Consider the following 56,345-nt stretch of genomic DNA (forward strand, 5'->3'; position numbering starts at 1 on the left):
CCCTCCCCCTCCTCCCCTCCCCTCCTCCCCCCCTCTCCCTCCCCTCCCCCCCCCAAATGCCGGTCTGTCTCTCTCCTCCTCCTCCCCCCCCCCAAATGCCGGGTCTGTCTCTCCTCCTCCCCCCCCCCCCCCAAATGCCGGGTCTGTCTCTCCTCCCCCCCCCCCCCCCCCAAAATGCCGGTCTGTCTCTCTCCTCCTCCCCTCCCCCCCCCCCCCCCCCAAACGCCGGGCTGTCTCTCTCCTCCTCCTCCCCCCCCCCCCCCCCCAAAATGCCGGTCTGTCTCTCTCCTCCTCCTCCTCCCCCCCCCCCCAAACGCCGGGCTGTCTCTCTCCTCCTCCTCCCCCCCCCCAAACGACGGGTCTCACCACTTCCGCAGCTGGTGAAACTGACGCGTATCGCGTCAGTCAGCTGCTGGCTCCTCCGGGAACGGAGAATAGCCGCCTAAAAGAAGGCCCCGACGCCGGAGTCATCTACACCGATTTTTCTCGCCGGAAATCAGCGTTACGACGGTCTGCAGAGAATTTCGCCCCTGATCTGTCGTTGATGAAGCACTGCCTTGGCCCTGTTAAATCCTGCATGCCATTTTGCCAGTTCAGCTCCAATGTCCTGGTAAATTCCAACCTTGTTGTTCTCCTATTTACAATTCCGTTTCTTCCTGGCCCACTACAGAATCTTTTCCTTTTCCACAAACTTGTGGAGTCTTGCAATCACCCCCCGCGGTGGCTCCCCAGCTCTTGCCGTCTGTCTCAGAGACCAGTGTGCTCTAACCACCTCCGGGGCCTTGTCCAGCACCCCCTCCGCCACCAGCCCTGCCAGTATCCTTGAGACGTACCGCGTGGCACTCGTGCCTTTTACACCTTCAGGCAGATCGACGATGTGCAGGTTCTGCCTTCTGGACCTGTTCACTTGCTCTTCCACCTTTGCTCTTAATGTCTTGTATAGGTCTCCCAGGAGCCCCTCCTCTGTCTCCAAAGCCACCACTCGATCGCTGTGGTCCAACATCACACTCCGGGAGTCGATCAGTTCAATCTGATAAGTGATGGGCAATTTAGACTGGTCAATGAGCCTTAAGTTTGAAATCCAGCTTGTTCACTAAGTATGACCCCATGAATAAGATTAAATACATTTTTTTTTAAAAATAATTTTTATTCAAAATTTTCATAAAATATCAACAACAAAAAGTACTTTTTTTTTAACAAAGAACAGAAAAAAGAAAAAGCACTACCCCCCCACCCCCCCCCCCCCCCCCCCGCGCATACACAAAGGAAGAGGTAGATTAACACCCGCCATTCGCACAAAACACGCGCCCGCCCCTTCGACAAATCCCCCCCCCCCCGTGTATACGTAGAGAAATAAATAAATCAACGCCCGCCATTAGCATAGAGCAACTATGCCCGTCCCTCCGGTTCAAAAAACGTCCCCCCCCCCCCCCCCCCTCCCCCGGGCTGCTGCTGCTGCTGGCCTTTTTCTACCGTTCTGCCAGGAAATCCAGAAATGGCCGCCACCTCCTGAAAAACCCCTGCACTGATCCCCTTAGGGCAAATTTCACCTTCTCTAGTTTAATAAACCCTGCCATATCGTTGACCCAGGCCTCCAAGCTTGGGGGTCTCGCATCCTTCCACTGAAGAAGAATCCTCCGCCGGGCTACTAGGGACGCAAAGGCCAGAACACCGGCATCTTTCGCCTCCTGCACTCCCGGCTCCACTGCAACCCCAAAAATTGCGAGCCCCCAGCCTGGCTCAACCCTGGATCCTACCACCCTCGACACCGTCCTCGCTACGCCCTTCCAAAATTCCCCCAGCGCTGGGCATGCCCAGAACATATGGGCATGATTTGCTGGGCTCCCTGAACACCTGATACACCCGTCCTCACTCCCGAAGAACCGACTCATCCTCATCCCCATCATGTGAGCCCTCTGCAGCACATTAAACTGTATGAGGCTAAGCCTCGCACAAGAAGAGGAGGAGTTCACCATCCCCAGGGCGTCCACCCACGTCCCCTCCTCTATCTCCTCACACAGCTCCTCCTCCCATTTACCCTTCAGCTCCTCGGCCGAGGCCTCATCCATCTCCTGCATCACCTAGTACGCTGCCGAGATCCTCCCCTCACCAACCCACACTCCCGAGAGCACCCTGTCCTGGATCCCACGCGGCGGCAGCAGAGGAAACTCCGCCACCTGCCGCCTGACAAACGCCCTTACCTGCATGTACCTGAAGGCGCTCCCCAGGGGGAGCCCAAAATTCCCCTCCAGCGCACCCAGGCTCGCAAACTTCCCGTCTACAAACAGGTCCCTCAACCTCCTGATACCTGCCCTGTGCCAACTCAGGAACCCGCCATCAATTCTCCCTGGGACAAACCGGTGGTTGCCCCGTATCGGGGTCCCCATCGAGGCCCCCACCTCCCCGCTATGCCGGCTCCATTGGCCCCAAATTTTGAGGGTAGCCACCACCACCGGGCTCGTGGTATACCTCATTGGAGAGAGCAGCGGCGGCGCCGTCACCAGCGCCTCCAGGCTCGTGTCCACGCAGAACTCCATCTCCATCCTCTTCCATGCTGCCCCCTCCTCCTCCATCACCCATTTATGCACCATCGCTGCATTGGCAGCCCAGTAGTACCCACAGAGGTTGGGCAGCGCCAGCCCCCCCCCTGTCCCTGCCCCGCTCCAAGAACACCCTTCTCACCCTCGGGGTCCTGTGCGCCCACACAAACCCCGTAATGCTCCTGTTAACCCGCCTGAAAAAGGCCTTCGGGATAAGGATGGGGAGGCACTGGAACAGGAACAGAAACCTCGGGAGCACCGTCATTTTGACTGACTGTACCCTACCCGCCAGAGACAGCGGCAACATGTCCCACCTCTTAAACTCTTCCTCCATTTGCTCCACCAACCACGTGAGATTAAGCTTATGCAAGGCCCCCCAACTCCTGGCCACCTGAACCCCCAAGTACCTGAAGCTCCTCTCCGCCCTTTTCAATGGAAGCCTGCCAATTCCCCCCTCCTGATCCCCTGGGTGTACCACAAACAGCTCGCTCTTCCCCAAGTTGAGCTTGTATCCTGAGAAATCCCCAAATTCCCGGAGAATCCCCATCACCTCCGGCATTCCCCCCACCGGGTCCGCCACATACAACAATAAGTCATCCGCATAGAGCGACACTCGGTGCTCCTCCCCACCCCGGACCAGCCCCCACCAACTCCCCGACTCCCTCAGCGCCATAGCCATGGGTTCAATTGCCAGCGCAAAGAGCAGAGGGGACAAGGGACACCCCTGCCTCATCCCTCAGAATAGCCGAAAAAACTCTGACCTCTTCCTATTCATGGCCACGCTCGCCATCAGGGCCTCATACAACAGCCTCACCCAACTAACAAACCCCTCCCCAAACCCGAACCTTTCCAACACCTCTCACAAGTATCCCCACTCGACCCTATCAAAGGCCTTCTCCGCGTCCAGCGCCACCACAATCTCCACCTCCCCTTCTACTGCCGGCATCAATATAACGTTCAAGAGCCTCCTTATGTTGGTGTTCAGCTACCTCCCCTTCACAAACCCCGTTTGATCTTCATGGATAACCTGCGGTACACAGTCTTCTATCCTCACGGCCAAGATCTTTGCAACAGCTTGGCGTCCACATTCAAAAGTGAGATTGGCCTGTATGACCCACACTGCAGGGGATCCTTGTCCCGCTTAAGAATCAGGGAGATCAGCGCCCGAGACATCGTCGGGGGCAAAGCCCCTCCTTCCCTTGCCTCGTTAAAAGTCCTAACCAACAGGGGACCCAACAGGTCTGCATACTTCTTGTAAAATTCAGCCGGGAACCCATCCGGACCTGGCGCCTTCCCCGACTGCATGCTGCCTATCCCTTTGACCAGCTCCTCCAGCTCAACCGGTGCCCCCAGTCCCTCCACCTGTCCCTTCTCCACCCTCGGGAATCTCAGCCAGTCCAAAAAGCGCCCCATCCCCCCCTCCTCCGCCGGGGGTTCGGACCGATACAGTTTCTCATAAAAGTCCCTGAAGGCCCCATTAATGTCTACCCCCCTTCGCACATTTCCTCCCCGATCCTTAACTCCACCAATCTCCCAAGCTGCATCCCACTTACGGAGCTGGTGTGCCAGCATCCTGCTCGCCTTCTCCCCATATTCATACACCGCTCCCTGTGCCTTCCTCCACTGAGCTTCCGCCTTTCTGGTGGTCAACAAGTCGAACTCAGCCTGGAGGCTGCGCCGCTCCCTCAGCAATCCCTCCTCCGGGGCCTCCCCGTATACTCCTGTCCACCCTCACCATCTCCCCTACCAATCTCTCCCTCTCTCTCTGCTCCCTTCTCTCCCTGTGGGCTCGAATGGAGATCATGTCCCCCCTAACCACCGCCTTCAGCGCCTCCCAGAACGTCCCCCCTCGGACCTCCCCATTGTCATTGGCCTCCAGGTACCTCTTAATGCATCCTCGAACCCGTCCCCCCACCTCCTCATCCGCCAGCAGCCCCACCTCCAAGCGCCAAAGAGGACGCTGGTCTCTCTCCTCCCCCAGCTCGAGGTCCACCCAGTGCGGGGCATGGTCGGAAATGGCTATCGCCGAATACTCAGCATCCTCCACCCTCGTAATCAGCGCCCTACTCGTAACAAAGAAGTCGATCCGGGAATAGGCCTAATGCACATGGGAGAAGTATGAAAGTTCCCTGGCCCTCGGCCTCACAAACCTCCATGGATCCACCCTTCCCATCTGGTCCATAAACCCCCTCAACACCTTAGCCGCCGCGGGCCTCCTGCCCATCCTGGATCTGGATCGATCCAGTGCCGGATCCAGCACCGTGTTGAAATCCTCCCCCCCCCCCCCACCCCCCACCTCCAAATCTGGAATCCGGCCCAACATGCGCCGCATGAAACCAGCATCATCCCAATTCGGGGCGTATACATTAACCAGTACCACCCGCTCCCCTTGCAGCCTGCCACTCACCATCACATACCTCCCGCCACTGTCTGCCACCACATTCGATGCCTCAAACGACACCCTCTTCCCCACCAGGATCGCCACCCCCTGATTTTTTGCATCCAGCCCCGAATGAAACACCTGGCCTACCCATCCCTTCCTCAATCTAACCTGATCCGCCACCTTCAGGTGCGTCTCCTGAAGCATGGCCACATCCGCCTTCAACCCCTTCAGGTGCGCAAACACTCGGGCCCGTTTGACCGGCCCATTCAGTCCCCTCACATTCCAGGTGATCAGCCGGCTGCCCCCCTCCCCTGTCGGCTAGCCATCACCCTTCCGCAATCCGCCACGTGCCCGCGCCCCCCGCTCAGCTCGTTCCCCACAGCGACAGAGCCCCATCCCAACCCCCTCTACATGCTCCAGCTCTGCCTTGGCCATTCCAGAAGCAACCGGTACCCCCCCTCTTCCCCCCCCACCCAAACCCACCCACCCACCCCCCCCTCCCCCCAAGCTAGGGTCCCCCTAGCTGCGTAACCCCTTCCATTGTACTTCCATAAGTCAGCCGACTCCTGCTGACCCCGGCTGCTCCCGCCACCCCAATGACCCCCCCCCCCCCCAGTGCAACACAACCACCTCCCCAGTGCCGGCCCCGCCCACCGCTCCTCTAGCGCGGGAGAAAAGCCCGCGCTTCCATCCCAAGCCCCGCCCCCCGACCCAAAACACGGGAAAAGACGGCCACATGACCCAACAGGACCGCGAACCCCACCCAACCCCTCAACCAGTGAACAAAATTTAGACCCCAAACATGACAAAACACCCAAATAAACAGATAACAGTCCCAAACAAGCAGGGGAAAAAAAGCAGAACAGCAAAAACAGATCATCCAATAGAACCGATAAAGCGAAAGGATACCCAGGGGGGCAAAGCCTCTGGGCTGTATACAGCATTCCCCAGCCCTCAGTCCTCAGTTCAAGTCCAGCTTCTCTGCCTGAACAAAAATCCAGGCTTCCTCCGTGGAGTCAAAATATAGCTGGCGATCTTTATACGTGACCCACAGGCGTGCCGGCTGTAACAAGCCAAACTTGACCCCGTTCTTGTGGAGCACTGCCTTCGCCCGGTTAAAGCCAGCCCTTCTCTTCGCCACCTCCGCACTCCAGTCCTGGTATATCCTAACCTCCGCATTCTCCCACTTGCTACTCCTCTCCTTCTTCGCCCAATGCAGCACACACTCGCGGTCGACAAAGCGGTGAAAACGGACCAGCACCGCCCGAGGCGGCTCGTTTGGCCTGGGTTTCCTCAGCAGCACCCGATGGGCACCCTCCAGTTCCAAAGGCCCCTGGAACGACCTCGCACCCATTAGCGTGTTCAGCATCATAGCCACATAGGCCCCTAAATCCGAACCTTCCAGACCCTCTGGAAGGCCCAGGATCCGCAGGTTCTTCCGATGGGCCCGGTTCTCCATCTCCTCCATCCTCGCTGACCTCTTCTTATGGAGCGCCTCGTGCGACTCCACCTTCACTGTCAGGCCCAGGAGTTCGTCATCGCCCTCCGAGGCCTTTTGCCGAAGCTCTCGGATCTCCGCACCCTGAGCCGTCTGGGTCGCCATAAGCTTGTCCAGGGAGGCCTTAAACGGCTCCAGAATCTCTGCCTTCAGCTCCTTAAAGGAGCGCTGAAGCAGCTCCTGCTGCTCTTGCGCCCACTGCTGCCACGCTACTGCTGCTTCCCCGCCCGCCGCCATCTTGCTTCTTCTGCCTCGCACCTTTCTCTGCTCCAAAGCCGATTTTTTGACCGCTCCGCCCCTAGTCCAGGCCATCCACCGGCAGAGAATCGTAGAGAGAATGTTCCCACACGGGGAAAAGTCCAGCCAGCGCCGCTACGGGCCCTTAAAAGAGCCCAAAAGACCAAAAATAGCGGGAGCTACCGAATGTGCGGCTTAGCTCCGCATCACCGCAACCGGAAGTCCCGATTAAATACATTTACTACACGGCAAATATTTCATATCGAGTTGCAGAAAATGCGTAATCATATATATATTAACAGATCTACCATTAAACTCAAATGGCGAATGCAAAAGATGTATTTACACTTTGGACGCAAAGGGAGCACACGGCTCTGTCAGCCAATGCTGTGAGCAATCAGTACGTACCTTGCCTTCACTTGTCCTTACTTTACATGCATTTCACTCCAGTTGTGCCGGTAGGAAAGCAACACGGATAGAAATCAGCAGAATGTGACAACCCTGCATCAAGACAACGGTCAATAAAATGTCTGATGGGCTGCACTCAGAACCCAGATGAGCCGCTTGTGGCCCTGGGCCAGAAATGCCCATCAGTGGTATAAACACAAGGAGGTTATAGTGAACTTTATAAATCACTGGTTTATCCTCAACTGGAGTGGTGTATACAATTCTGGGCACGGAACTTTAGGAAGGATGTGAAGGCTATAGAGGGGGTGCAGAAACGAAATACGAGAATGGTTCCAAGGATGAGGAATTTCAGTTGTGTGGATAAATTGGCGAAGCTGGGGCTGTTGTCCTTGGAGAAGAGACGGTTAAAAGGAAATTTTAACAGAGGTGGTGAAAATCCTGAGGGATCGTAATAAATTAGAAAACACAAATCTGTTCCCATTGGTGGAAAAAATCAGAAGCTGTAGATTTTAGATGGTTGGCAAAAGAAAAACAATGTTTTTTTTAAAGAGTACCCAATTCAATCCCGGCCCTGGGTAACTGTCCATGTAGAGTGTGCATATTCTCCCCGTGTTTGTGTCTCACCCCCACAACCCAAAGATATATAAATAGATGGATTGGCCATGCTAAATTGCCCCTTCATTGGAAAAGAAGAATTGGGTATTCTAAATTTATTTTTAAAAAGTCAATAACCTTCCTTCCAACATAAGGTCAGATGTGGAGATGTTTTGAGATGATTGCACAATGTTCAGTACGATTTGCTACTCCTCAGACACTGAAGCAGTCCATGTGCAAATGCAGCAAGACCTGGACAATATCCAGGCTTGGGCTGACAAGTGACAAGTAACATTCGTGCCACACTAGTGCCAGGCAATGACCAGCTCCAATAAGAGAGAATCAAAGCACCGCCCCACGACATTCAATGGCATTACCATCGCTGAGTCCCCAACTATCAACATCCTGGGGATTACCATTGACCACAAACTGAACTGGACTAGCCTTATAAATACTGTGGCTATCAGAGCGGGTCAGGGGCTAGGAATCCTGCAGCGGGTAACTCACCTCTTGATTTCCCTAAGCCTGTCCATCATCTACTCAGCACAAGTCAGGAGTGTGATGAAATACTCCCCACTTGCCATGCTGGCATTATTTTGCGCGCAATCGGGTCAGGGTTGCCGAGCGTGGGTGTTGGGGGACCCGGGACCCTCCCATAGTGCCTTCGGGCTGTGGGGGGAGGGGTGTTGGGGATTGTTTTGGGAGCCTCGGAGACCGGGACACTATTTAGAAATGGCGTCCTGATCTCTCGCTACAATGGCAAGTTCTGGCAAGCAGAGATCCCCACTGTACAAAACGGGGCTATGTGCGGCCTCGGACACTCGTTGCCCATTCGGGGCTCTTTTCTACAGGAATCGCGTTGAATAGCCATGTATTTCTCGGCAATGCAAACCTGGGAAACACACGGCTAAACTCTCTCGGTAAGGGACTGTGTTCCCTTTTGGGAGAATCGCGCCAACGGAGTATTATATTTGTGTACGAAAATTTCACCAATACCTCTATGGTCATCCTTTCCCAATGCTGATGGACCACAGGCCTTTTGCAACTATTTTTGGCCACACAAATATATCTATTCGTTGGCTGCATGTAGACTCCAGCGATGGCCGTTAATACTATCTGCACATTCCTACGAGATCAAACATCGTGAATCCGAAAATCATGCCAATGCGGATAAATTTGTGGCAGCACGGTAGCATTGTGGATAGCACAATTGCTTCACAGCTCCAGGGTCCCAGGTTCGATTCCCGGCTTGGGTCACTGTCTGTGCGGAGTCTGCACATTCTCCCCGTGTGTGCGTGGGTTTCCTCCGGGTGCTCCAGTTTCCTCCCACAGTCCAAAGATGTGCGGGTTAGGTGGATTGGCCATGATAAATTGCCCATAGTGGCCAAAATTACCCTTAGTGTTGGGTGGGGTTCCTGGGTTATGGGATAGGGTGGAGGTGTGGACCTTGGGTAGGGTGGTCTTTCCAAGAGCCGGTGCAGACTCGATGGGCCGAATGGCCTCCTTCTGCACTGCATTTATGATCTATGATGATCTATGATCTATGAAATTATCATGCTTACCTTTACCAGCTGGTCAAATACCACCTAATCATAATAATATTTTTTACTGTTCACAGATTTAGAATGTTCCAGGTTTGCAGCTCAATTCCAAAGACATTCCAGAAATTATCCTGTGATGGGGAAGTTGCAAGAAATGGTATTAAAGGGAAGGATATCAGGGAAATATGAGTTAAAACGATGGGCCGAATGGCCTCCTTCTGCACTGTAAATTCTATGACTATGACATTTCCAGGAGACTCAAATAACAGCACAGGAAGGATGCCTGTTGTGGAGTTGAGAGTTATTATTCCACCAAATTTATGACAAAATGTTTTGGAGCAGTTAGATGAAGGAATTAGCACTAAGCTACTTTTGGTGGCCAGGAATTTATGCCCAAATAGAAGAAAAAGCAGAATGTGCCAGTCACGTGTGCGGGTAAGGATCACACCGCCATTGTTCACATTGCATCCATGGGAGCGGCATTAAATGTCGTGGCAACGTCTGCATGTTGACTTTGCTGGTCCAGTTGGGGCACATGTACATAGTCATTGTTGACACACACTCAAAGTGGCCTGAGGTGGTCTTAGTGAAGTCAACCACTGCACAACAAACCATTGAGAAACTCGACAAGATCTTTGCGAGATTTGAAAAACCAGAGCAAATCATGAGCAACAATGGCCCACAGCTTACAGCCCAAGAGTTCGAAGACTGCTTAAAAATGTATGGAGTTCAACATATTAAGTCAGCACCTTACCATCCATCCACGAATGGTTTAGCTATAAGGTTTGCCCAGTCCTTGAAGCAGGCACTGAAAGCTTCTGAGGACCAAGGTTCACTTCATTGCCATGGGAACCGGTTTTTAGTAACATATCGACATACGACACATGCAACCACACAAAGTTCACCAGCTTTGCTATTAATGAAAAGGAAGATGAGGACTGCCTCTGATTTACTCTTGCTGGAGTAGACATGTGACATAATAAAGCAAAACTATGAGTCACAAATCTTGAGAGGAGAAATTAACTCAAGGAAGCGTTTGTTTCAACAAGGAACATGTACAGGGTTATTGCAGACGCACACTGCATTGGCTCAGGGTGGTCCAATATCCTACACGGTCCAAACAACAGATGGAGGCACCATGGGGATAATTATTGTCAACATACCTTTGAGTGCCAGTACCAGAACTGCCTCAAGAGGTAACGATCTCAGCTCCAACTGATTGTGTGACTTCTAGTCCATCTATAGGAGCAGAGATTGCATCAGAAGTGCCTGCTATTACTAGTCTTCCCTTGGGATAAGAGACTGTAATGCCTTCCAGCGGAGAGACATACACTGGAGAACCTGAAAACACATCTCAGGTCGAAAATAACAGTCCCAGACGTGCACAGACAACCAGCAAGAAATATACACTCACTTGATTATCTATCTTAGTTATTAAAATATTTTATTAAGGCATGTACAAATTTGAACAATTTTCAAGAGGAAAAACAACAAAGTAAATAACACCCACCCAACCAACAACCACACCCAGCCAACATGGCTAACAAACACATTGCCCCAGTCCTATTTTCCTACTAACTATTTTCCACCTCAACCAACCCCCCATGCCTCCCTCTTTCCTTTTACCCCCACATTCCTCCCTGCCCACCCCCCCCCCCCCCCCCCCCCCCCCCCCACCCCACCCACACCCCACCCCCTCTGTGCTGACAGCTTAATTTTCCCCAAAGAAGTCGATAAACGGCTGTCACCTCCGGGCAAACCCTAGCATTGATCCTCTCGGGGCGAACTTGATCTTCTCAAGCCTGAGAAACCCGGCCATGTCACTAACACATACCCCGATTTTGGGGGTTCCGAGTCCCTCAAAGCCAATAAGATCTGTCCCCGGGCTACCAGGGAGGCAAAGGCCAAAACATCAGCCTCTCTCGCCCCCTGGACTCCCGGGTCTTCCCACACACCAAGGATCGCCACCTCTGGACTCGGAGCCACCCATACCTTCAGTACCTTTGTCATGACATCGGCAAATCCCTGCCAAAATCCCCTAGGCCTCGGACATGCCCAAAACATATGGATGTGATTCGTGGGCCCACCCGCACACCGCCCACACCTATCCTCCACTGCTTCAAAGAACCTGCTCATCCAGGCCACAGTCATGAGCATCCTGTGGACCACCTTGAATTGTGCGACGAGGGAGGGTTGACTCTATTCAGGGCATCCTCCCACAACCAAGGTAGCATAGTGGATAACACGGTTGCTTCATAGCTCCAGGATCCCAGGTTCAATTCCCGGCTTGGGTCACTGCCTGTGTGACATCTGCACGTTTCCCCAGTGTGTGCGTGGGTTTCCTTCGGGTGTTCCAGTTTCCTCCCACAGTCCAAAGATGTGCAGGTTAGGTGGATTGGCCATTCTAAATTGCAATTAGTGTCCAAAAAGGTTAAGTGGGGTTACTAGGTTACGGGGATAAAGGATGGATAAAGGTGGAGACGTGGGGCTTAAGTAGGGTGCTCTTTCCAAGGGCTGGTGCACTCCATGGACTGAATGGCCTCCTTCTGCACTGTAAATTCTATGAAATCTATGAAACCCCGTTCTAATTCCCTGCCCAGTTCTTCCTCCCACTTGCGCTTCACCTCCCCTATCGGGGCTCCCTCCCATTCCATCAGCTCCTTATAAATCTCCAATACCTTCCCCCCTCCCACTCCCGTTTTCGACACTATCTTGTCCTGTATCCCCTGAGGTGACAGGTGCGGAAAGGTCGAAACCTGCCTCCGCACAAAGTCCCTCGCCTGCAAGTAGCGGAACCCATTCCCGCTTGTTAATCAAAATCGCCACCATCCAAGGGGGGGGGGGATTGCCCCCCTACCAGGCTGATCACCTGGAATGTTAGAGGGTTAAACGGGCCAGTGAAGAGGGCGCGTGCGTTTGCGCATCTGCAGGTTCTGAAGGCAGACATAGTCTTGTTGCAGGAGACGCACGTGAAAGTGGCAGACCAGGTTAGGTTAAGGAAGGGCTGGGTCAGTCAGGTCTTTCATTCGGGGCTTGTTTCTAAGACAAGGGGGGTTGCGAACCTGATTAATAAAAGGGTAAAATTTGAGGCGGAGGGCACAGTTGTGGATGGGAGTGGCAGGTTCGTTATGGTGAAGGGTAAGCTCGAAGGGGTGAGAGAAGTCCTGGTCAGTGTGTGTGCCCCTAATTGGGACGATGTGGATTTTATTAGAAAGATCCCCGACTTGGACTCGTGGAAGTTGATCATGGGCGGGGACTTTAATACAGTCCTGGACCCGAGCCTGGACCGGTCATGCTCAAGAACGGGCAGGTTGTCAGCAATGGCAAAGGAACTGAGAGGATTCATGGAGCAAATGGGGGGAGAAGATCTGTGGAGATTTAGCCGGCTGATGGCGAGGGAGTTCCCGTATTACTCCCACGTCCATGAGGTGTATTCCCGAACTGACTACTTTATTTGGAGTAGGGACCTGCTGGCCGGACTGGTGGGAGCAGAATATTCAGCAATTGCCATATCGGACCATGCTCCGCACTGGGTAGACCTGCAGTTTTGTAAGGACAGCTTTCAGCGCCCACCATGGAGGCTGGAAGTTGGACTACTCACGGACGAGGTGGTGTGTGAGAGGCTGAGGAAATGCATGCAGAATTACCTGCAGGTGAACGATACTGGAGAAGTCTCGGCAGCGGTGCTTTGGGAGGCATTGAAGGCAGTGGTGAGAGGGGAGCTGATTTCAATCCGGGTATACAGGGACAGGACAGATAGGGCAGAGACCAACCGACTGATTAAGGAAATTCTACGGACGGAATCCCCGAGGCCAGAGTTACTCAGGAAACGACAGAGGCTGCAGGCTGAATTTGGGGTGCTGACTACAGGCAAGGCTGTAGAGCAGCTTAGAAAGGTAAAAGGCGCGATTTACGAGCATGGGGAGAAGGCCAGTAGAATGCTTGCGCAGCAACTGAGGAAGAGGGAAGCAGCTAGGGAAATAGGGAGGGTAGTGGGTGGGGAGGGTAATCTAGTGGGCGATCCAGCAGGGCTGAACAAGGTCTTTCGGGACTTTTATAGGAAGCTGTACACTTTGGAACCACCCAGGGGACTGGGGGGGGGATGAGGCAATTCCTGGATGGACTGACCTTCCCAAGAGTAGGGAGGGGGTTGGTGAACGGACTGGGGCCCTGGTCAGGATCGAAGAGATATTGGGGGGCCTGAAGGTCATGCAGTTGGGTAAAGCCACGGGGCTGGACGGGTATCCAGTGGAGTTTTACAAAAGATTTGCCGGGATACTGGGGCCGGTGCTGGTCAGGGTCTTTAACGAGGCATGAGACAGAGGGAGTTTACCCCCGACGATATCGCAGGCCACCATCTCGCTCATTCTGAAACGGGATAAGGACCGGAGGCCTGTGGGTCATACAGGTCGATCTCCTTGATCAATGTAGATGCCAAGTTACTGGCCAAGATTTTGGCAACCAGAATTGAGGACTGTGTACCGGATGTAATTGTGGAGGACCAAACCGGGTTTGTAAAGGGGAGGCAGCTGGTGGCCAACATAAGAAGGCTGCTCAACGTGATTATGATGCCCCCGGAGAGTAGGGAGGTAGAGATAGTGGTAGTCATGGATGCTGAAAAGACTTTTGACCGGGTCGAGTGGGATTATCTGTGGGAGGTACTAGGACGGTTCGAGTTCAGGGCTGGGTTCATCGACTGGGTTAGGCTATTGTATCAGGCCCTGGAGGCGAGTGTAAGGACGAACAGGACAACATCGGACCACATTAGACTGCACCGTGGGACAAGACAGGGCTGCCCTCTCTCCCCACTGCTGTTTGCGCTGGCCATAGAGCCGCTGGCAATTGCACTGAGAGCTTCTCAAGGCTGGAAAGGGCTGGTCCTGGGGGGGAGTGGAACATAGAGTCTCGTTATATGCGGATGATCTGCTGTTATATGTATCGTACCCAATGGTGGGGATGGAAGGTATTATGGCAACCCTGAGGGAATTTGGCCGGTTCTCCGGATGCAAACTGTACATGGCTAAGAGCGAGTTGTTTGTAATTCAGGCGAGGGGGCAGGAGAATAGGTTGAAGGGGTTGCTGTTCAGGCTAGTGGGGGAGAGTTTTCGATATTTGTGAATTCACGGGACTGGGGCAGGTTGCATAAGCTCAACCTGTCCCGACTGGTGGAACGAATGAGGGAGGAGGTCCAGAGGTGGGATGCGCTCCCGCTGTCATTGGCGGGGAGGGTGCATACTGTTAAGATGACGATTCTCCCGCGGTTCTTGTTTGTTTTTCAGTGTCTCCCCATCTTTATCCCGTGGTCCTTCTTTAAGAGGCTGAATAAAATTATTCTGGGATTTGTATGAGCATGGAGGTCCCCGCGGGTGAAGAGGGTGATGCTTGAAAGGAGCAGAGGAGAAGGGGGGCCTGGCGTTGCTGAACTTCAACAACTATTACTGGGCGGCCAACAAAGCGATGATAAGGAAATGGTTGGTGGGTGCGGGGTCGGTTTGGGAGCGGATGGAGGCTGCTTCGTGCAGGGGCACTAGCTTAACAGCCCAGGTCACGCCGCCTCTGCCGCTTCCGCCGGCACGGTACTCCACCAGCCCGATAGTGGTGGCGGCTCTTTAGATCTGGGGTCAGTGGAGGAGGCATGTAGGGGAGATAAGAACATCGGTGTGGATCCCAATCTGCGGCAACCACCGATTTGCCTCGGGGAACATGGACGGAGGGTATCGACTGTGGAGGAGGGTGGGGATTGTGAGGGTGGGGGATCTGTTCCTGGAATGGAGCTTTCCGAGCATGAGGACGCTGAAGGAGAAGTTTGGGCTGGCGAGGGGGAACGAATTTAGATACTTGCAGGTGCGGGATTTTGTACGCAGACTGGGGCCGTCCTTCCCACGTCTCCCACCAAAGGGGAGGCAGGACAAGGTAGTTTCTAGGGGAGAGGTGGAAGAGGGTAGAGTTTCAGACATCTACAAGGAACTAATGGGAGCTGAGGATACGCAGACCGAGGACCTGAAGCTTAAGTGGGAGGAGGAGCTCGGTGGGGGAGCTGGAGGACGGTATTTGGGCAGAAGCCCTGAACAGAGTAAACACGACCGCAACATGCGCCAGGCTCAGCCTGATCCAGTTTAAGGTCGTGCACTGGACCCACATGACGATGGCCCAGATGAGCAGATTCTTTGGGCTGGAGGGCAAGTGTGCTAGATGCGCCGGAGGGCCGGCTACCATGTACACATGTTCTAGTCGTGCCCTAAACTCAGGGGGTATTGGCAGGGATTTGCAGATGTCATGTCTGGGTATTGAAAACTGGGGTGGTAATGAGCCCTGAAGTGGCAACCTTTGGAGTTTCGGAGGACTCGGGAGTCCAGGAAAGAGAGAGAGACCGACGTTCTGGCCTTTGCTTCCCTGGTAGCCCGGCGACAAATACTGTTAGCATGTAGGGACTCAAAGCCCCCGAGGGTTGAGGTATGGATATCGGACATGGCGAGCTTTCTTGGCCTAGAGAAAGTCAAGTTCGCCTTGAGAGGTTCACTACTAGGGTTCGCCCGAAGGTGGCAGCCATTTATTGACTTCTTCACAGAGGAGTAAGCGTCAGCAAGGGGGAGGGGGGCAAGGGTAGAGTAGAGTAGAGTAGGGGGATATTGAGGCAGGTCCGTGCGTGAGCAGAGCTGTGGTTTGCATTATGTTTAATTTGTAATTTGTGTCTTGACTTCTTTTTTTTTGTACTGTATAATGTCACTTTTTCTATATGCCTAAAATACCTCAATAAAATTGTTTGTTAAAAAAATCGCCACCATCCTTGTTTTGGAATGTAGCCCCGAATGGAATGCCGACCCTACCCACCCCTTCGTCAGCCTATTCTGATGTCCCACCCTCAGGTGAGTCTCCTGTATTATTGCCACGTCCACCTTCAAGCTTTTCAAACATGCGAACACACAGGCCCTGTAGACGTGCCCATTCAATTCCCTCATGTTCCATGTGACTAGCCTAGTCCCACCCGCCCCCTCCCACTGACTGATTCCCCACTGATTCAGACAAACCACAAAAATACAAAGCAGGAACACTTCCTCCAGAGTTCAATGTCCTCCTTCTCCTGCCAGTCCTTTGTCTCTAACAAATTCCATCGCCTCCTCTGCGGCCCAAAATAGAGTTCCCGGCCTTCATATGTTACCCACAAGTGAGCTGGGTTTAGCATGCCGAACTTCACCCCCTTCTTAAAGAGGGACATCTTCACCTTGTTGAAGTTCACTCTCCTTTTGACCAGCTCTGCACCCAGGTCCTGATAAACGCACAGCTCATTACCTTCCTAGGTGCAGCGCCTCGTCTGCCTGGCCCACCTCAAAATCTGCTCCTTATCCATGAACCAGTGCAGGTGCACCACCATTGCCCTTGGCGGCTCGTTTCCTTGCGGCTTGCTCATCAACGCCCTGTGCGCCAGGTCCACCTCCAGGGGCTGAGCAAGCGCCCCTTCAACCAGCTGCTTCTCGAACATCCGCGCCATATATGCGACCGCTCCCTCACTGCCCTCCAGCTGGCCCACGTTCGTCGCATTCTGCTTGCGCAATTTATTCTCCAAATCCTCTTCAGCCTCCTTTGTTGATCTCTTATTAACAGCATCTCTGCTACCATCGAGGTAAGCTGCTCCTTGTGCTCCCCCACCGCCTCCTCCAGCTTATGGACCGCCTAGCCCTGGGCCTCTAACCTCATCTCCATGCGGTCAATCCCTGCCTTTATCAGGTCCACTACCCTGGCCAGGTCCTCCAAGTGGAGGAAGCCCACTTAGCTGATCCGTCGACCACTGGGCGGGCAAGATCGGACCCTGACACTCCATCATCTTCCCCTGTGTCACAGGCACCACACCAGCTTTCGACAATTGTTCCCTACTTTTTCGACCACTTCTGGTCCACGAATCCATATATTGGTGGGACACTCTCTCCTTTCACCCCTCCTGCACCTTTCACAATCTTTCAACCCCGCCATTAGCTGGGGAAACGCCCAAAACGTCCATCACGAGTGGGAGCCAACAGATTTGTGACCACTCACAATGGCCAACACCGGAAATCGCCTGAGGCTTCTATGATACTGTGTTATTACGCCGTGACAATATGGTCCTTGCACCTGTATATATATGTTAATGACTTTGTTAAAATATTAGTTATTAATTGTGTTGGACCTGAGTAAAAGGGGAGGGATGTTATTGGGTTATTGCAATGTCTCTTTAAGAACGGAGTCACAAGGCAGCACGTTGGCACAGTGGGTTAGCACTGCAGTCTCACGGTGCCGAGGTCCCAGGTTCGATCCCGGTTCTGGGTCACTGTCCATGTGGAGTTTGCACATTCTCCCTGTGTTTGTGTGTGTTTCACCTCCACAACCCAAAGATGTGCAGGCTAGGTGGATTGGCCACGCTAAATTGCCCCTTAATTGGAAAAAATGAATTGGGTACTGTAAAGGAAAAAAAAAAGAACTGAGTCACGTGACATGCATGATATCATCAGCGACTTTGCGAGCTTTTGAGGAGCCTAGTATCAAACCGTGTACAGTGAAGACCAACTCAATAAACCTTGTTCGCAGTTTTATTTGCAGTTGGCAATCCAATATTTTTTAACATTCCCATATTATGCTAAGACGTGTCTTTTTACCGGAACATCTATAAATACAGACCATAGAAACCCTACCAAGAAGGAGGCCATTTGGACCATCGAATCTACACCGACTCTCCAAAGGAGCACCCTACCTAGGCCCACTCCCCTACCCTAGCCCCTTAACCCCATGCATTGATCATGGTCAATCCACCTAACCTGCATATTTTTGGACACAAAGGGGCAATTTAGCATTGGTCAATCCACCTAAGCAGCACATCATTGATCTGTGGGAGGAAACCAGAGCATACCCATGCAGACATTGGGAGAACTTGCACGGTTACCCAAGGCCTGAATCAAACCCTGGTCCCTGGTGCTGTGAGGCAACTGCATCAATTACCTTATGCCAGGCATTATTTTTAGTTGTAACTTTTAATTTTTTGAATGTTATTAGTCACGTGAGTCTTCTAGACACCAGGCAAGCAAGGAAATCTCCTCCGACATCCTGTTTATAATTAGGTTAGGCTATACAAGCCAAAGTCAAATTAACCCATCTACTTCAGAGCATCCTCACCTCACCCCATTTTTCTCATTGTATCATTCTTTGATAAACTCATTACATTCTCACCTGTCCGGCCTGCAACAGTTAATTCCTTTGGGGAGGCGGGATCAGGGTATTGAACTTTTTTTTTTAAATGTTTTTTATTGAGTTTTCATATTTTATATCCAACAAATTACAAATTATTAGGAAAAAAATGCAAAAATTAACATGTATATTTACAGGTAAGCATCTTCATAATAACAACTGTGGCCGCCCCCTTTAACCGGCATACATATTTTACATTCCCCAATATGGCCGAGGCACATGTTTATAAGCATTTATTTACAATTTGGTTTTGGGCCTTAGCTTGCCATCAAACCCCCATAACGAACCCGTAGCCCTCCCCCCCCCCCCCCCCCCCCCCGGCTACCTTCCCCGGTTCCCGTCCATTTTCCCCTGATTCTTGGCCACCCAACTATTCTTCCTCTTGTTCGTTGGCCACAAACAGGTCCCGGAACAATTGCATGAATGGCTCCCACGTTCTGTGGAAGCCGTCATCTGACCCTCAGATGGCGAATTTGATTTTCACCATTTGGAGAGATTCCAAGAGGTCGGACAGCTGCTGACCGCCAGCCAAACAGGATTCTACAGCGGGCGATCCGGGAGGCAAAGCCAAGGGCGTCCGCCCTCCTCCCCAGGAATAGAAGGGTATTGAACTTGATGATCAACCATGATCATAATGAATGGTGGAACAGGCTGGAAGGGTCGGATGGCCTCCTCTTGCTTCTATATTCGATGTATTTTAAAAAAAATTTCGAGTACCCAATTCTTTTTTTCCAATTAAGGGCCAATTTAGCATAGCCAATTCACCTACACTGCACATCTTTGTGTTGTGGGGGTGAGATCCACGCAGCCATGGGGATAATGTGCAAACTCACATGGACAGTGACCCAGACCGGGATCAAACCCAGGTCCTCGGCAATATGAGGCAGCAGTGCTAACCACTGCACCACCGTGCCACCCATGTATTTTGTATGTATATTTCTATGTAATTGAATCATAGAATTTACAGTGCCAGAAAGAGGTCATTCTGCCCATCGAGTCTGCAAAGGCCCTTGGAATGCACAATCTACTTAAGTCCATGCCCCCACCCTAACTCCGTAACCCAGCCTAACCTTTCGGACACTAAGGGGCAATTTAGCATGGTCAATCCACCTAATCTGCATATCTTTGTCCTGTGGGAGGAAATCGGAGCACCCGGAGGAAACCCACGCAGACACAGGGAGAACGTGCAGACTCCACACAGTCACCCGAGGCGGAATTGAACCCGGATTCCTAGAGCTGTGAAGCAGCAGTTCTAACCAGTATGCACCGACCCATCCCTAAGCTTGATAAGCCTGAAGAACTAATTTGAATAGCTAGTTTGGCATATGGTGGAGAATAAAGCTTGTATTTCTACGTGACAGTGAACCTGGTGAACTGTCCTCTTCATCTTTCTCAGTCCATGATCAACCTTTGACATGGTCCTCCCCAGCATCTTCCTCTCACACAGCTTTGCCACCTTCTTGGTGGAACAGCGCTCATCTGCTCCCATTGGTATCTATCCAGTCATAGCCAGAGAATCTCTTGCAATGGTTTTTCATCCTGCTTCCACACTATTATCTCTGGAGTCCAAGGGTCTATACTTGACTCACCCCATCCTAGTTTTCATTGACATGCTGCCCCTCAGTGACAACAACCACAATGTCAGATTGAACATTTCTCACTGGAGAATGATCAAGAATGGGAATCTTGCCTGATTTTGCCTTCCTTATTGAAAATCAAGGGCTCTGCTTCCAGCTGAGATCAACTAACTTGGCACAACCAAGGAAACTTCCCTTTCCTATGTGGCTCGGGACAACATCATGACTCACATTTATTCACCAAGCCATCAGGAACACTGTAAAATAATCTCATCAAACCACGCCCACATGTTCTGGTCTTGCCCCAGACTTGTGGAGTACTGGACAGCCTTCTTCGAGGCTATGTCCAAAGTGGTGGGGGTGAGGGTGGAGCCATGCCCGATAGTGGCGGTCTTCGGGGTTTCGGATCAGCCAGATCTATTCCTGGGGAGGAGAGCGGACGCCCTTGCCTTTGCCTCCCTGATCGCCCGCCGTAGAATCCTGTTTGGCTGGCGGTCAGCAGCACTACCCAAAGCTGCAGACTGGCTGTCCGACTTCTCGGAATCTCTCCAAATGGAGAAAATCAAATTCGCCATCCGAGGGTCAGACGACGGCTTCCACAGAACGTGGGAGCCATTCATGCAACTGTTCCGGGACCTGATTGTGGCCAACGAACAAGAGGAAGAATAGCCGGGTGGCCAAGAATAAGGGTAAAATGGACGGGAATCGGGGGAAGGTAGCCGGGGCATGGAGGGGTGAGATGGACGGCTAAACCTGAGGAGGGAGGGGTGAACCATGGGGCGGGGAAGGGGGAAGACAGCTAAACCTGGGGAGAGGGAGGCGAACCGTGGAGGGGGGGGGGGGGGGGGGCGGGAGAGGAGGGCCGGCGGGGTGCAGGGAAGCGGGAGCCGGAGGGAGGACACGGGATGCCAAAACGTGCATGACATCTCCAGGAGCGGGGAACGAGGAAACTGGAGATGGAGGACGGGAGGAGCGGCAGAAGCGGGGGCGAGCGTGGGACGGCAGCGAGACCCGTCCCCCCCCCCCACCCCGTCCCCCGTCCCTGCCCCCCCCGCAGGCAGTCGCCTACTTATGTGGTGTGGGTAATTTTGCCAGATGTACAGAGCTGCTGCTGTCGAGCTGGTGCACAATAACCCACCAGTTATTCCATTTCATATGTTATTGTATTTTCTTTTATGTTGGGGTTTGCCCTTCTCCTCTAAATGTGTATATATATATATATATATATATGTGTTTCTTATTCTGTGTACATAACGGTAATTATACCTTGCTCAAAAAGATCCAATAAAAACATTTATTAAAAAAAAATAATAATCTCATCACTCACTGTGTGTTAAGAAGGAAATGCCAGCTCACGACGCTGAGGTCCCAGGTTCAATCCCGGCCCCGGGTGACTCTCCGTGTGGAGTTTGCTCATTGCCCCCTATGTCTGCGTGGGTCTCACCCCCACAACCCAAAGATGTGCAGGGTAGGTGGTGGTGTGCGTTTTCTCTACTACTAGGTCTTTTCTGTGGCTCTGTTCCAATTAGGTCAAATCAGTGAATTTGCCTTCTTTCTATATTGTCTTTGTCCAAATGCTTAGAGTCGCCAGGTTTAGAATGATACCATCACAAGTTTCGACCGGCTATCGATCAAAGAGCCAAACACCAGTTAGTTAGTTCAAGGTCAAGGGTACTTTATTTACATACAATCCGTCATGCAACGTAAACACTACTAGTCAACTACACCTTCTACTAAGACAACCGGTACTTAACTTCGGGCACCCGGTTTAGGTCAGGAAACGGTGGCCGCTGTTCAATTCTGGATCTCTTGGGTTCGAAGTGGTAACTGCTGCTCAGCTGGGCTCATCCATCTGGTAGTGGGCGTTGAACTCGAACTTGCTTCTGGTGTTGCTGCAGTTGGCAATGGCCGTGACCGGGGTACCAAGGCCAAAAGAGAGCGAGCGTATGGCGAACTCTTCCTTTATACTCGGGGGGGGGGGGGTTTCGCGCTCTTTTGGGCAGTCCTTCGATTTGGACCTTACTAATTGGGTGATCCCTGATCACTCTGTTTGATTCCTTAGCCAATAAGTAGGCGGGGATCTGGATGGCTGGGCGTGTCCCAAGCGGTTATTGACCTCGTTGTTTGCATTTCCCTTGGACAGGGAGTGGCACCGAAATGTCTGGGACTGTCCCGGTTGCTGGAGTACCAGTCCTTTGTTTTGGGGGAGATGGGCCATCACCTGCTAATCGGCCTGATTAACATGCTAATGGGACGGAGTTTCGATGCCGTCTGGACTTTGCTGACAAATATGCATTTCAGGCTCTGAGCCTGCCTGAGTCTTGGCTTATCCATTTTACCCATCAGTCTTTGCGAGTTGCTCTGTACCTAGTTGGAAGTGGCCATCCCAGATGGCTGCAGTGGATTGGCCAGGCTAAATTACTCCTATCTGGAAAAAAAAAGAATTGGGTACTTTATATTAAAAAATAAATAAATAAAGGAGGAAATGCCAGTATGAATGGCAAATTATGCTTTTAAGGGTACCACCCATTCAAGTACTTTTTCACACTTCTTAAATAGAGATAATTGATTATTGACCCTGACCTAAAAATATGAATTAAAACAATTAGACAATCGATAGTAGTTTTCACGAGTCCGCTATTTCCTCGCCTCTGAAAGCACTGTAATTCTAACTAGAACTGGGTTTTTATTACTGCAAAGTGAGCACCTAATAGGATGATACAATGCACTTCAACAAAATAAACACAGGGAATGGAGGATTTATGTGATGGAGAGGGATTATTATCATCCCGAACCAGGCCCCAACAGTGGCTAGGACACTGAACAGAAACCCCAATATTTTATTTTCATGTTGTAAAACTGTGAGGAAAGGATACCTCACTCCAGGAGTGATTACACGTAAAATAGGGATATGGTATATTAAACAAATTTTATTACTAATTCAGTACTAAATAATCTTTAACATCACACAAGAAAATAGCTTACAATGCTAACCAATTGTGACACAATAACCCTTAACTGCTATCTTTATTCCCAAACAACAAACCCATCTCAGCACTCAATCCACTTTCAAATGCAGTTCGCACTCAGGAATACCTGCTGTCTGGATACTTTACTTTGAGAAAGAGAGATCGTTTGAGTCTGCTTTAAAGGAAGAGATCTGACCCTGTCAGAACAATGCAGCTGAAGTTTTCAGAAACTTCCTTCATAGTTTGACTTCCATCTCCAGAACGAAAACTAACCTGCTTCTCTGCAAAATGTCTGGTATGCTAGCTCTTCCCATTAACAACATAATCTTACCAAGCAAAACCACAATGGGCAGGATCCTCCATCCCCCCGCACTTGTGTTCTGGTGTGGCGCCCCCCTCCCCCCCCCCCCCCCCCCCCCCCCCGGCAGCGAGTTTATATGACCCAGCAGCCGGCCAATGGGGCTTCCTATTGTGGGCATCCCCATGCTGTCGGGAAATCAGTAGGCTTAAGTGCACTTCCGGTGAAACGGAGGATCCCACCGATGGAGAATCCAGCCCAATGTATCTCATTAATTCCACAGAGAACCCCCTGATTCGAAACTCCATCAGCCCAAGCTTTTATGATGCCTCAATTGCACCTCTGGCTCCAAAAACCTTTCAAACTAGGATTCTTTAAAAACACCACTGCAGCTGTCATACACACACTAACCCAGGCTTTTAACCCCTTACTGCACCAAATACCTATAATGCAATATATCTGAAACGCCCTACAATTACAGAAAACAACATCTGCATCACTTATTACATAAAGTGGACATCCTGCTAACTACGGACGATGATGTACACACAGTAAACTGTTTCTATATAGGACTGTTTATTGTCCATTATCCAGGAATCAGAGTGAAAGAATGTTAAGGTTCAGTGGCAAGGTAATGTTTTCCCATGTGCTAAGGGTTTTTCAATTAGTCTTGCTCCTCATGCTGCATAAATCACCATATCTCGATATATTTTCTACATCATCTCTCTAGGCATCTGGAGGAGACAGCAGTGGTACTGCTGAAGGTAATTGTTGTACTGCACATATTTCTTTGACTGCAAAATTAGTTATGGTATCATGCATACCACTTTGGGACAAACGTGATGACTGTGCCGAGCAGGCACACATCAGGTACAACTGTTCGGAAGAAGTCATATTTGAGTCAAAACAGTACCTCTTGTTCCTCGCTCTACAGATGCTGTCAGACCTACTGTGTTTTCCAGCATTTCATGTTTTTATTTCAGATTTCCAGCATCCTTGGTTTTTTGTTTTAATTTTATAGCAGGGATAAGAAGAGACTGTCTCGACTGACAATAGAATTAGCATGGGACAAAGCAAAAATATGAGATAATAAGTCTGAGGATAAGTGCAGATCTGCTCATTTAAAACATGAAATTATGGAAATAGTCCTCTTCCCATTGTCACAGGCCTATGTTTGGAATATGGCATCTGAGGATTATTAGGGGCCAGAGTTTAGAGAACCCCAAAGTATATCATGGAGTTCACCTGACCCACAACTTTAAATAGATTTTGGTTATGGGGAGCACAAGGGCCCACTTTACAGGTGTGATGCAACAAAGAACTAAAAGCATATTTAAACAAAAACAATGTTTATTCCATGAATCCAGTTAACATTTTATAAACACACAGTAAACAGTTTATCAACTACTAACCCTGACAACCCCCCAAAAAGAACAGTACTCTATAGGTAACCCTTAATATCTTTCCAAACAACATCCATAAGTTAAAACCTTTAAACAAAGACAGCAGGTTTAAATTAGCTACAGAAACAGATATTACTTTGAAATCATTAATGAGCTGAAGACATTCTTTAGCTTGTAGAGAGAGATCATTACACAGCTGCTTGCTTTGAATACAGGTCTCCAACTCTGAAAACTAAACTAAACGCACTGCTGCTGCCAGCTCAAAACGAAAGTAAAAGCAGAGCCAGAGCTCAGCTCCACCTACAAAGTGACATCACTGCAGCCGTTTGATGAAACACACTTTTCTTAAAGGGACATCCACATGACACTGTACCACCCTCTTGCCCTGAAAAGTTGGTGCCAAGGGGTGATTGACTCACCTTTGTTCTGACCAGAAACTTATTCAAGTCTTGGCCTCTTGCATACTAAGAACTCCCTAAATTTGCTTTCCACTAGTTTGAAACCTTGAAGTAGTGGTCTGAAATGCACCTTTCTATACGTTTAATGTCCTTTAATAATTTATAACATACTTTCTCAATCACTTCCTTTCAAGGATGATTTTGTTTAATAATAAAAATCGCTTATTGTCACAAGTTGGCTTCAATGAAGTTACTGTGAAACGTCCCTAGTCGCCACATTCCGGTGCCTTTTCAGGGAGGCTGGATCATGAACTAGCCAATCAAATTTAACTGCAACAAATTGTTGGTTGTGTCTTAAGCTCTGACCAGTCACTTTTTGATTCAAATCCTTTCCTTCCAATTTCTTGCTCATTTTTGGATTTAATCACATGAATTATTTTTAGCTCATCAGCCCGACTGAAAAACTTTCTTAAAGGGCATCTAAAAAAAATGAAGCGCATGTCTTACAATTTCCCACGAGGACATGCTAAAGAGGTGAAACACATTAATATGGAATAGTATGCCAAGGCTATTGAGGGAAAGACCAAGACGAGATAGATGCTGAGGGAGCCCAGGCTGAACCTGGTGCTGTGCCGAAAGGCATTTGCTAACATGATAGATTTCACAAAGCTGGGTCTCATCCATTATTGACAGGCTGCAACTTGCACTTCAGGTGCTTTTAGCTGCAGCATTTGGCTCCAACAGCCATTTCTGACTTCTAAAAATCAAGTAACTTTAATGCACACAGATACAATCCATGGTATGGAGCATTGTGCAGTATGCACACGAGAGTTGGACCTTTGATAAACTAACGAGAAGAGGATTACAGCTTTTGAAATGTGGTCCCGGCAAAGGGTCCTTTGCTTCTTCGACCTGTCCAGCAGATCCTAAGGATTTGTCTGTCAGAACATCAAGATTCCCAGCATCTCACGGGCTTTTAGCTGAAGTGAAAACTGAGAATGTGCAACCATTGAAAAAGGAAGTGAGAGAGTTTGCAATGGACTGGCAACAAAAGAAAATGAAACATCAGGAAAGGACAGGCCAGGTAGAAGGATTTGATGTATAAACATCAAAAACAGGCTGGAGGGAGGCATGCAGGATGGTAATGAAGGTGGAGAGGTGCTGACAGTCCCTCATAGATTATGGATATACAATGACAGCTGTATCCTTTATGCAAGTTTTTGGGATTACAGCTGTTAGAACTGCAGATTTTATATCTTGACCTATTGACTTTGAAATCGTAACATTTTGCCTTTATGAACATGTAATGAGTGAAAGCTATTTTAAGGTATCACATACTGAATCTCATAGCTCAATACTGGATGTCTCAATATCTCTGAATTATAATAGCTTTAGTAAAAGATTTTTAAAAATCTGACAACTCAATTGGCGAGGATAACAAGCTCATAAAGGATGAATGCATTATTTTTCACTTTCAAAAAGGATGACAAAACACTTCACTGTTAGAAACGCTTTATCACTATTGTCGGAAAATGCCGCATCCAGCTTACAGCAAAGTTCCACAAACAGCAATGATATAAATGACCAGGTAATCGGTTTTCGCAGTTGGTTGACGGATAGATGTTACCAAAACAGAAAGTGAACTTGTTGCCAAGGGATCTTTTACTGCCACTGAGACGGGACAGGGTTAATACCACTTCCGAATGATTGCACCTCCATAGCTGATACTGTGTGCGGGATTCTCCGTTCCCAGGCTTCGATTTTGTAATTGTCGATCGAAAGGAGAATCCCTTTTTATGATGGAATCGGGAGTAGTGCCTGTTTTCGGATGCTCCCCCTCTCCAAAATGACATCATCGAGGAGCACACCACACGCCGTTGGGACGTTACCTGAAGGCCTCCCCTGATGCTCCGCCCCCAATAGGCGGTTGACCTGTGGTCTCAGCGGTTGGGAACCCGGCGTGGAGGCTGCTGACTATGTCCAGCGTCGGCAACAGTCGGGCGTGAGCCGTGCTGCTGGCCGGGCTTCGGCGAGGGCTGGGGGGACTGGTGGGGAGTGGCCAGGGGAGCACTATCTGGCAGGTTGGATCCACGCATGGCCGGCGGCATGCTGTATGGCGCGACCGCTGCAGGTCGTTGCCGTGCGCATGCTCGACAGCAGACTCGACAATTCTCCAACCGTTCATATCGGGAAAGTTGTGCTTTTTATGTGGCGCGGCTGCTAGCCCCTCACCAATCAAAGGATCGGTGCTGGAGCCTCGCTGATTTTTCCCACGTAAAACGCCACAGCAATTTTACTGTTCCGGACATGGACACAAAATCGGAGAATCCAGCCCAGTGTATTTCAGTGGCACTTGAATCCACATCCTTCTGACTCAGTGGCTTGAGTGTGAAATGAGCCACAGCTGCTGTTTACAAGTTAGCTGTAGGGAACAGCAGGTTAAATTCCCACTACTATTAATTGAGCTTAACAAGGACACTATAATTAGCTTCAGTGCTCCTGTTTCCAAAACCTTACAGAGGCTGATAATCCTTGCAAAAGCAAATACTGCAGATGCTGGAAATCTGAAATAAAACAGCTAGAAGGTTGGGTGATAAGAGGACCACGCTCAGCTGTGGAGGAAGGGACGCAAACGCCATAAGAAGCACGGACCCGTAAACAAAAAGATGGCTGCTACAGCAACAGGACCTTATTCATTCACTGTCATTGGATCAAAGTGTGGGAACTGCTGATCTGACAGCACTGTTGGAGTAACATCACCACACAGGCAGCAGTAACTCACAAAGGGCGCTCACCACCACCTTCTCAATTGGGGAAAGGCAATAAGTACCAATAACACCCGCATTCCATGAGTGCATTTTCAAAAAGTACAGGATTTTGAAAATTCGCAACAAGCAAAATATTCAAACAAACCTTTCGTTATTACAAAAATATCGCCACGCAACGCCATCCATCCTAACCCAGTTTCATGCCAAGTCTATCCTCCCCAACCCCCTTCCCCTACCAGACTGACGAACACCTGCCCCCCCCCCCCCCACCCCCACCCCTCCTCACATGGCCCTAACAGCTGACGGCAACCAGCTCCTTTATGGGGTAATGAACAGCTGCCACATTGAGTAAAACCCATCCACTGACCGTCTCATGGCATATTTGATCTTCTCCAGGTGCAGAAATTCCACCAGGTCCCCAACCGGCGAAGCCTTAGGTGGCACCGGGGGCCTTCACCCGAGCAAGGCTCACCTCTAGGCTATTAGAGAGGCGAAGGCCAAGATATCTGCCTTGTGTCCCTCCTGTGGTACCAGCAAGTCCGACCTCCAAAAATGGCTACCATCGGGTACAGCACTACCTTAACACCCAGAATCCCTGACAGAGTCTTTGGGTCTCCTTTTCTAAGCTTGGGACAGGACCAAAACATGTGCATGTGGTTCGCCAGTCCCACAGAACACCACTCAAATATATCCTCACTCCGAGAAGAACCCACTCATATACGCCCTAGTCAAGTGCACACTGTGTACCAGCTTAAACTGTATTAATCTTAACCTTATGCATGAGGAGATGATTTTTTTTTGTTGTTTTTAATTTTTTTAATTTTTCCAATTAAAGGGCAATTCGGCATGACCAATCCACCTACTGTGCATATCTTTGGATTGTGGGGCTAAGTCCCACACAGATATGGGGAGAATGTGCAAACTCCACACGGACAGTGATCTGCCCAGAAATGTCTGAGATCCTTCACTTCCCTAACTTGTCCAAGGGCAGAACCCCATCCATAAGTGAAAATACGGGCACAAAGGGAAACAAAGGGAGCTCCTTACCTACAAAACCTTGCACCTGCAAATATCTAAACTCATTCCCTCTCGGGAGCTGTAACTTCTCTAAAATCTCTTCGAGAAACATATTCCTAAACCTCTCCAATGCCTCCCTCTCTCATGCCCCTAACGTTGAATCTCGACTTCCGGTTGCGGCAGGTAGGTGGAGGTCGCATGTTTGGTGGCTCCTGCCAGAGCAGTCTTTCCCAGGCCCTTTACACCCAGTTTTGGGAAACGTATTTTGTGAGAAGTTGTGGGAAGGTCCGAGGCATTTAAAAACCAGAAAAAAGAATCCAGGGAAAATGGGAGAGAGCGATAGTCCCCATGCCAAGTCTGGTGAGGAGTGCTGCAGGGGTAAAGATGGCAGGAGAGAGGCTGTCGAGTGGGGCCGTGTCCATCACGGTGGAAAAGATGTCTGAAGTGATGGCCGGGGAATTTGAGCGGTTGTTCTGGAAATATTTTGAAAGGCATCGGACGGAGATGATGACCTCGCTTAAGGACTGAGTCGCTGAGAGCTTTACCTTTTTTCCCTTTTTTTCCCCGTTGTCTTTTCCTGTTATGGATGTTATGGTGGGCTGGTCTGTGTAATAGGGGTTTGGGTCTGTGGGGATTTCCGGTTGTTTTGCTTTGGGGGTTTGTTTGCTTGTGAGATGTTGGGAATTTGGAGGGGGTGGGTGTGGGGAGTTTTGGAGTTGGTGTGTTAAGGGCAGCACGATAGCACAGTGATTAGCACTGTTGATTCACAGCACTAGGGTCCCAGGTTCAATTCCCGACTTGGGGCACTTGTCTACGCGGTGTCTGCACGTTCTCCCTGTATCTCTGTGGATTTCCTCCGGGTGCTCCGGTTTCCTCCCACAAGTTCCAAAAGACGTACTGTTAATTTGGACATTCTGAAATCTCCCTCAGTGTACCGGAACAGGAACCGGAATGTGACACTAGAGGCTTTTCACAGTAACTTCATTGCAGTGTTTTTTTTTTATTTGGGGTACCCAATTAATTTTTTCAATTAAAGGAAATTTTAGTGTGGGCCAATCCACCTAACCGGCACATCTTTGGGTTGTGGGGGTAAAATCCACACAGACACAGGAGAAAGTGCACACTCCACACGGACAGTGACCCAGGGCCAGGATTCAAACCCGGGTCCTCAGCGCCGTAGTCCCAGTGCTAACCAACTGCGCCACATACTGCCCACCATTGCAGTGTTAATGTAAGCCTATTTGTGACAATAACAAAAGATTATCTTTTTTGTTGATGTGGGGGAGTGGGCCCTGACATGGCCCACAGTGCTAGCTAACGTAAGGTTGGCTAGTGAACGTGAGCAACGTGGGGCTGCAGTCATTGGAACCTGAATGGGCAGGTTTCAATGGACCTGGGAGGTGTGAATGGTGGGGGTAGTGGATGATACTGGATGACGTGTTTCCAAGAGGAAGTGGTGGAAGAGTTTCTGGGAAGGTGGGAGGGGTGGGGAGGGGTGACATTGACTAGGGCCAGTGCTGGGTCTCACCTGCTAGGCGGGGCCTGGGAGGATAGTCATGGCGGGTAGAAGCGATGGGATGAGACTTCCAGTCAGAGTGGTGACATGGAACGTGCGAGAGCTGGGAAGACGGGTGAAGAGAGCATGAGTTTTCTCGCAGCTAAGCGGCTCGTAAGTGGACGTGATGCTGTGAGAGGAAACCCACCTGAGTGTAACGGACCAGATGAGGCTGAGGAAGGGCTGGGTGAGCCAGATGTTCCATTCGAGCTTCAACAGAAAAGCCCATGTGACAGTATTGGTGGGTAAACGGGTGAGGTTCCAAGCGGAGAAGGTGGTGGCGGACCGGGGGGGCAGATATGTGATAGTGACGGGGGCACTGGAAGGGAGGCTAGTGGTGTTGGTTAGTGTGTGTGCCCCAAACTGGTACGATGCTCCGTTTATGCGGAAAATGATAGCGGCCATACCGGACTTGGGTACTCACCAGTTGATATTGGGGGATGGCCTGAATTTTTGCATTAAGGTGGGGTGATTGAGGAGTATGTAGAGTTTAACCGCAATGGAGAGGTCTCGTTTTTGGTGGTTTGGGAGGTGTTGAAGGCGGGAGTGCGGTGTAAGGCCATTTCAGTCAAGGCAAAGGTGGATAGGGAGGCGGGGGAGTAACAACAGCAGCTGATAGAGATTTTGGTGGTAGATGGAAGGTATGCGGAGGACTCAGAGCCAGGACCGTCGGTGAGGAGGAAGGAATTGCAGGCAAAGCTTGATTACCTGTCCATGGGGAGGACGGTTCAACAGTTGAGGCGAGCGAGGGGGGTTGTGCAGGACTACGGTGAGAAGGTCAGTCGATTGCTGGCGGACTGGCTCCGCTGGCAGGCAGCAGGCAGAGAGGGAGATTGTGTGGATTAGGGATGAAACGGGTGGGTTGGTGGTGGCGTCAAAGCAGGTAAATAAGGTGTTTGAGGACTTTTATAGGCCCTTGTATAAGTCAGAGCCACAGGAGTATGAGTCAGAGATGAGGGAGTTTATGGAACGACTGTCAGCATGGTAGCACATTGGTTAGCATGGTTGCTTCACAGCTCCTGGGTCCCAGGTTCGATTCCCAGCTTGGGTCACTGTCTGTGCAGAGTCTGCACGTTCTCCCCATGTCTGTGTGGGTTTCCTCCGGGTGCTCCGGTTTCCTCCCAAAGTCCAAAGATGTGCTTGTTGGGTGGATTGCCCAAGCTAAATTACTTTTAGTGTCCAAAAAGTGTTAGGTTGTGTTATGGGGATAGGGTGGAGGTATGGGTCTAAGTAGGGTGCTGTTTCTAAGGGCCGGTGCAGACTCGATGGTCTGAATGGCCTCCTTCTGCACTGTAAATTAAATGATTCTATGTCTGGAGTTGGGAGAGGAGGAGAGTGCCGGATTGGAGGAACCAAAAGGGGTGGAGGAAGTGCAGGGAGCGATAGAGAAGATGCATTCGGGTGAGGCACTGGGGCCAGATGGGTTCCTGGTAGAATTTTACAAATCATTCAAGGATACGTTGGCACCACTGGTGGTAGAAATGTTTGAGGATGCGATGGTAAGGGGATTGTTGCCGGAGACAATGAGGCAGACATCATCCCATTATTACTCAAAAAGGAGAAGGATCCGGTGGAGTAAGGGTCATACAGGCCCATTACTCTACTGAACATGGACACTAAGATATTGGCGAATGTTGGCGGTGAGGTTGGAGGAATGCCGTGCAAAGGTCCTGGGTGAGGATCAGACGGGATTCATCAAGGGCAGGCAGCTATCGTCGAACTTGCGGCAGCTGCTGAACATGGAGCTTTCTCCGGCCGAGGGGAGGGAGTTGAAGGTGGCATTGGATACGGAAGAGTTTGACAGAGTGGAGTAATTTGTTTGCGGTGCTGGAAGATGGTTGGGATTGGGCCGAAGTTTGTGGCATGAGTGAAATTGTTTTACAAGCATCTGACAGCATGTGTGTGGATGAACGATATGAATTAAGGGGACTTTCCACTATTTCGGGGAACGAGGCAGGGATACCCCATGTCCCCTCTTCTATTCACACTGGCAATCGAGCCGTTGGCCATTGCGTTGAGGGGCTCGGACTTGTGGATGGGGATAGTGGGGGGGGGGGGGGGGGGGGGGGTGGTGCATAGGGTGTCTCTGTATGCGGACGATCTGCTACTGTACATTTCAGACTCAATCTCGTCGGTGAGGAACATAATGGGGCTGCAAAGGAAATTTGGGGCATTTTCAGGGTATAAGTTAAACTTGGGGAAGAGTGAGTGAATATTTTGTGCTGTGTTCTCCAGGGGCAGGGGCGGGAGTGGTTGCCATTCCAGGTAGCGACAACTCATTTTAGGTATTTAGGGGTGCAGGTGGAATGCGACTGGGCGCAACTTTGCAAACTTAATTTCACAAGCCTGGTTAGGAGGGTGAAGCAGGACTTGCTGCAATGGAATAGTCTCCCCTTGTCACTGGCAGGCCGGGTTCACGCAGTAAAAACAACAGTCTGCCAAAGTTCTTGTTTCTGTTCCAGTGTCTGCCGGTCATTTCGCCGAAGTCATTCTTTCAAGGGGTGAACAGGCTGGTCTCGTCGTTTGCGTTAACAGGGAAGGTAGCTAGGATAAGGAAGGCAGTGCTCCAAAGGGGGCAGCAGTCAGGGGGTTTGGCCCTTCTGAATCTGTTACACAATTACTGGGTGGCAAATGTGGAGATGGTGCAATACTGGAGTAGAGGCTTTGTGGGTCCTGATGGAGGCGGGTTCTTGTCAGGGATCAGGATTTCGGGCGCAGGCAACAGCACCACTACCGTTCGCCCCAATGAAGCACTTGGGTGGCCATGCGGTGGTTGCCACGCTAAAGATTTGGGGGCATTTCCGACAGCCCTTCAAGGTGAGGGCAGGCTCTATGGTGATGCCAACAAGAAGGAATCATGGGCTTGAGCCAGGGCGATGGATGCAAGGTTCCAGGGATGGGAGGAGAAAAGGGTGAAAGAGACGAAGGATCTGTTTTTGGAGGGGCGGTTCACAAGCTTGGAGGAGTTGGGGGTGAAGTATGAGCTCCAGCATCAGGTGGGGTTTAGGTATATGTCGGTGAGGAATTTCGCAAAAGGTTTTCCCGAGCTTTCCGGTGGCACGTCCTCCTTGTTGCTGGAGGTGCTGTCGATTGGGAGGGGTTGGGGAGTGGGGTCGTTTCGGTGATCTATGGTAGGATTATGGAGGACAAGGAGTCCATGGAAATGATTAATACCAAGTGGGAGGAAGAGTTGGGGATGGTGTTGGAGGAAGAGTTGGGGATGGTGTTGGAGGAAGGATTATGGTGCGAAGGGCTGTGATGAGTCAATGCCTCGACCTTGTGTGAGAGGCCGGGGCTGATTCAATTAAACGTGGTGCACAGGGCACATTTAACGAAGGAGAGGCTGAGCCAGCTGTTTGAGGAGGTGGAGGATAGCAGTGAGCAGTGGGAGGGGCCTAGCCTACCATGTCCATATGTTCTGGTCCTGCCTGTAGTTGGAGAAATATTGTGGGTCGTTTTTCAGCATCATGTCCGAGGTCCTGCATGTGGATTTAGAGCCGGGTCCTCTGGAGGCCATATTCAGGTTGTCAGACCTGCTGGAGGAGCAGACAGGCGCGGGGGCAGATGTTTCGGCCTTCGCCTCGTTGATCGCTCGCAGGCAGGTTGATGCAGTGGAGGTCAGTTTCTCCCCCCGGTGCCTCGACATGGCTGCTGGGGGATCTAATTGAGTTCTTGTATTTAGACAAGGTGAAAAGATGAGGGGTATCCACCAGTGATGGGGTTTGTTTGTCTTATATTTTGGGGATCTGGTTCTGGTCAAGAGGGAGGGGAGCACTTCAGAAGTTGGGGGTGGGGTTAGGGTTGGGTATGTTTGTGTGTTGTAAAAATGTTGAAAACTTGAATCAAAATATTTTTTTTTAAAACATAAAATGTAAGTAAACATTGAACCCATAGCTCCTGCAAATCAGTGCCAACAGTGACATAGAGCCCAATTTAAAATGCTGCCCAAATTGATTCCAAATTCTCAAGAGGCTATTACCACTGGGCTGGATGAAAATCTTACCAGAGAGAACACGAGAGGAGCAGTAACAAGAGCTTCGGACTCAATCCCGTAAAAGCCTCCTCCATCCACCCCCAGTGTGTGTCCGGATCCTTAAACTACCCTTGCACTTTATCAATATTCCCCCCCCCCCGGCCTATCCCATCACAAACCCCAGGGTTCTTACCTCCCCAAACAAAAGTAGATAATAACTCATTGACCCTACCACAAAAGCCTTAGAAATAAAGACTGGGAGAAACTGGAACAAAAGCAAACACTGGGAAATATTAATCTTCACCACCTGAACTTGTCCCGCAAAGGTCAACGGGCATCCCACCTCGTCAGATCAGCCTTCACCCCATCCACCAAACTGACCATGTTAAAACAATGAAGACGGGAAGGCACAGTGGTTACACTGTTGTCTCACGGCACAAAGGAGCCGGGTTCGATCCCAGCTCCAGCTGTCCATGTGGAGTTTCCACATTCTCCCCATGTCTGCGCGAGTCTCATCCCACAACCCAACAATGTGTAGGGTAGGTTGAATGCCCACACAAAATTGCCCCTTAATTAGGAAAAAAAAAGGTTTTTACAAGTCTATGTAGCAAAACCCAATCTTTTTTTAAAATAAAAAATTCACTCTTGCCCATTTAGCTTAGACCCTGAAAAGGAACAAAACCTCTTGAGAAGGTCCCATGGGGTTGGTTTAGCACAGTGGGCTAAATAGCTGACTGTGAAGCAGACCAAGGCCAGCAGCGGGGGTTCAATTCCCGTACCAGCCTCCCCGAACAGGCACTGGAATGTGGCGACTCGGGGCTTTTCACAGTAACGTCATTTGGAGCCTACATGTGACCATAAGCGATTTTCATTTCATTTTTCATTTCATTACCTCCCCCACATTGGAGGGTCCGTAATGTATAATAGCAAATTGTCCATGTAGAACACCCTACGCTCCTACTCCCTCCCACTTTATCACCCTCCACTTAGAAGAGGATCTCAGCACAATGACCAGTGGCTCAATTGCCAAGGCAAAAAACAACGGGGATAGTGGACACCCCTGCCTGTTTAGTTGAAAATACCCCAAGCTCAGAGCATTGGTTCAGACACTCAGAACCCTATACAAAAGCCGAACCCAAGATATAAATTTTGGCCCAAAACCAAATCGCCCCATAATATTGAAAAGGTACCTCCAGGCTCGGCGACTGAGGAGGGCGACAACACCATAGTCAAGGGTCTCCTCATACTGCCCGACAGCTGTTGGCCCTTAACAAATGCTGTCTGCTCCTCCAAAATCACCCGACAGGCAGGGCTCCAAACACGATTCCAACACCAAATCCATACGGACCCAGACCTGATGCTTCACCTGTCTGCATTAAACAAATACAATTTGTGATCTATCTAATCGGTGCCTCCAACCCCTGCTTTCTTTCCCATTCCACATCCAGGAAGGTCAACCCATCCAAAAATTTACAAATCCTCCTCCAGAGGTTCAGACTAGCTTTGCCACCCCCGATGCAGCAAAGGACTTGGGGCTCGACATGTCCAGCCTAGAATCCAGAACACAATTGAAGTTTCCCCTCATAATTAACTGAAGCTAGTTGAGATCAGGAATAGAAGCCAGCACCTTCTTAATGAATTCTATGTCATGCCAATTCGGCACACATTAACCAAAACCACAAACGAGCTCACCAACCATGCCACTACATACTTCCCTCTTGCTTCCACCATGTTAGCTGTAGAAAAAGCCGCCCTCTTGCTAATCAACACCACGTTCCTAACATCAGAACTCGAGTGAGACACTTGCCTCACCCAGCATTCTTGTTTAATACTTAATTCTCAAATGGGTCTCCATTGGAAAAACCACATCAGCCGTCAAGCTTTTCAAGTGGGCAAATGCCCAGAACCTTTTAAACTGGTCCATTTAACCCCTCACATTCCATGTAACTAACCAGACAGGGGCCTCTGCCACTTTCCACCCCCAAGATCTGCCATATCCTCCCTGTGAGACAATCCAGTACGCCCCCAATTTGTGCCTGCTCCAGGCCCACCCAAGATGGCCACCATTACCCCCATAAAGCCACTTCAAAAACAAAGGAATCTGCACCGTCAGCAAACTACTGCCCCCCCCCCCCCGACAAACCAACTCACCAAGAACCAACCCCCCCCCCCATTTCTCCCAGCAGAACAAACCCAAGCTGAACAAAAGAAAACATCCCCATAGATAACTAGCAGCAGTCTTCTCTCCCAATCCACTTCCGTTAATTAGTTGAACTGCAGGGCAACACTGCTGCCACACGGCACTGAGGTCCCGTGTGGAGTTTGCACATTCTCCATGTCTGCGTGGGTTTCGCCCCCACAACCTAAAGATGTGCAGGTGAGGTGGATTGGCCACGGTAAATTGCCCCTTGATTGGAAAAAGTGAATTGGGTACTCTAAATTTATGAAAAAAACTGACCAAGCAAGACCGTTGTCTTCAAAACAATTCAATCCTCCCCACATCCGTTGTTTCTTAAGTCATTTGCTTCCTCCGGCGCATCAAAATAGTAGCCTCTGTCTCTGAAAGTAACCCGGAGACTAGCCGAATATACCATGCCAAACGCTGCTCTTGCAGCACGGCACCTTGGCCTTAATAAACGCCACACACCTTCATGCCAACTCTGCACCGGCATCCTGATACATTCGGATAGGATGGCCATCTGCATTCTCAATTGCCCTTCGTCCATCTCAGGACCCGCTCCTTATCAAAGTACCTATGGAACCGGACTATGATTGTTCATGGTCGCTCCACCTCTGGGCTGTCTGTGACCGATGGGCCAGGTCCAACTCAGGAGGGATGAGAAGACTTCACCCTCCACCAAGTTTACAAACATCTTAGAAACTTAATTAGTGGCGTTTGTATCTTCCAGGCCCTCCAGCAGCTCAACAGTTCTTTTAATTCTGCTGCCTGAAGCAATTCTCCAGGTCATCAAACTTGGCCTTTAATAACTTCCCTGCCCGCAACTCCATTTCTGCTTCCAGAGACCACCCAGTTACGGTGATCAGTGAGCACCTCCTCCACCTTCTTGATCGTTACCCCCTGAACTAACCGGTCCATGGCTGCCCGAATTGGGGTCAATGCCCCCTCCAGATCCGCAGTGACTGGTTGCCGCTGCTTCTTAAATTTGGTCACGAAGCTAACGTATTCTCTAGAGACTTCTGAATCAGACAAAGATCCCTTGCACAACCTATGTCTTGTGTTGTAACCACCAGACATTACTCACCAGAGGGGATCTATTTCTATTGAACTCACCAATTTCTTCCCAAATATCACAAAATAAATCAGGCAGAAAGGGCCACAAAAAAAAAACAAATCCCCAGGTAGGGCACCTCATGTGCGACTGTTCACCCATAGCCGCCACCAGAAGTCTGCCAAAGCACAGGCTTTTAAAATCGGAGACCGGAAAAGGCATCCTGATGAAAATGATTCTGCATATCAAGAATTTAGATTTTGAAATGCCCATGCTTGCTATTGCAAATAAACAGATCCTTGTATGGTGTGGGGGTGGGAACATAAGCAAAGTTTAAAAAAGGATTTTTGTACTGAACACATGCAATTTTGGCATTAAAGTTTACTGTAAAGTTCGAGGCAGCAAATCAATCAACAGCAGAGAAGAGGCGCAACACTTGTGCTACTAGCCTTTCTTTACTGCAAAAGGTTTATTTAGCATTTTCTTTTTCAGCACATTCTCTTGTCGTTTTCTTGTTATCCTCTTGTCATTTCCCAAGTGCCCGTGATTGTGAAATGCCAATGTCAAAGTTCAGAAATGTGAAAGTTATGAAACCCGCAACACAAAATACTAACTATGTACAATCTTTATTTAAAAGGAGTACATAAGAGAAATGTAATTTACACCATTACATTTAATACCAAAAGTAAAAAAAAATTTGGACTCATTGCTAAAGAAACCAATGTCATCGAAGAAATAATTAAGCAACGCAACTCTGCATGTGACAAGTTAAATGAACAAAGCTCAGTAAATGCAAGTACTGCAGTTTTAACAAATTTAAGATTCGTATTTCTTTCTAATTCATTCCTTTACATCAACTTTCACTCATTCAAGTAAAAGTCCACATTAACATGCTTAGTCTGTACTCTCACCAGATGGTGAACGTGTGCGTGATCTTACATGATCCCCAGATGCCATTGAGGAATGGCCTCTCTGCTCCTTGGAAGGAACAGGCGATCTACTCTCAGATCGGGATTTGCTGCGGCTCCTACTCCTGGAGCGACTATAGGACTTACGCCCCCTGGAGCGAGATCTAGAAGAGCTTCGACTGCGAGAACGAGACCTGCTACGAGACCTGAAGGGATGAAAAAAAAGTCACAATATAAACATTGCTTTTATTACCACTAACTCTTGAAATAAGCTTGTTCCAAGTTTTGTTTCAGTTTAACTCCACCCAGTTTACACGGGGTCAAAAGTCCATGAATTGGTAGGATATACAAGTATAACGTTTAACAAAAAAAAGAACAGCCAGGGAGATACACTGCAGAATAAAATCCCAAACCACCAGCAGAGAATGGTGAACTCAGATTCTGCTTGGGAGTGAACTATAAATCAAGATGATTTACTAAATATATATATATTTAAGCATTCACATCCAATGATGCTTTTGTCTGCACTGTGATATTTACTATTAAAAGCTGCTCTGCTTTATAAATGTTGTCAAATGATGAATTAAGCCCAAGATGCATGGTATCAATGTATTTCAAATTTCAAACGTAACCAAAAACCAGCACTACAATCTGGGGCAATTACCTGCGCTGCTTACGTTCTTCAACCACCCTGATCTTTCTTCCATTCAGCTCTGTGCCAGAGAGCTTCTCAAGGGCATTCTTCACGTCACTGTAGGAGGCAAATTCAACAATTCTAGGAAGAAAAGCAGAGTAATTTTATTTGCTTTGTAATGTCCAAGACTGGGCTTCCTTTCCCGGCATGAGAAAAATCGTTCAGAATGCCTTAAGCAAAAACAAACAGGTGAAGGAATACACTCAGAAGAGAACTGTTAAAAAGATTGATAAATTTTACTCGTCAATTATCATTTATTTAAAAAACATTAACTTTTCACCATTGTTTTTTTAAATATAAACTTAGAGTACCCAATTCATTTTTCCAATTAAGGAGCAATTTAGCATGACCAATCCACCTAACCTGCACATCTTTTTTTGGGTTGTGGGGGCGAAACCCACGCAAACATGGGGAGAATGTGCAAACTCCACACAGACAGTGACCCAGAGCCGGGAGTACCCAATTAATTTTTTCCAATTAAGGAGCAATTTAGCATGACCAATCCACCTAGACTGCACATCTTTTTTTGGGTTGTGGGGGCGAAACCCACGCAAACATGGGGAGAATGTGCAAACTCCACACAGATAGTGACCCAGAGCCGGGAGTACCCAATTCATTTTTCCAATTAAGGAGAAATTTAGCATGACCAATCCACCTAGCCTGCACATTTTTTTTTGGGTTGTGGGGGCAAAACCCATGCAAACAAGGGGAGAATGTGCAAACTCCACACGGACAGTGACCCAGAGCCGGGAGTACCCAATTCATTTTTTCCAATTAAGGAGCAATTTAGCATGACCAATTCACCTAGCCTGCACATGTTTTTTTGGGTTGTGGGGGCGAAACCCACGCAAACATGAGGAGAATGTGCAAACTCCACACAGACAGTGACCCAGAGCCGGGAGTACCCAATTAATTTTTTCCAATTAAGGAGCAATTTAGCATGACCAATCCACCTAGCCTACACATCTTTTTTTGGGTTGTGGGGGCAAAACCCACGCAAACATGGGGAGAATGTGCAAACTCCACACGGACAGTGACCCAGAGCCGGGAGTACCCAATTAATTTTTTCCAATTAAGGAGCAATTTAGCATGACCAATCCACCTAGCCTGCACATCTTTTTTTGGGTTGTGGGGGCAAAACCCACGCAAACATGGGGAGAACGTGCAAACTCCACACGGACAGTGACCCAGAGCCGGGGTCGAAGCTGGGACCTCGGCGCTGTGATACTGCAGGGCTAACCCACTGCGCCACCGTGCTGCCCACCGTTGTAAAGTTATTCGTTCACTTTTAGTGAAACATGACTCTTTTTTCTTCCAACATTACAAAGTTGAATGTGATCTTAGTAATTATCTACATTCACAACCAAACCTTCATCATAAATTAGAATGGATGCACAGCTCCATTAGCAGATTTTGTAATTCTTTATATTCCCAGCGAGCAAGATTTCAGGCACTAATTACTCAAAATCTTATGCAACTAACTTACCCTTCATTCATTTTGTGCCTGTGTGCATCCGCAAAGGTAACTTCTCCAGCCTGTCTCATGAAATCTTTCAGATCCTATACAAGATCAGATCAGTTAGGTAAATCAAAGCATATTAACATCTTTCTCTATCAATTTCCAATGAACATCACTGGAAAAGCAAGCAAAAAAAAAACATAAATACAATTTCAAAATTTGTATTACCTTCCTGTACAATTCCCTAGGCTATTCAACCAGCCAAATGTAACAAGTGTTCGCAGAGGCACCACCACGACGGAAGACCAGATGGTTCTCTTCACCACCCGCTTGACTGACACTACCCATTCGATGGGAGACTTCCCGGACATCACCCTCCCTTAAAGGCAGACTCGGGCTTTGCCATAGGAACAGGGATTGCTACTCTTGCGCCGTGACCAAGGACTCCTCGCCTCACTCCAATCGAGCTTCCAAACAACCCTACCAGCGACTTTCGCCCAATCAAGGACCTCGCATTTTACAGCAGGCTCTCAGAACTCTCGACTTTAGGACACCTTGTTATCATTTTCAGGGATGCAGCAAGGTAAATGGCACTAAACCCAGTGCCCACCAGTGTTGGTCAGACCACCACAACACAGATTTAGATCATCAATTGACAAAGGTAGGAGCAGATTGGCATTTCAACTAGGCCCAAGAGACCAAGGCACAGCGAATAGGAAAACCAACGGCACTCCACGTCACAAGGCCAACGACACGAGAGGCTGGTAAATAAAGGTTTTAACACTTGGTTAAATTTCAAAAACACAAACTGAATGAACAGACATTTTAGTTTCAAGGTTAGTAGGCAATCAAGGTTAATTTTTTGTATTTTAACATTTAACTACTCAAGTTAAAGGAGCAGTACTTAATTTTGCAAGACAAAGCCATTGTTTCAGAGGATGGGCCTGTTTTATGTGGGGATTATCCGATTTGCATTTTTCCCATTGAGATCAACTACAGTTTAAAAAAAAAGACTAAGCTAATTATATTGGGCGAAAATAACTGAAAGTCTCAGCGTGTTCCCTCCTTCATAATGGTGAACTTAAGGCAGTCCCTAAGCCAAACTTCATCCCCTCTTGTCAAAGGTGCTGACCACTATTGGGAGTACAGTTCTACAGGTGCTGGTAGTTCCCCACTATCGTGAAAGTCCGGACAAATGCTGGCAAGCATATTCGATCATGGGGAGTAAATTGAGGATTAGGGAGGGCGGGGGGGGGGGAAAGAGGGAGGGGCTAGTGGCAGCCAAGCCCTATCAAATTCCCACACATCTACACACCCCTTTTACAACAGTGGCTACTGGGCCAGGAATCCTTTACTCTTCAGCCTGAGCAGAGGCATAATGTAGCATCCCCCCCCCCCCCCCGATGTACTGTCTGTCTAACACAGACCAAGGTACAGCCGTCTGAACTGCTCAAGCCCACACATCAGCCATCCATAATGAGCCATTAGGGCGCTCATATGTCATTAGTAAATGTTGTTTCTTTAAATGGGGAAAGAATTCAGCTTGATGCATGGGAGTGACAAATCCCTAAAAATAGGTCAGGACTATAAACAAGTCGAAAGTCAAAATTCATTGCTTTCTAAAAGTCTGAGTAGGGTTACAGCTTCCACTTTACCGTAGACCCAGGTATTGACATTAAGTATAGCACCTTTGACAGCAGTTTTTTTAATTTACAGAAAGACTTGAGAGAAATGGCAACTATTATCAGTTAACCATAGATAACTGGTAACACTTTATTAAGAGCCATTTTCACAATAAAAAAACACGCATTACATTAAATATACAACAAATGAACATTTTAGAATTTTCCACATATGTATTTGGAGCAAATCTGGTGATTCTATTAAATAAAAACTCCCAGGTTTGTTTGTCAGCAACTCAAATTATTGAGTCACAATTAGTTACATCACATGTTTCCACTGCAGGCCAGTTACATTCCTTTTGGAAGGAACTGTTCTGAGACATTTAATGCCAACTTGTTGAGAACCATTTATTTTTGTTCTCCTACATCATGTTACTGTCGAACTGGACCATACAATTTGTTTAACTGGTACTTTATATTCCATTCAGATTCACTGTTTGAATCTAACTTTTGTGGCAAGCTTGTCAGAAATGCAGATACAGTACTACACCGATGCCCTACGCTGCAAAATGACTCTTAAGTTAACCTTGAAAGCTCTACTTGCAATTAAACCCATATCAGTTTTATTCCATTTCACTTTTATTTGTTTTAATGAATTACATAAATATATTCTTACATATGACTAGATATTGCATGCAACATACCTGCCAGCTAACTCTGGAAGACAAGTTCTCAACAATCACTCTGTTTTCTGTACGAACTGGAGGACCATTCCTGAAATGGATAGTGATTGTGCATTACTGAAGCTGAGTCAACACTTTATTCTGGAGACACCACAGCAAGTATTAAACATAACATAAGTTTCTCCATGTATCTGTAGTTCCCAATACTTAAAAATACTAGAATTATACATATCCCCTTCTTATACAACTCAAATACTGTTTTTTAAACCAAATGTAGCTCAAAAATATAATTCTTACTTTCAGTTGGTGAATCATGCTTATTCCCAGTGAGGGCTGAAGTATATTCTTGAGAAAAATTGACTTTTTCTACCCCTCCACATAAGACCTGAGAACTTTGGTTTCAATGGGGCATTTAACGCTGTCAGAGAGACATGAAAAGCCTGGAGACTGCAGGTTATTGGGCTATTCAATGTTAAAACTGTTACTGTCTTCACCAAACAAAAGAATGCTCAATTTCTTGGGCCGGTTTAACTCAGTGGGCTAGGCAGCTGGTTTGTAATGCCGAACAAAGCCAGCAATGCAGGTTCAATTCCCGTACCGGGTTATCCGAACAGACGCCGGAATGTGGCAACTAGGGACTTTTCATAGTAACTTCATATTTGTGACAATAAAAGATTATTATTCAAGTCATTTCAGCATGGACCAAATGTCTTGGTCCTCCAGTTCCAGTAAAGCCAACGGTTTCAACTGCTGCAGCCTAGATCATAGAATTTACAGTGCAGGAGGCGGCTATTTGGCCCATCGAATCAGCACCGGCTCTTGGAAAGAACACCCCACTTAAACCCACACCTCCACCCTATCCCCGTAACCCCACCAAACCCACGGGCAATTTAGCATGACAAATCCACCTAACCCTGCACATCTTTGGACTGTGGGAGGAAACCGGAGCACCTGCAGGAAACCCACACAGACATGGGGAGAAAGTGCAGACTCCGCACAGACAGTGACCCAAGCCGGGAATCGAACCTGGGACCCTGGAGCTGTGAAGGAACTGTGCTAACCATTATGCTAGGAAATTGAGGAATATATAGGGTTCAACTGTATGGGTGAGGTGTCGAAGGCAGTTGTCTGCGAGGCTCTAAAGGTGGTGGTGAGGGGTGAGGTGATTTTGTTTAAGGCCAGGGTGGACTGAGAGGAGAGGCAGAGGGTAATAGATGAGATGTTGGAGGTAGACAGAATTATACAAAAGATGGGGACCCAGCGAAGCTGGAAAAGAGAAAGGAACTACAGACAAGCCTTGACCGACTATCTACCAGGAAGGCGGTGAACCAACTGAGAAAAGCAAGGGGTGCAGTTTACGAACATGGAAATAAGTATGTTAATAGGTCAGTTCCAGAGGGAGGCAGCAGTAAAGGAAATTGTTCAGGTGAGGGATAGGGCAAGGAAGTTGGTGAGGAATTTTATGAGAGGTTGTACAGGTCATAGCCACCTGGGGGAGACCATGAGATACAGTGGGGCTGGTTTAGCACAGTGGGCTAAATCGCTGACTTGTCATACAGAACCATGCCAGCAGCATGGGTTCAATTCTCGTACCAGCCTCCCCGAACAGGCGCCGGAATGTGGCGACTAGGGGCTTTTCACAGTAACTTCATTGAAGCCTTCTCGTGACTACAGTAGTCCCCCTTTATAACGCGGGTGTTGGGGTCCAAGACAGCCACCCGCGTTGCAACCGAGCCGCGGATATCCACGATGGGGGTTTTAAATTTATTTAAAAATCTATGCTAGCGCTTCCCATTGAGAGTCTACGGGGGGGCGGGGGAAGAGGTCAGACCCCCGTAGACTCACAATGGGAAGCGCTAGCATAGATTTTTAAATAAATTTAAAACCCCCATCGTGGATCTAATTAAAACAGTGTCAATTTCAGCGGCCGGCTCACTTTGATCCGGAGAGGGAAGCTGCTCTCTCACTGAAACAATCAGCCGGCCGCTGAAATTGACACTGCCCGCTGCTCTCTCCCTCCAATCCAACTTTTAAGTTTTAATGTTTCTGATTGGAGGGAGAGAGCAGCCGGCAGTGTCAATTTCAGCGGCCGGCTGATTGTTTCAGTGAGAGAGCAGCTTCCCTCTCCGGATCAAAGTGAGCCGGCCGCTGAAATTGACACTGCCGGCTGATTGGAGGGAGAGAGCAGAGAACACAGGAGGAGGTCATACGGGCCTCTGCAAGACCAGCATGGTCTCACATCGCCCCTCCCCTCTGTAGCTGGGGTTCAGGCTGTGGCTGCTGGGGTACAGGCTGTGGCTCCTGGGGTACAGGCCGTGGCTGCTGGGCTTCAGGCTGTGGCTGCTGGGGTACTGTGGCTGCTGGGGTGCAGGCCGTCGCTGCTGAGGTACAGGCCGTGGCTGCTGAGGTACAGGCCGTGGCTGCTGAGGTACAGGCCGTGGCTGCTGGGGTACTGATTGGAGGGAGAGAGCAACGGGGAGTGTCAATTTCAGCGGCCGGCTGATTGCTTCAGTGAGAGAGCAGCTTCCCTCTCCGGATCAAAGTGAGCCGGCCGCTGAAATTGACACAACTGACAGTTGGGGTCCATAAGCCCCCCCGCGGTATATCGCGAACCGCGGTATAACGGGGGACTACTGTATAAGCAATTATTATTATTTCTAGATGGGTTGAAGTACCCGAGGTTAGGGGAGGGGGACAGGGCTACATTAGAAGGAGCGATAGTGGAGCAGGAGATAAAGGATGCGATTGGGAGGATGCAGTCGGGGAAGGTGGCAGGGCCGGATGGGTTTCCAATGGAATATTATAAAAAATTCAAGGATAAGCTGGCACCCCTGATGATGGGGATGTTTGAAGAGGCAATAGGGAAGGGGGTGTTGCCAGAAACTTTGGGGCAGGCATCGATTTCCCTGTTGCTAAAAAAGATAAGGATCCGACTGAGTGTTGGTCGTATAGGCCCATATCACTTCTGAATGTGGACGCAAAAGTATTGGCGAAAGTACTGGCGGGGTTTGTGAGAGGGAGGCAGCTCTTTTCAAACGTTAGAAGGGTATTGAACACCATTATGGCACCGGCAGAGGGGAAGGAAACAGAGGTGGTAGTGGCATTGGACGCTGAGGTGTTTGACTGGGTAGAATGGGGGTACTTAATGGCAGTTCTAGAGCGGTTTGGGATTGGACAAAGATTTGTGAACTGGGTAAAGCTACTATATAAGGAGCCTAGGGCGAGTGTCCGCACAAACAACGTCAGCTCGAGATACTTTTCTCTCCACCATGGGACTAGACAGGGATGTCCTATGCCTCCCCCCTGCTGTTTGCACTCGCGATTGAGCCGTTGGCCATCGCATTAAGAAGTTCGGGGGTATGGAAAGGAATAGTGCGGGGAGGGATAGAGCAAAGGGTGTCCTTATATGCCGATGACTTGCTGTTATACGTGTCGGAACCGAGTGTGTCGATAGGGGGAATATTGGAGCTGCTTCGAGTGTTTGGGTCTTTCTCGGGGTACAAACTAAATCTAGACAAGAGTGAGTATTTTGTGGGGTCGGTGGGGGCAGGGGTGGGGGGTGCCATTCCGTAGGTCAGGGACTCACTTTAGGTACCTGGGGGTGCAGATTGCCCAGGAGTTCTGGTCGCCTCATTATAGGAAGGACGTGGAAGCTTTGGAACGGGTGCAGAGGAGATTTACCAGGATGTTGCCTGGTAGGAGGGTAAATCTTATGAGGAAAGGCTGATGGACTTGAGGTTGTTTTCGTTAGAGAGAAGAAGGTTAAGAGGTGACTTAATAGAGGCATACAAAATGATCAGAGGGTTAGAGATAGGGTGGACAGCGAGAGCCTTCTCCCGCGGATGGAGGTGGCTAGCACGAGGGGACATAGCCTTAAATTGAGGGGTAATAGATATAGGACAGAGGTCAGAGGTGGGTTTTTTACGCAAAGAGTGGTGAGGCCGTGGAATGCCCTACCTACAACAGTAGTGAACTCGCCAACATTGAGGGCATTTAAAAATTTATTGGATAAGCATATGGATGATAAGGGCATAGTGTAGGTTAGATGGCCTTTAGTTTTTTTTCCATGTCGGTGCAACATCGAGGGCCGAAGGGCCTGTCCTGCGCGTATCGTTCTATGTTCTATGAGTGGTGGTGGGGGGTTCCGCAGGTACAACATTTCTCGTTTGGTGGGGAGTGTGAAAGTTGATCTGGCACGGTGGGATGGACTCCCTCTGTCACTGGCGGGTCGGGTACAGGCAGTTAAAACGAACGTTGCCACAATTTTGGTTTATGTTTTCAATGCCTGCCGATTTTCCTGCCAAAGGCTTTTTTCAGAGAGATTGAGGGAAGGATTACTTTGTTCATATGGGGAGGGAAGGTGGCCAGAGTTAGAAAGGTGCTGCTGCAGAGGGGAAGGCAGGCAGGGGGTTTGGGTCTTCCGAACCTGATGTATAACTACTGGGCGGAGAATATGGAGACGGTGCGGAGCTGGGTCAGAGGGGTTGATTCCCAGTGGGTCAGAATGGAGGAGAGTTTGTGCAGGGGGTCGGGACTGAAAGCACTAGCAACAGCACTGCTCCCGATAGCCCCGAGGAAATACTCAGGGAGTCCGGTAATAACAGCTTCATTGAGAATCTGGAGGCAGTTTCGTCAACACTTCGGGTTGGGGGCAGGGTCAAGGGAAATGCCGATTCGGGGGAACCACAGATTTGAGCCAGGGAGGTGGGATGGAAATTTTCGGAAATGGGAGGAGAAGGGGATTAAGACACAAAGATTTGTTTCTTAGGGGTCAGTTTGCAGGATTGAAGGAGTTGGAAGCGGTGTATGGGCTGGAGCAGGGGGAAATGTTTCAATACATGCAGGTTCGAGATTTTGCCAGAAAGGAGATACAGAGCTTCCTGGTGGAGCCAGCCTCCACATTGCTGGAGGTGCTGACAACAGGGGGACTCGAGAAGGGGACAGTGTCAGCGGTTTACGGAGCTATTTTGGAAGAGGAGAAGGCACCACTGGAAGGGATCAAAGCAAAGTAGGAGGAAGAGTTGGGAGAGGGTATGGAGAAGGGGTTATGGTGTGTGAGGTGCTCCGGAGAGTGAATGCCTCCACCTAGTGCGCGAGGTTGGGGCTGATACAGCTGAAGGTGGTATACAGAGCACACCTCATGAGGGCAAGGATGAGCCGATTCTTTGAGTAGAAGATGTGTGCGAACGTTTTGAGGGGGGGGGGGGGGGGGGGGGCTCGTTGATCGCCCGAAGGCTGATCCTGATAGGTTGGAGAGCAACCTCTCCACCCTGTGCCCTGGCGTGGCGGGGGGACCTGTTGGAATTCTTGACTCTTGAGAAGGTTAAGTTTGAACTGAGGGGTAGGATGGAGGGGTTCTACAATTCATGGGCATTATTCATTATGCACGTTCAAGAACTGGATAACATTGAACATTAGTTGGGGCGGGTGAGTGGGAGGGTTGGGGGCTGTGTATGTTAATGGCAACTATGGGTGATCCCTAATTACTTTTTGTCATTTGTTTGTGTGAACATGCGAGCTAATGTTTGTGGTTTGCTGGGAGGATGGGATCGTTTTGTTATTGATATGGGGATTGACATATTTGTTACTGATTACTGTTGGTGGGTGTAAATTTGGGAGAAAATGTGAAAAAGGCGAATAAAAAATATTTTTTTAAAAAACACTATGCTACCGTGCTGCCCCTAGATCCAGGTATTAAAGTTGAGATCTTCCACAGCCATATGGCTCAGTACCATGCTGATCTTTTAATGATTGCATGCAACACTTTTACTTTGCTAATAAACAAATTAATATGACATTCAAAATAAACATTGGACAAGTGTTTTGCCAAATACTATTTCTGAACAGAGTAGCATAAAAGTGGATAACAAATTAGACCCATCAGGAATGAAAATGTTTTTGTCCATGATTTGACATAACTATATTAATGTCAATCAAAATATATTTGATGTTATATATTCTTTGAAGACAATATTTATATTATGTTACTGTAACATTCTCAATTTAAGAAAATGATCAATGGACTCACCTTCCTCCACTGCGTTGATAGCTCTGGCTAAAGCGACCTTGATAACGTCCCCCTCCTCCTCGTCCTCCCCTATTGCGTGCTCTGGCATGCTCCACCGTCACTCTGCAGAACAAAATGCTCAGTTATGCATCTGAAAACACTAGAGTAACTCACTAGGCTTCTAGTTTTTGACAATAGAGGAGTGGGAATGGAGCACTCACCTTTCATTGCACAACTCTTTTCCATCCAGTTCATAAACTGCATCCTCTGCATCTCTGTAATCTTCAAACTCCTGAAGACAAAACAACAGATCTATGATTTGGCTTTCATCGTTGCAGTGTGAATTTTAAACCTTACCTAGCCCCAAAGCAATCCCAAATTACTGGCTATGTTTCATACATGCGCGTAGTGGCAAAACTACATTTCTATTTGTATGGAGACGACAAAAACTACTCTTGTGGAAGTATCCGTGCCTCTAGTTGGTTCTCCCAGTCTGGAAGTCAAGATAAAAGTTTTTGTCTGCCGCTCCAAATGTGATGCTCAGGCTAGTCAGCAAATCAAAGTTGGTAAAAACAAAATCATTCACTGTCCTAATCTGCCACTGGTTTCAACAGATAGGTAAGCATAATAAATGGTTGCAGAGAAGTTTTGCACGCACACGCAATTGCAAATTATACATTTTTTAAAAAAGCTTACCACAAATCCAAATCCATTTTTCAGATCAATTTCCTTAATTCGTCCATATCCTCTGAAGAACCTCTCCACATTTTTTTCAGTGGCGTAAGGGCTCAGTCTGCCAATGAATACTCGGGCACTCATCTTTGCTGACCTAGAATATAACTGCCAAAAACAAATAATGAAATCAACCCTGGAATACCATCTGCGCAGGTAATAGCTTATATTTATGCAGCATCTTTAACAGAGAAAGAAGCTTTCAGGCAAAAAGAGATGAATAAAGAAAATGACCAAAGAGGCAGGTTTTAAAGAAGATTATGCAGAGTTTGGGACATGAGCCATGCCAGATACTGATATCTGATAATGCTAGGGTGAATAGATAAGAGGCCGCAGTTAAAGGCAATGAGGAGATCAGCAGAATTCTTCTTGTCAATTGCAAAGATAGGGAGGCACAAGGCCGTGGAGATTTAATCTCAGGTATGAGAGTTCTAGATCTGAAACGCAGAGACCCATTCTTTGATCTGGAACACAGCAAAAACTTCAACCACCTCCCCCATCACCTGTCCATAACTAGGCAAGATTTCCAACATTCCAAAACAGAAAAACTGTCCTGCTTAAAAAAACAATATTTCCAAATGACAAACTTTAAAATACACAATTCTTTGTATTTACATGAAGTGACAGATTCGCATTTGTCAATCAAGTATGCTTATTAGCCATGAAATTGTTAAAATGGATCTATTTTGGCACGAAATAGTCACTTCTTAAATCTTTTGTCTACACTCGTGGTCCGTATTCCCAATCCAATCTCCCCCATACCCGAGACAGGAGGTTTGGCATTTGCCCCAAAGACGGGGCAGAAATGATCTCGCTGGGGTTAAGGGACGGCTGGGATCGGTTCGACTCCTCTGGCCCCGGGGCCTCCCCAGCTCCGAGCGGCCTGGGGAAGGCGGCCACACCGCTCAACAATAAGCAGACAACAAAGCCCCTCAGCCAGCGGCGGCGCAGGTCCCGCTCGATCCTACCCCCGGTCGCCCAGCCTCAATCCCCTCCCCACTCCTTTCACTCTGTCTCTCTCCCCCGCTGCCGGCTCACTCCAGCCCGGGGCCTCTCTCTCTCTCTCTCTTACTCTCTCTCTCTATTCTCTCCGCCGCCGATGTCTTTTTTCACTCCCCACCCCCCCTCGAAACGCAGCCTCACCTCAAAATGGAGGCCGCGCCTGCGCAGCAGCCCCAGCAAGATCGCGCGCTCTCTCTGTGCCGTCACTTCCGGGATGCGAGGCAATCGGCTGGAGCCGGCCTGTCACCATGGAGACCACCCCCCCCCCCCCCCCCCCCCCCACCACATCTTCCACGGATCCGCTCCTCCCCCATCTTCCCATACTTTATCCATCCCCTCTTCCTAATCTTCCCAGCACTCTCATCGTCCCACTCCTCATCCACCCCATCCCCTCTTCCTAATCTTCCCAGCACCCTCATCCTTCCACTCCTCATCCACCCCATTGCCTCTTCCAAATCTTCCCAGAGCCCTCATCCACCCAATCACCCTCCTCCTAACCTTCCCAGCACCCTCATCCTCCCACTCCTCATCCACCTCATCACCCTCATCCTCTCCATCATCATCATCCCCCCTCCAACCTCTTTTCTTCTTCCTCCTCCCACCTTCACCCCGTCCTCCTCCTCCTACCCCACCTGATGAAGGAGCTGTACTCCGAAAGCTCGTGATCCCAAATGAACCTGTTGGACTTTAAGCTGCTGCTGTAAGACTTCTGACTGTGCCCACCCCAGTTCAATGCCGGCGTCTTCACATCCTTCTATCCCAGCAGCGTTATTTTCTTCCTCACCGTTTCCTCGGATCTCCAGTGTGAGTCCAACATCTGTCCTGTGGGCCCAGCTGTGCAACGTTCAGTTTCCTTTCCTTTTATGCCAGTGACTTTGCTCTCTCTATCTCTCAGTCTCTCTCTCTCAGCCTGCCTTCGGAACTCTCCAGGCAAGATGAGCTCTGACTCTGTGAGAGATTTCACTACTGCTCCTTTATTCAGAACCTCTCCAAAAAATACAAATGCAATAAAAAATAATCTAATTGGACAATCCAGACTGTAACAGTTCTATGGCAATCTTTGTGTCAATTTTATTGATGCTACTGTGGCCATTTCTCCACGAGACACCTTTTATTGTTTCCACCAGGCTCCAATTATGCTGCATCATGTTTTTAATCTTTTTAATGAAATCAAAATTCATGCACCATCTCTGAATCTAAGTGACTGCTTTCTAACTTATTTCAGTCTTCTCATCCATCCTGCAATATTTACAATTTTAAAAACTCAATATAATCAGGATTGTGATTTTAATTATCTTTTACTTTGCTGAATCTTTGTAGTGTTCAGCACTGTTAAATTGGCCCTTTAATTTGGCTCCATCACTAAGACAACCTACTTATACTTCCATGCCATCACTCATCTCTGCCTCAGCTCCTCTTCTGTTGAAATCAACATTCAGAGCTTTGTTACCTTGAGGCTATATTATTCCAATCTTCCACCCTCCATGAGATTGAGCTTATCCAAAACGCTGTTGTGCATGTACTAACTTTTATCAAGTCTCATTCACCCAACATCCCTGTGTGCGCTGATCCATATTGGTTCCTTGTATGTCAACACCTTGATTCTTCTTATTCTTGCTTTAAAATCCCTCCAAGGCCTCACTCCTTCCCTAACTCCCTTCAACCTTATAACCATCAGAGATCTGTATGGTCCTCCAATTCTCTTCCAATACCAAGAATGAGAAACTTAAGTTATGAAGAGATTAGAAAAGTTGGAACTGTTTTTCTTGGAGTGGAGAAGGCCAAAAGGAGATTTGATAGAGATGTTCAAAATCATGAGGGCTGGACAGGATAGATAGGAAGCAACTGTTCCCGCTCATAAAAAATTGAGAACAAGAGGGTGCAGATTTAAAGTGATTTGCAAAAGAAACAAATGCTATGTGAGAAAAAACCTTTTCACAGCAAGTGTTTCGGGTCTGGAACGCATTTCCTGGAAGTGTGGTGGAAGCAGGTTCAACCAAGGCATTCAAGAGAGTATTAGATGACTATATGTATAGAAACAATGTGCAGAGATATGGGGAAAAGGCAGAGGAATGGCACTAAGTTATAATGCTCATATGGAGAGCCGGAACAGACACGGTTGGCCAAATGGACTGCTGTGCTGTAATGATTCTGTAAATTCGAGCCTCATGCACAGCTCTCATTTTAATTACTCCACCACTGCTAGCTGTGCCTTCAGCTACCAAGATTTTTAGCTCGTAAATTCCCTTGGGAAACCATTTTCCCTCCTTACCTCCTTTAAGAACAATTCCCCTTCCCCTCCCCTCTTCCCCTTCCTCTCCTCTCCCCTTCCCTTGCCCCTCCTCTCCATTTTACAACAGTGAGGATGCCGAATAAATGCTGATGTAAGTTTCTCAATTAAAAATTATTGGTGTGCTTTGTCCTGCAGCTGTGCCCCAATCATTGCACACAGAATATTAGCCAGTCTGTCCTTTGATACAGAATGCCAGATTTGAGACATAATAACATATCCAATGATTAAGATAACATTGTAATGTGGAATAGCAAAGCTTAAAGTGCGTTCGTACCAAGCTTTAGACGTGGTAGTGTTTTGCAACATAACCCAGGCATTGTTTTTTTCAATAATTTACACACAATTAAGGATTTGTTTTGTACAAAAAGCAAGCACGTGTAAAAACATTTGTTTTTATACAATGTTCAACAAAGAAAGCTGCAAGTAGACCTGCAAGCTTAGGGATTAAGAAATACAACGTGTTGTGAATCTCTAGAACTTGATGGTTAATTTTGTCTTTAGTCTCCCTGTTTTTTTTCTATTCAATTTTGTTATAGAGTATTTTAATAATGTTTTAAGAAGCATTTCCCTATTTGATTATGTGCATAGATGCCTTTAACAAAAGTGCATATGTGCATGTGAAGCCATTTGCGCGGGTTTCTATTTCAGCCTCGAGGAGCTTGTGTATAGTTGTGATTAGCTGCTGCTGGTGTCTGAAACCAAACTGTCATTATCTCAATATTTTCTGAAGTAATGAAAATTTAACTTTCACAACACGATTGGCTACCTTTCTTGTGGTTAAGTTACCACATCTTTCTGGCGACGAGGATTAAAAAGGACAAGAAAAAAATTTGAGCTGCAATGTGGCAACGCAAAGTATGATACAATGAGTTGCTAGTTTACAACGTGGTCATCGGCAATGGCTATGTTCGGGACTATCAATGAGGGCCTCGAGGACTGGATTGAGTTTGTCATGGTAGCATAGTGGTTAGCACTCTTTCTTCACAGCGCCAGGGTCCCAGGTTTGATTCCTGGCTTGGGTCACTGTCTGTGCGGAGCCTGCACGTTCGCCCTGTGTGTGCGTAGGTTTCCTCTGGATGCTCCTGTTTCCTCCCACAAATCCCGGAAGACGTGCTGTTAGGTAATTTGTACATTCTGAATTCTCCCTCCATGTACCCGAACAAGTGCCGGAATGTGGTGAGTAGGGGCTTTTCACAGTCACCTCATTGTAGTGTTAATGTAAGCTTACTTGTGACAATAAAAGATTATTATGTGGAAAGGTTGAGAGACTTTTTTGGCAAATGGAATTGCAGACGAGGCTATAAAGCAGTCAATTCTCCTGAGTGTGTGGGGGCAAAGACTTACAAGCTAATGAAGAATTTACCAACACCACGGAAAATAGGGGACATTTCATTTTTGGAGTTAGTTGGACTCATTCAGAATCATCACCGCCTTTAGCGATTATCCAACGGTTTAAGTTCCATAGTCAATTTCAAAAGGCAGAGCGGTCTGTAGTTGCTTTTGGTGCTGAACTGCATCAATTATGAAAGGTCTGACACTGGGAAGTTCCGAAGAACAAAGGGACTTGCGTGTTTGTCCATAGATCTCTGAAGGCAGAATGACAGGTTAATAGGGTGGTGAAAAAGGCATGTGAACACTCCCTTTTATCAATCAGGCATAGATTACAAAAGCAGGGAAGTCATGAAGGAGCTGCTAAGAACTTTGGTGAGGCTACGCCTGGAATACTGTTTGCAATTCTGGTCGCCACATTATAGGAAGGATGTAATTGCACTGGAGGGAAGATTCACCAGAATGTTGCCTGGGATGGCACATTTAAGTTATAAAGAGAGGTTGGATAGACATGGGTTGTTTTATCTGGAACAGAGAAGACTGAGGGATAACCTGATTGAGGTGTACATGTTTATGAGGGACATAGGGAGCAGCATTGAAGGCTATAGGCCAAGTGCTGGCAAGTGGGATTAGGTGGGCAGGTCAGGGCCTTTTATGCATCACAGACTCGATGGACTGAAGGGCCTCTTCTGCACTGTAGTATTCTGTGTTTCTGAACTCTCTGAGCACTGTATGTTTGAGGCAGTGTTAGAGGATATGCTCCAGGACAGATTGGTCTGTGGCATTAATGAAGATAGCATAGTGTTGTTTGTTGGGGAAAGCCACACTTAACTTTAAAGAAGGCTCTAGAAGCTACTCAGGGCATGAGATTGCTGTCAACAATGCGAAGGATATTCAAAAGACACATAATGAGGCACGGGCAGGTGCACTGCATCAAGTAAGAAAAGAGCCTGTAAACATAAATGCAACTGCAGTGGAATGTTTCAGATGTGGGGGTACACACTATGCAATTCATTGCAAGTTCAGGAACCTTGTGTACCACAATTGTAACAAAAAGGGACATTTGGCTAAAAAGTGCAGGAGTGCTAAGAGCAAGTCAAAGGCTGGGCAGGGAATTTCAAATTCAAAGAAGATTCAGTCTGCTACACATCACCAGGAAAGCACAGAGCAAGAAGAGCTCTTACAACATGTCCAATCTGAGTCAGGTGTGCGCGGCACCTATCTATGCTACAGGAACCTCTGCTGGAAACATGCCAGTCGTGCAGGATGACAAACGGGGGGGAGGTGGAAGCACCACTAGAACTGGCAGAGGTCATGGAGGGCATCAACTCCATGCAGAAGGGGAAGGCGCCGGGACCCAATGGGTTCCCGGTGGACTTCTACAGAACATTTGCTCCAGCTCTCACCCTGCACCTGCGGGAAATGTTCGTAGACTTGCTAGCGAGGGGCACCCTGCCTCCAACACTAACACAGGTCACCATATCGCTGATACCCAAAAAAGACAAAGACCCAACAGAATGCGGATCAAACAAACCCATTTCGAGGGCAGCACGGTGGCGCAGTGGTTCGCACTGGGATTGCAGCACCGAGGACCCGGGTTCGATCCCAGCCCTGGGTCACTGTTCGTGTGAGTTTGCACATTCTCCCCGTGTCTGCGTGGGTTTCACCCCCACAACCCAAAGATGTGCAGATAAGTGGATTGGACACTTAACTGGAAAATAAAATAATTGGGTATTCTAAATATATAAAAAAAAGAAATGTTTTTTTTGAACAGATCCATTTCGCTGCTCAAAGTGGATGCAAAAATACCCGCAAAAGTCCTGCCAAGAGACTGGAGAACTGTGTACCAAAGGTGGTCGCAGAGGACCCGACAGGCTTTGTTAAGGGTAGACAGCTAACTACGAACATCAGACGGCTGCTGAATGTCATACTGACTCCATCCGGGGAGAGAACACCAGAGGTGATCGTCTCCCTGGACGCAACGCAGAAAAGTTCTTTGACCGATGATGCACAA

At 48.6% G+C, this 56,345-nt stretch overlaps 1 protein-coding gene across 4 annotated transcripts; it reads right to left on the reverse strand.

The window, feature by feature from the left end:
• Nucleotides 1–38,209: 38,209 nt before the first annotated feature.
• LOC119957076 (serine/arginine-rich splicing factor 5-like) lies at nt 38,210–51,541 on the reverse strand. Of its 4 annotated transcripts, none has more exons than XM_038784730.1 (8): nt 51,494–51,541; nt 49,672–49,815; nt 49,197–49,267; nt 48,997–49,098; nt 42,990–43,059; nt 40,691–40,764; nt 39,175–39,285; nt 38,210–38,716 (listed from the first exon to the last, which is right to left on the reverse strand). In XM_038784730.1, exons 1-8 carry the CDS (start codon nt 51,524–51,526, stop codon nt 38,497–38,499), a joined length of 825 nt encoding a protein of 274 aa, XP_038640658.1. In that variant the 5' UTR covers nt 51,527–51,541; the 3' UTR covers nt 38,210–38,496. The 4 variants fall into 4 exon arrangements, with proteins under 4 accessions (XP_038640658.1, XP_038640684.1, XP_038640675.1 ...); XM_038784756.1 differs by lacking the exon at nt 51,494–51,541 and adding an exon at nt 50,851–50,915; XM_038784747.1 differs by lacking the exon at nt 51,494–51,541 and adding an exon at nt 50,780–50,858.
• Nucleotides 51,542–56,345: the final 4,804 nt, after the last annotated feature.

The sequence above is a fragment of the Scyliorhinus canicula genome, chromosome 2 (assembly GCF_902713615.1).
Source record: "Scyliorhinus canicula chromosome 2, sScyCan1.1, whole genome shotgun sequence".
In the NCBI taxonomy this organism is placed as follows: Eukaryota; Metazoa; Chordata; class Chondrichthyes; order Carcharhiniformes; family Scyliorhinidae; genus Scyliorhinus; species Scyliorhinus canicula.

What these genes read in the sequence shown, in the direction of transcription:
- LOC119957076 (XM_038784730.1), bottom strand. Translation starts at nt 51,526, where the DNA reads ATGTTGGACTCACACTGGAGATCCGAGGAAACG. An exon ending in ACTGGAGATCCGAGGAAACG is followed by an intron (nt 49,816 to 51,493) that starts GTGAGGAAGAAA and finishes TGTTTTTGGCAG; the next exon opens with TTATATTCTAGGTCAGCAAA. An exon ending in TATCAACGCAGTGGAGGAAG is followed by an intron (nt 43,060 to 48,996) that starts GTGAGTCCATTG and finishes TATCCATTTCAG; the next exon opens with GAATGGTCCTCCAGTTCGTA.